Genomic DNA, 72089 nt, shown 5'->3' on the forward strand with positions numbered 1-72089 from the left:
AATCTACGATCGCACCTGGAGTTGGGTACGCTTCGCACGTCCGCGTCATACTGTCCGCCTCGCACCGCGTTCAAAGACTGTAAAGACGCCGGCTCCCAAGGTACGGCTCGTACGCCGCAGCGTAAACTGAACGCACAGCACCAAGCACCGTCCCCTCAATCATCGCATCTCTGGGCTCAACGATCCGTATAGACGACATCAACGAGCCGTAGCTCGCACCGTGACAGGAGGACAACGCACCGTGCATCACTTTCTTTTTGCATCGTCCGTCCTTGCCGGACGCCCCAAGATAAGGTACTGTGTACGACTAGCACAAACTCTTTGTATTCTTTTCATCACCATAAGAGCCGGACAAAGGGTACAAATCGCACAGAACTCTAAGAATAAGCATTTTAACAAGAACTCTTTATTGCTGATTGTATTGTGGTTATTGTTGTCGTTATTTGGTCTTGTGCTAAGTCTTTACATAAAAGCGAACTATTTTTGATATACTACCAGTGTGGTGTCCATTTGTAGTGTTGTCACTTGATTACTGTATGTGTTAACAAATGCTTTACACACTGCCCCTGAGATAAACCTTACTGCTTGTGCCAAGCTACCAAGGGGGTGAGCAGGGGTTATTTTTAAGCATGGGCGGATATTGCGAATTGACACTCCACGAAATTGCGTATTTACGGATTCGCAATCCGCAAAATCCGCAAACTCTCGCGAATTTTGCGGATTCTTTTTTTTTGTGTTCGCAAGTGTTTCTGCCAATTCTCAAGGGTTTTTTACCAGTTCGCAAACGCGAACTTACTTGTCGGGTAGCAACGGTCGCGACCATGTTGTTTCTACGTCTGGTTCATCACAGCACCCTCTGTTTCACCACTGCCACCCTCTGTTTCACCACTGCCACCCTCTGGCTCACCCATGCCACCCTCTGGCTCACCCATGCCACCATCTAGTTCATCACTGTAGATTATGGGGGGAAAAGCACACCTGCCCTGCCTCAACTGACATGAATGAATTAGGGGCTGATTAATGTGTCACTGAATTTGAACTTCCAGGCTGGCACCTGCTTCCTTATCTATAATTGCTTTCTGTTGCAGTGTAATTTTTTTAACAGGACCTTTGTTGTATACTTGTAGCTATTCTCTGAGCCTGTTGTGAGGGTCAGAGCAGGGTCATAGAATAGTTGCAAGTAGGCAACTGAACTCTGAAGGGGCCCCTCAGGAAGCACTACAGGGAATGGTTACTAATGATAAGATTGAGCTGTTGCACCTGCTGAGTGCTTTCAGTTTTGCAAAAATCCAAATATCCAGCAGCATCCACAAAAAGTAACCCTTCCAGGTCAAGATCCAAATCAAAAGTGACCAGCACATGAAGAAAGCACTGGGAGGAGCCTGCTGGACAGGAACAGGAAGTTGGAGACTGTGGGGCACTTCCTTCCTCCCACCCTCCCCCCCCCCAAATGGACTCCTTGCAAAAAAAAAGTGCAGGCAAATGTCAACCTGAGGAGTTATTCTGATAAATATCATAATTTTCAAGGTTTATGCTGCCTGCTGGTGGATTTCTTGAGCGAAATTGCAAATTTTGCAATCTCGCAATTGCGAGATTGTCGCTGCCCGCCGCATCTACGTGTTCGCAAGTGTTTACTCCAGCGATGCGTGATCACGGGCCTTTATGATGTACTCGCGTTGCCAAACTCCCGCTGTGCAAGGTGGCAAGCCGCGATGATGTCGACAAACTCCCGCGGGATCCCGCAGGAAGATCCAAAATGGCGCAGCACACGCAAACATGGAGAAAAACAACTCTGCAAACGCTGAATGACGGTAAGTGAACGCTGCGCGCCGCAAAATTGTATAGTATTCTAGTTGGCAAGTGCGACCAAGCAAAAAATCCGCTTCGCACGGATTTACGAATTTTCGGCAAATTCGCGGATTGCGAATTTGCCGAAAATCCGCAAAATCCACGAGCGGAACGGATTTTACGCCCATGCTTAGTTATTTTGGAAGTGTACCTCCTTACCCTGACTAGAGGGGAGGGTCCCTATTTGCCACAAGCACCTACCTGTGCCAACTAGAGACCCCCAAATCTAACATTGTTGGTCAGCGGAGGGATTCTGGACTTGCATTTGTGACTCATATACAGTGATTGGTGAACACTACATAGTGAGTGCAGACCATAACGCAACCACGTACTTCTGATACTCGTTTTTGCCAGGGATCTCCATTTTTGCAAAGTAATGCCAGTTTCAGAAAAAACAGCAATGGACCGCACACCGCTAGCCCCTCCTCCGGGTCGCCCCTAAGCACTACTGAAAGTTCGTAAGTGGTTCACCTATGTAGGTGCAAGTAGATACTTGCTGTTCCCCCGATCTCTAGACCCAAGACATGGCCCGGGGTTCGGGATATCTTCCCTCACCAGTAGAGAAAGTCAATAGGGGTGGAAGAGAAGGCTGCCTCGTAACGGTCACGGGCCTCGTTGCCCAGCACTCAGGTGCGTCGTCCAGAAGCTCGTCAGCTTGGGAGGCTCAAGGGAGCCCTTATGTAGAAAAAACAGCAATGGACCGCACACCGCTAGCCCCTCCACCGGGTCGCACCTAAGCGCTCTGGTATGTGCAGTGCCTGAAGTTCGAAGAATTACTGAAAGTTCGTAAGTGGTTCACCTATGTAGGTGCAAGTAGATACTTGTTGTTCCCCCGATCTCTAGACCCAGGACATGGTCCGGGTTTCGGGATATCTTCCCTCATCAGTAGAGAAAGTCAATAGGGGTGAAAGAGAAGGCCGCCTCGTAACCGTCACGGGCCTCGTTGCCCAGCACGCAGGTGCGTCGTCCAGAAGCTCGTCAGCTTGGGAGGCTCAAGGGAGCCCTTATGTAGAAAAAACAGCAATGGACCGCACACCGCTAGCCCCTCCTCCGGGTCGCCCCTAAGCACTCTGGTACGCAGTGCCTGAAGTTCAAAGAATTACTGAAAGTTCATAAGTGGTTCACCTATGTAGGTGCAAGTAGATACTTGTTGTTCCTCCGATCTCTAGACCCGGGACATGGCCCGGGTTTCGGGATATCTTCCCTCATCAGTAGAGAAAGTCAATAGGGGTGGAAGAGAAGGCCGCCTCGTAACGGTCACGGGCCTCGTTGCCCAGCACGCAGGTGCGTCGTCCAGAAGCTCGTCAGCTTGGGAGGCTCAAGGGAGCCCTTATGTAGAAAAAACAGCAATGGACCGCACACCGCTAGCCCCTCCACCGGGTCGCACCTAAGCACTCTGGTATGTGCAGTGCCTGAAGTTCGAAGAATTACTGAAAGTTCGTAAGTGGTTCACCTACGTAGGTGCAAGTAGATACTTGTTGTTCCCCCGATCTCTAGACCCAGAACATGGTCCGGGTTTCGGGATATCTTCCCTCATCAGTAGAGAAAGTCAATAGGGGTGAAAGAGAAGGCCGCCTCGTAACCGTCACGGGCCTCGTTGCCCAGCACGCAGGTGCGTCGTCCAGAAGCTCGTCAGCTTGGGAGGCTCAAGGGAGCCCTTATGTAGAAAAAACAGCAATGGACCGCACACCGCTAGCCCCTCCTCCGGGTCGCCCCTAAGCACTCTGGTACGCAGTGCCTGAAGTTCAAAGAATTACTGAAAGTTCATAAGTGGTTCACCTATGTAGGTGCAAGTAGATACTTGTTGTTCCTCCGATCTCTAGACCCGGGACATGGCCCGGGTTTCGGGATATCTTCCCTCATCAGTAGAGAAAGTCAATAGGGGTGGAAGAGAAGGCCGCCTCGTAACCGTCACTGGCCTCGTTGCCCAGCACGCAGGTGCGTCCTCCAGAAGCTCGTCAGCTTAGGAGGCTCAAGGGAGCCCTTATGTAGAAAAAACAGCAATGGACCGCACACCGCTAGCCCCTCCTCCGGGTCGCCCCTAAGCACTCTGGTATGTGCAGTGCCTGAAGTTCGAAGAATTACTGAAAGTTCGTAAGTGGTTCACATATGTAGGTGCAAGTAGATACTTGTTGTTCCCCCGATCTCTAGACCCGGGACATGGCCCGGGTTTTGGGATATCTTCCCTCATCAGTAGAGAAAGTCAATAGGGGTGGAAGAGAAGGCCGCCTCGTAACCGTGACGGGGCCTCGTTGCCCAGCACGCAGGTGCGTCGTCCAGAAGCTCTTCAGCTTGGGAGGCTCAAGGGAGCCCTTATGTAGAAAAAACAGCAATGGACCGCACACCGCTAGCCCCTCCTCCGGGTCGCACCTAAGCACTCTGATGTGTGCAGTGCCTGAAGTTCGAAGAATTACTGAAAGTTCGTAAGTGGTTCACCTATATAGGTGCAAGTAGATACTTGTTGTTCCCCCGATCTCTAGACCCGGGACATGGCCTGGGTTTCGGGATATCTTCCCTCATCAGTAGAGAAAGTCAATAGGGGTGGAAGAGAAGGCTGCCTCTTTTCCACCCCAACTACGTTCTCTACTGATGAGGGAACGTATCCCGAAACCCGGGCCATGTCTCGGGTCTAGAGATCTTCACAACAACAAGTACTTACTTGCACCTACTGAGGTGAACCACTTATGAACTATACGTACCAGAATCCTTAGGGGCGATCCGGAGGAGGGGCTAGCGGTGCGCGATCCATTGCGGTTGATTCTACAAATGGGCTCTCTTGAGCCTTTAAGCTGACGAGCTTCTGGATGACGCACCTGCGTGCCGGTTAGGCGTCAAGGCCTGTGCCGGTTGCTTGGCGGCCTTCTTTTCCACCCCAACTACGTTCTCTACTGATGAGGGAAGATATCCCGAAACCCGGGCCATGTCTCGGGTCTGGAAATCTTCACAACAACAAGTACTTACTTGCACCTACTGAGGTGAACCACTTATGAACTATTCGTACCAGAATCCTTAGGGGCGATCCGGAGGAGGGGCTAGCGGTGTGCGATCCGTTGCGGTTGATTCTAATGCCAGTTTCAATCAGAATGGAAAAGGCAGCATCCATTGCATCTGTTGACTGTGATAGGGAGGAAGAGAAACTAGAAAACTACACGAACAACCAGCTCAGGAGCTTCTGCAAAAAGTTTTAAATTTCCATGACCGGACTCTCCAAGAAGGACCAGTACCAAAATGCGCAGAGGGCCTGGGTCGAGGCAAGGAATGCCCCTGGAAATTTGATGGAATATGAGGATGCTGAGCAGCAGCTTGATGGACCACTGGGTCTTGGAAAGGGGGGTGCACCCTACCCAGTGGGTAGCAGTGTTTCTGCCCAAGGTCTGTCCCCAGAAGGGTTGGCAGACAGGAAAGAAAACAGGATGCATGAAATGGAGATGGCCAAGCTCAAATTGAATGGGCAACTGGAGTTAGAAAGCAGGAAATTAGCCATTGAAGAAAAGAAAATGCAAATGGAGCCTGACTTGATAAAGAGGAAGCTTTATATGGAACTCGAGAGGCTTGAGGCAATGAGTGTCTCAGCCCAGCAACAAGAAATGTGTGTAGCTCAGAGATTGAGCTTTGCTGAGTTGGAGGTGGAGTCCAGCTCAGATGGTGGCAGCAATATTCAGTTATCTAGTGCTGAGGAAGTAGTACACACACCCAGAGATGTTGTACCTGACTTTGGAGGGGGTTAACATACACCAGGAGTTCAAGGACATGAGGTAGCTCCAGTAGTGCGCAGTGTCCCTGAGGGGGATAGGGTAACTGGAGCAGGGGTTCATGGTCCTAGTGGTGGGAGGGACACTCTACTGACTCTAGATGAGAGTTGCAGGGACAAGGGTTCCCCCAAAGTTGAAGTCCTGGTATGTGAGTGTGAAGACCACTCAGAAGAGTGTGGGTTGTGTGACAGAGACAGTCAGATACTGTCTTGCCAGTCTCAGGAGAGTGGTGTGGAGTACGTATGTGAGGCACTGGATGGTGATGTGAATGATAGTTTGGTTAACCCCTGTAGAAGGCTGTGTGATCCAACTCTGGGAGAGCATGCCAACACCTGTTGGAGAGTGAGTTCTCTGACCCCAGGGAGCTCACACTGGAGGCAGACCTTTTGGTAGATTCCAGTGGGTCTGGAGAGGCATTTGGGGGTGATTCTAAGATGAGTGGCTCAGGTATCTTCCAACCCAAAGTGGTAGAAGTGGTTCAGAGTAGCCCAGCTATGTCTCGTTGTAGTGGGAAGTGTGTAGGGACTCACGGCCTGTCTCAGCGGAGAAGGTGTGAGTGTGGGGCTGCGTGTCCCCAGGTGCCCGAAACCCAGTCTCAGGGCCTGGATGTTTTTTAAGGGAACACCAGGTAGGGAGCCTAGGCTGTTCTGATGGGTCGCCCGTTGAGGGGGATCCCCTAGTGTCTGGTGATCTGGGCGTGTTTGTAAGCAGGCCTCCGTCAGTTCTGGTGTCTGGCAGTGCCGCTCTTAAATGGAGGGTGCAGAAGTGCAGAGTGAGGGGTGAGAGGGGGAAAGAGTCCCCAGTGGAAGAACGAGTGAGTCAGGGGCCAGCCAGAAGTGCTGCGTCACCAGTGAATGACTATGTTGACACAACTTCTGTCCTGGGGGATCTTCGTGCACTGTCAGATGGACAGGGGTAGGGAGATCTGCACCAGGCTGACTATCACACAACAAATGAGTTATGTGTCACCCTCAGGGGGGGCATGCATGCTCCCAAGGAAGTCCTGGTGCGCCAGGCAAGTGTTCAAACGCTGGGTTTGTTCCATGGGTTGGGACGCTAGGTTCAGGTGTTGTCTGACCTGGAGGAAGGGGTGACTGTAATCAGTGTCCTGACGGATGTAGCTTCTAGGGGTACCATTCCAGGTGGGAGGGTACAGCACTCCAGAAGGGGGTGCAGAGGGAGGGAGTCCTCGCCTCTGACCCCGGTTCAACTAGAGGGTTCAGATCCTAGGTTGGAGGGCCAGGTTCAGGGTGTCCCCCCTAACCTGATTGCCCAGTTACAGGATAGCACCACTGAACTGGTGGGCGAATTAAGCAGGACACCTGCCACAGGTACCCTGACAATTCTGGAAGGGGGTACCGCTCCAGGTGGGAGGGTACAAAGCCCCAAGAAGGAGGACCGGGCGTGGGAGAGCCCACCCCAGTCTCCAGTCCTGCCGCCGGGTACAGGCCTGGGGCTGGTGGGTCAGTGCCAGGATGTCATACCTGACGTGACAGGAGGGAGAGTGGAGAAAGGGTGCCAAGCACCTGGGGCTACTGCCCCCTGCTCTCGGATGCCACAGAGGCTTGAGAGCCCTGAGAGGCATAAGGCCTGGGTCTCATCCCTGACTACTGTCAGTGGCCACAGTGACTTGCTGTATGTCTGTTGGGACACACCTGTGAGCAAGTTAAGGTTAGATGCTGCACAGGTGGTGTCCACAGGTGAGGAGAAGAGTTCCCATGGATTAGCTTGGTGGACCCTGAGAGTATGGACAGAGGAATTGAAATGGGTTCAGATTGGCGTAGAACTGGAATATGCCCCTGCTGTTGCGGGCCAGGTCCATGTTCTATCGCCCTAAGCAGGGAAGCCCATCAAGGTAGTGATTGGTCTACTTTGGGTTTTGGCTGGAAGGGGGTTGTGTTGGACTTGACCCTTTCTGCAGGGTCATCCCTGAACTTTGTGCCTTCCTCCTATATTTTTTCTGACCTGTTGTTGGCAATTTTATGACTCTAGGCACTTTACCACTGCTGATCAGCGCTAAAGTGCATATGCTCTCCCTATTGTAAATTGATGTATTAATTGGTGATTCCATGATTGACTATTTGGTTTACTTGTCAGACCCTAGTACAGTGCACTGAGTATGCCCAGGGCGTGTAAATCCAAATGCTGCTAGTGGGCTTGCAGCACTGGTTGTGCCACCCACAGAAGCAGCCTTGTAAAATGTGTCTAAGGTCTGCCATTGCAGAACCTGCATGCAGTCTGGTACTGTCATGCTGACTGGGCAAGTGCACCCACTTGCCAGACCCTAAACCTTACCTTGTCTTCATGTTAGTCACCCCTATGGTAGGCCCAAGGGCAGGGTGCATTGTAAGTATAAGGTAGGACAAGCCCTAATGTGTGTGGCATGTCCTAATAGTGAATTACAGCCATGTTCGTTTTTCACTATTGCAAGGCTACCTGTTCTCCATGGGCCAGAATGGACTGTTAGAATTGTTACATTCTATAATCCTAACAGACTCAGAGAACATGGTAGAAATTCGAGTTTAGTATGCCTGGACTCAGAATAATAAAATACATCTTTCAGTAAAGTTTATTTTAATATTCTGTGTTTGCAAAAACCACCTTTAGAAAGTAGGTATTTGTTTGCCTAACCTTTCAAGCCTGCCTCTGCTAGGTTGTGTATTCCTTTGTCTGGGTTTGTGAGTGACAGGGCTGGGGGATTCCAGGAGATAGGCTGGGGTAGCTTGGTGGTGAATAGAGAGATCTGCATCCAGATGGGAGGAAGGAGTTGCACCTGGGACCTGCATAGGACTGTGCCCGTCCCCCACAGTGCTGGCTCCACACCCTTTGGTGCGTCTTATGTCTCTGCCCTGCACACTGAATGAAGAAGGAAGACTGTCAACAAAGTGCTCCAGGGATGTACTTGCCTTCCACAATGCTGGCTCCACCTCCTGCGGGTCGTCTGATGTTCCTGCCCTGCACTGTGTAAGGAAAGGAGAAGTCTGGTACACAGAGTGCTTCAGAACTGGTTTGCACTGGGCACAGGAATTTACAGCTCCCCGCACTAATGCTTCCCGAGACAGGCCCCCTAAGTCCTGGGCCGCGGATCTTGCTAATTTCTTCACCATCAAGATAAAGCTCATCCAGGACTCTTTTCATCTGGTGGCGCCTGTAGGGTCAATCTGCACCGAGGATGGCTCGCGTCTGGCGGTTTCATCAGGCCCGACGCTGGCAATCTTTCCCCCCATTTCAGCCTCCGCTTCCTTGGGGCTTATGGGCACGCTTAAATCTGGATCGCCCTTGGACCCCTGCCCGGCTAAGTTTTTATCAAAAATGGCAGAAGTTTTAAATCCTCTGGTCAACCCACTTCTAAACCTTTCATTGAGCCAGGGTCTGGTTCCGCAAGCATGGAAGCAGGCAATGGTCATCCCCCTACTGAAGAAGCCTGGCCTCGATCCTGAGGCTTTGGTCAACTATAGACCGATCTATCTTTTGCCAGCCCTTATGAAAATCTTGGAGAAGCACATACACACGGTGCTCTCCAATTTTCTGGAATCGCATGAGATCCTGCATGCTACTCAATCGGGCTTCCGCCCTAATCTCAGCACAGAGACAGCGCTCCTGGAGGTGTCGGAAGACATTAAAGGGGTACTAGACTCGGGGGGCAAGGCCATGCTGGTCATGTTGGACTTGTCGGCGGCCTTTGACACCGTCCCCCATGATGGCCTTCTCTCTAGACTCTATGAGATTGGCATAAGGGGGACGGTGCTCAGCTGGTTTTCATCATTTCTAGCTGACCGCCGACAAACGGTCTGGGCCTCCCCGGACTCTGCTGTGATGCCGCCATTGGGTGTTGGGGTCCCGCAGGGCTCTATTTTGAGCCCGACCCTCTTTAACATCTTTATGACCCCTTTGGCGGCACTGGCGGAGTCTTTCGGGGCCCGGATCGTGTCCTATGCTGACGACACACAGCTCCTCTTCTCTTGTAAGAGTGGAGGAGATTTTAATGGAGAGAGCATCCGGGATTGCCTTGGGGCTGTCTTTAGATGGTTTCATTTGAGTGGCCTCAAGTGCAATTCTGAGAAGTCTGAAGTTCTCTTCTTTGGGTGTGCGTCGGACCCCGACTGGCAAATCTGGTGGCCTTCCAACATGTTTCCACCATCCCGTCCATCTTTAGTTGCTAAGAATTTGGGAGTCAAGATGGACAAGGGCCTGATGATGAGAGCCCAGATCTTGGGGGTGACGGGCACCTGCTTCGGCCTCCTCAAGGTGCTGAGGAAGTTTCTACCCCTTTTATCGGAAGAACATCGGAAAATGACCGTGCAGGCTCTGATCGGGTCCAGGCTGGACCACGTGTGAAAAGAGCTCGCATCGGAGGTCGCTCCTTTGCACTGCTGGCACCACAGCTGTGGAACTCTCTGCCGCTGACACTTCGGGGCGCCACCAGCCTACTTGTTTTTAGGAAGGGTCTAAAGACCTGGTTGTTTACTTTATAGGCTGTGTTTCTTTCTTTTTATTGAACTCCCCTTTTCGTTTTTTGCTGTGTTATGTTATTTCGTCCTAGGTCTCGCTGTTAAAGCGCCGGGATACTCTTTTTGAGTCGCCGCGCGCTATATAAAAATAAATATAACATAACATAACATAACATAACAGGCCCCCCTCCCCTCAGAGAACAAAGGATTTTGGGGTATAAATATTGGGACCCTGATCCCAAGAAATTAGATCACTTCTGGACTTACAAGACGAAACCTCTGCTGAGGAGAGGAACCTGAAGAAACTGAGGAGAAACTATTCCCAAGCTGAAGTACTGCTTGGGGGATTGGCCTGCAGTGGTTGCCTGACTACCAAAGAGAGGGGAAAGAACTTTGTGGACTTTACTTTCAACTTGTGCAAAGATCTCCAAGGGCTTGGAAGAGAGATTGCCCCCTGACTCAAGTCCCAGGATCAGTGGACTTCACCAGCCTTTGTGAATTGCTGCTGGAAACGCTGTTTCAGTGGCTACAGAGGCAGGGCGCTGTGACCGACTCTCACGATCGGCCCGGTGTCCTGTAGGCACCGCATCAAGCAACGTCTGCCTCGAACAACACAAGCTCTGCGCTCACCGACTCCGTCCTGACCCCGTCAATGAGCCATAGCCTGCACTGCGACTGGAAGGACACCGCGACGTGCAACGCCTCGCTACACCAAATCGAACTGGTCTAACCGACGCGGTCACTGCTGCTGACTTCAATTACTGTGTCCGCACCGGAGTTGGGCACCGCCTCGCACGCTTTGCTACGCACCGCCCGACTCGCACCACTGTCCGGACTGATCGACGCCAGCTCCCGAACTCCGGCTCGGTCGCCGCACCGGAAGCTTCAAGCACTACAACGAAGCACTGTCTCGCCCTGCAACGCAAGCCTTGGATCCACTGACTCTGTCAACGGGCCGCTGCCTGCACCGCATCGAGGCACCACGCGTCCTGCAACGCTTCCTTTCTGCACCACGACGAACACCGGAACCGGCTCGCACATCCGTGCCGGCCCCCTCAAGTAAAAGGTACTGTGACTGAGTCTGTCGACAATTGAGTGGGCCCGTACCGACGCGGTCCGCTAGATTTGCTAGATTCTGTGTTATTTTCAACAACCCTGTAGCCGGACGAGACTACCGACTCGCACAGAACCTTGATTTAAGCCTTTTAAACAGAACTCTTGAAATCTAATAGTTCTGTGGATTCTTTTTGTCGTTTATTGGTCTTGTGGTAACGCTATATAAAATATACTTATTTTTGATATACAACCTTGTGTGGTGTCCATTTGTAGTGTTGTCACTGGGTTACTGTATGTGGTCACAAATGCTTAACTTACACCGCTTCTGAAATAAAGACTTGCTGCTCGTGCCACGCTACCAAAGGGGTGAGCAGGGGTTATTTTAGGCGTATAATCCCCTTAACCTGACTAGAGGAGGGGGTCCCTATTTGTCACAAGTACCTAACCTGTGCCAACTAGAGACCCCTAATTCTAACAGATACCAAAGGGGATGATGAACAGAGCATTTGAGCAAATCAAACACTCACCCCCAGTCAACTGATCTGGGTTTAATCCATTATCATTCTTTAGCTGACTCCACCACCCCAGTTCAGACATGGCCATATGCAAATCAGTCTGACCCTGTGCCTCATGGGAACAGTCCAGCCCGAACTGCCAAGCCATGTCTTCCCTGGAGCTGAAACAAGCATCCTGGGACCGGTTTCTGGCTAATCAGCTGTCATCAGCCAGGCTAGCTTGAACCCAGTGGCAAAGCTTTGGTATCGCTTTGTTCGACCTAAGTTGGCAGGGTATGCTCAGACGTGGGTCCCTTGCTCACTTTGCCACTGGATTCAAGCTAGCCTGGCTGGAGTGAGCTCAAAAATGATGATTGATTAAACCCAGATCATTGACTTGGGGGTGAGTGTTTGATTTGCTCAAGCGCTCCGTCCATCATACCCTTTGGTATCGCTTTGAGGAGAATATGCAGCTGAGGAGCTTGGGCATGACCGGGCAGAGCTTCTTGATGCAGGAGACCCTCCAGAGATGACCTTTGCCTAGAGCAAAAGAAATGTCCTATTCTTGATGGTCTAAGGCAGCAGGCTGCTAGGCAAGAAGAGGGAGATGCCAGTGGCACTAACAGGGTTTATTGGGAGGATGGGCTCCTGTATACTGAGGCCAGGGACCCCAAACTAGGGGTATCCAGGAGAGTGGTGGTCCCCCAGGTATATAGAGAGTTCATCGTAACTTTAGCCCATAACATCCCACTTGCTGGACATCTGGGACAGATCAAAACCTGGAACAGGTTGGCTGCTCATTTTTATTGCCTCCAGATCTCTGCGAACGTAAAGAAGTATTGTCGCTCATGTGCAACCTGTCGAGCCAGTGGAAAAACTAGGCACACAACCAAATAGTCCCTTAATCCCTCTATCAGTGGTTGGGACTCTCTTTGACATGGTTGGTCCCCTTGACCCACATTCTGCATCTGGAACAGATTTATTTTAGTGGTAGAGAACCATGCCACTAGATATCCAGAGGCAATTCCTGCAACTGCTCCTGCAGTGGCAAAAGCCCTCCTTGCAGTTTTCAACAGGGTTAGGTTTCCTAAGGAGGTGGTTATTGAAAAAGGGGCAAAGTTCATCTCTGCATACCTAAAAGCTATGTGGGATGAATGTTCAGTGAGTTACAAATTCACTTCCCCCCTATCATCCCCAGACTAATGGCTTGGTGGAGAGATCCAACAAGACACTTAAGGTCATGGGACTCCCAGAGAAGCTCAGAAGTAGATGGGATGTCCTGTTGCCACGCCTCTTGTTCGTATACAGGAAAGTGCCTCAGAAGCCGGTTGGCTTTAGCCCCTTTGAACTTCTGTTTGGCTATCCTGTAAGCGGTCCTCTGAGTTTAGTGCAGGAAGGATGGGAGGGGCCTCTCAAATAACCCAAACAAGACATATTGGACTATGTACTAGGCTTGAGCTCACATATGGCAGAGTACATGAAAAAAGCAAACAAGAATTTGCAGATAAGTCAAGTACTGGTATGACTGAAAGTCAACCTTGATTGAGTGCTAACTAGGTCAGTTGGTGTGGGTGTTGGAGCCTGTGGCTCCCAGGGCTCTCCAGGATAAGCAGACTGGACCCTACCCCATTGTGGAAAAGAAGGGGGTTGTTCTTTACCTGGTAGACTTGGGCACCCCCAGTCGTTCTCACCAGGTACTCCGTGTAAATCGCCAAAAGCCTTACCAAAACAGGGCAGACATGGCCATGGTGATGGTGATGGTCATTGTGCAGGACAGGAGTATAAAAGTGAACTCCTCTTTGACCTGTTATCAATCAACCCATAAGATGGTACAGTGGAGGATGTAGTCTTGTATGACATTCTCACTGTACAGCAGCAGCCTGACTGCAAGCAAGTCATCAGCCACTTTGCAGAACTCTTCTCTTTGACCCTTGGACAGATAACCCGGTGTACCTGTGATGGGGCCTCCCTGTCAAGAACAAGATTTATCGACTGACTGACCTGTCAAAGCAAGCATCAAAGCCGAAGTAAGCATGATGCTAGGGGTGAAAAAAATAGGAAGCCAGTAGACAGACATTCGCATTTTGAATACAGCAAAGGCTATAGCAAACTGCTGGCTTGGAAGGTTAAAAGAGAGCAGGTCAGAAACAGGATCGACCTGGTTAACTGTGAACACACAGGTGCCATTACAAGCGACGCGAAGGAGATTGAGCAGGCTTTTCACAATTATTACAGTCGGGTGTACCAGGAAGATCTAAACCCTACACAGGATGAAGTCAAAACATGGATGGGTTGGAGCTCAGATAACATCCTTACATCAGAGAAGAACAGGCAGCTGAATCAGGAGATTGGGGAGGGGGAAGTAGAGCTTGTTTTAAGACAAGGTAAGAAGGGGAAAGCCCCCGGCCCTGACGGCCTGCCTCTGGAGGTCTATAAGGCTCTGGCACATGTTTTGACACCTATTTTAGCCAAAACCTTTAATGACTTTTATATAATGAGGGCTGAAATGCCGGCCTCATGGAATGATGCTAATATTACCCTGATTCTGAAGCCAGGAAAGTCTCCTTCAAATTGCAACTCGTATCAGCCAATAACTTTGTTAAACTATTGGGAATTAAAAGTGGAACACTCACTGATCCCCTCCCAGCGGCCTCAGCCAATTGGCCGGTGCGGGGCAGAGCATAGAGGCGGGGCCAGGGCATATATGCACACCAGCACGCCGAAGCTCAGCAGACGCGTGTAGCGGGTGCGCCGGTGGCGCGCAAGCCCGTCTGCTCCCGTCCGTGCCCGCCCGGGCCCAGGGGCCAGAAACCCTGGTCAAATTATAATTTATTCCCCGGCTGAACTTAGATTGTTGGAGCAACCTATAGCTCTGCCATCTCATGAAGTTGTTGATCGCATCAGGGATCACGGTATCCTTCACGATCAAGTGGGCCAGCTCATCCCCTTATCAGAGGTGCCTCCTATCTTGCCCACTGATTACCCAACTAAAACCAACTCGACCTCTCTCCGGGTTTTGTACCTTAACACCCGTTCCTTGGTGAGACATCAACTTGATATTTTCATGCTGTTGGTATCTGCCAAACCGGACGTTCTTTTGCTCTTTTGAGACTTGGCTCACACCAGACTCCACTCCAGATATTTTAGCGGCACTTCCCTCGGACTATTACATCCTATCGGCTAATCGGCCTGCAGGGAAGACGGGAGGGGGAGTCGCCGCTATTACATAAAAGCCATAAGTTTACTACGTTGACCTCTCTGACTCTGCCAGAAGTCGAGAACATCGTTATTAATCTCGACACTAATTCGGTATCGTTGGCTCTGGTGCTTATCTACCGCCCTCCCCAGTCTATGCCCTCCTTCCCTCTCTCCCTTAGTGAACAGATAGCAAATATCACCATGAACCATACTAGAGTCATGCTTATTGGGGACCTGAATTACTGGTTTAATGATGAAGGTGGGGGCCCTCAGTCGGCTGAACTTGCCGAACTGCTCTCTAATATCAACTTGGCGGTTCCAAAAGTGATGCTGTCAAAAGTTTTTAAAGATTGAACAATAAAGAACAATTGAAACTGAAAACATTGGCTTGTTCATGAAATCAAACTTTCTTTGACTTTTTGTCGGTAATAAATTGTGCTTAAAGTGTTCTGGGTTACTATGTGTTAAATTGTTGAAGGTTAGGTTCATTGGATCAGCCTTAAATTGAGGGAGTATAGGGAATTGTACTCCCAGCCCTTTGTTTGCACCTTTTCTGTTCGTTAAAACTAATTCCCTTTCTTTTGTCTTTTCATGCTTATTGGGGATCTGAATTACTGGTTTAATGATGAAGGTGGGGGGCCTCAGTCGGCTGAACTTTCCGAACTGCTCTCTAATATCAACTTGGTCCAACATATCACTGCTCCTACGCACATTAAGGGTCACATTCTGGACCAAATTTGGTCGCATAACATAGAACTCTCGCCACCTCTTATCTCCCCGTGCATATGGTCGGACCATCATTTAATCGAATTCACAACCACCTTTCATGGTAGGGTAAAGACTCCGAAGGTAGCAGGAGGCCTGACCAGAAAGTGGAGAACACTCGACACCCAGGAATTTATCGATACACTGGCTAGTTCCCTCCCCACTGCTAATTCCAACTCTAATGTTGATTCCATGGAAAAAGATATCACCAACTGGCTATTGGCGGCCAGTGATATCCATGCCCTACTTATTAAATTCTCACGGGCCAGACATGCTGAAGCCCATAAATGGTTCACCACTGAACTTAAAACACAAAAATTATTGCTGCTTCAGTCCGAGAGGAAATGGAGGCACTATTATGCTAGCGAAGATAGACATCTCTATTTGTCAGCTCTCAGGGACTATAAGAAATCTTTATTGGCTGCTAAGACCTTGTACTTTTCCACAAAGATTCTTACGGCCCCTAACAAATCCAGAGACAGTTTTAGGATTGTAAATGACTTCAGTAGCAATGACAGAATTTCACCCTATCAGGCCCCCACTCAAAAGCTGTGCAACTCACTGAACAGCTTCTTTGTGGATAAAAAAGAAACCATCAGGGCCAGTATTCCCTCCACAGCCTATGGGAAACCTTTAGATGACAATCCTTATAATTCATCTACTATGAATCAATTAATGATCATAGGCCCAACATTCTACAGGAGTTAATGTACCGAGTTAAGTCGGGCTCTCCTAAAGACTGTTGCCCCCCCTCTATCTTGAGGGTAATATTTTCAGCCTTACCTCATAGTATCCTCCCCTTCCTTAACGAATCTCTTAGTGAAGGAGAAGTACCCAGAGCTTTCAAAAACGCTACATTAGTCCCTCTTCTTAAGAAGCCAGGAGCAGATCCCTCTAATTCCTCTAATTGCCGTCCTATTTCCCTTCTCCCCTTTTTCTCAAAAATCTTGGAGGCCCACGTGACTAGGTGCATCTCCAAGTTTATTGAAAAATCTGATTACCTCGAACCTAATCAAGCCGGATTTCGGCCTGCTCATTCTACAGAGTCAGTCATCCTGGCAGTGATGGATACCTTGAGGGTGACATGGGGACTCCGCAGGCACTTGTGCTCCTGGATTTGTCGGCTGCGTTCGACACGGACGACCATAACATCTTGCTGCACCGTGTCGAACAAGCTGGCATACGGGGAACGGCCTTCAGGTGGATAAAGTCTTTTATAACTGGCAGAACCCAAGCAGTGCGTCTTGGGAACTATACTACCCCTAACTTGTCCACTCCATGTGGAGTCCCACAAGGCTCGTCCCTCTCCCCACTATTGTTTAATCTGTATATTCATCCTTTGATTCACTCACTCAAGGCCATGAAAACTATTGTTTTCAATTATGCTGATGATCTCCAGCTGGTCTTTAAGTTGGATTCTCCAAACGCAGTTGTCGAATTCCAAGCTACACTGCTACATATCCAACGCTGGATGGATCTGAATCAATTGAAGCTCAACCCTGGCAAGACGGAACTGGTGCTGCCGGGGAAGAGCTCCACCTGCTGGGGACCTTATTTTTGGCCGGGCGAACTAGGCCCTCCTCCTGTCCCTTCTCCATCAGTAAAAAGTCTAGGGGTGACTATAGACTCCGGTCTCTCACTGAGGGGACTTGTGGGCACCGTGGTCTCCACCAGCCTTTTTCAATTACGCAAAATAAGAAAGGCTTTGGTCCAGGTAGTAATAGCCTTGGTGCTTTCTCGTCTCGATTTTTCCAACTCTCTTTACACTGGCCTTCCTCAGGGCCTGCTTAACCGCCTTCAAATAATTCAGCATCAGGCGGTGAGACTGATTTACAAACAGCCGAGATGGCAATCGGCCAGGCCTTTACTATCTAAACTACACTGGCTGCCCATAGCACAACGCACCGCTTTTAAGACGGGCTGTATAGTCTTTAAAGCATTGCATTGCACGAGCCCTAAATTCCTTAACAGCTTGATCACCAGACATGTCCCCATGCATAACCTTCGTTCCGCTCATCTCCATCTCCTCACCACCCCATCAATTAAACTAAAAAGGCAGGGTGTACGTAGGTTCTCCTATTTGGCTCCCAGGCTTTGGAACTCACTCCCACACTCAGTTAAGGAACTGTGACAGCCTGTTGGGCTTTAGAAAGGCCTTGAAAACTTGGCTCTTCGGGCAACCCTGCTAAATTGGTCTCTCGCAGCAGTCTTTTGTATGATTAGCGCCATGAAACCGTTGGTGAACGCGCACTTGATAAATTTATTTTAACATACATATTTTGACATAACATAACTGCGATTATAAGATCTTTGCAAAGATATTGGCAGACAGGCTAAATGGTCCCATGGCGGAGTGGGTCCATGCTGATCAAAAGGGGTTCATTCGGGGCAGGTCTAGGAAGGAGCTGACCTATTCATTGATAGGTTCAATAGATTTGAGATCTGTCTATGAGCTTCCACTTGCGGTCATAGCTTTGGATGCTACCAAAGCATTTGACCGGTTTAACAGGGTCTTCCTTCAGACTGTGGCCAAATCTGCTAACCTTGGCCAGAATTCCTGTAGAGCTTTGGCAGCCATCTACAGGTCACCAAAAGCCAGCCAGAACTGTTTTTTTATCAGTAGGGGGGCGAGACAGGGGTGTCCCTTATCGCCACTCTTATTTAATTTATACATAGGGTCACTGGCTAGGAAAATCAGGGAATATCCAGAGATTATTCCTTTCTGCTTTGAGGGGTGGAGTAAGAAACTGGGCCTATATGCTGAAGACATCCCTATTTACACCGCCAACCTTCTAAACAACATGAATAGCATTACAGTATTAACATCAGACTTTGGAAGAATCTCGGGTTACGAGATAAATAGAAGTAAGACTAAGGTTATGTCCTGGAACATGGAAGTAGGGGACGAAACCAATAGGGAGGTAATGAGATACATGGGGGTCATGATTCCACAAGACATCCCCAAATTAACCAAAGTCAACTTTGAGAAGGTAAAAAAAAGATATTAATGGGCTCCTAAAAATTTGGGACCATCTTCAGCTCACCTTATTAGGTCGGGTAGATTTAGTAAAAATGATGTTTCTCCGAAAATTTACCTTTTTGTTTGATACTATTCCCCTCCCATTTGATAGTGAAGTGCTTAAAAAGTTACAAGGTCAGATTAGCAGCTTCATTTGGGCTAGTAAAGGCCCCAGAATTGCTTGGAAGTAATTAAGAAGGAGGGAGTAGAAAGGGGGCCTGGCTCTTTCTGATCTTTTATTTTATTCTTGGGCCTTTTTATTAAAAAACGGGAAAATGTTGTTCAGTGCACCTACACTATCAGAGATTGGGAGGCTACTGGGAGTAATGGCTTGTCAGGAGCCAGGGGGCGGTTTTGGCTTTATTTGTAAATACGCAGACTCCAAATACTCCAAGAAGGTCCAGCTTAAGATCTTGAGAGGCCTGGCAGAGACCTAGTATAAGGTCAGGAAAACCTTGAAAAACGTAGAGAAATTTGCAAACAGTGGATTGCTAAATCCCCCCCCCCCCCAGGTTCCTTGATTGGCTAATCTCCATAAAGTATGTTGCCAGTCTGGATTTGAAGGCCTCCCTAAAGCCTGGTTTTTGGTCCCCCTTAAATGAGTGGTGTGCCGCTCACTGTGACAGCCTTTGCCTGCCGTGCCTGATTTGGAGGACACCGGAGGGTTCTTGCACCTACTGTTCACGGCCCCCACTCCGCAGGCGCCGTTCACGGGATTCCAGCGTTGCAAAGTACCAACACTGAGGGACTGCGAGGCCCCGCAGGCTACTCCATCCACAGCTGCAGCCTCTTCCCTCAGTGGCCACGCCCCGCCTGGATCTACGTTAACCTTTCGCGGCCCCCGCTCCGCGGGTGCCCCTCAATGTGTCAGCCTTTGCCTGCCGTGCCTGATTTGGAGGACACCGGAGGGTTCTTGCACCTACTGTTCACGGCCCCCGCTCCGCGGGCGCCGTTCACGGGATTCCAGCGTTGCAAAGTACCAACACTGAGGGACTGCGAGGGCCAGCAGGCTACTCCATCCACAGCTGCAGCCTCTTCCCTCAGTGGCCACGGCCCCACCTGGATCTACATTAACCTTTCGCGGCCCCCGCGCCGCGGGTGCCGCTCACTGTGACAGCCTTTGCCTGCCGTGCCTGATTTGGAGGACACCGGAGGGTTCTTGCACCTACTGTTCACGGCCCCCGCTCCGCGGGAGCCGTTCACGGGATTCCAGCGTTGCAAAGTACCAACACTGAGGGACTGCGAGGCCCCGCAGGCTACTCCATCCACAGCTGCAGCCTCTTCCCTCAGTGGCCACGCCCCTGCTCAGGAGGTTTATATTTACTTCACTCTCCCTCGACGCTGGACGCGCGCGGGTGGGCGCCGGGTGAAGCCCGGGCAAAGGGCGGGCCGTCTGAGGCCGTCCGAGGTCGCTTGAGGCCGGGCTGGGCCCCTCCTTTATCCTGGTTTTGGGCTGAGCATTTGTTGTTATATCCCAGGCTCGTATTCCCATTATACTGCTGTGATAAAGCCCTAGGTCCCCAGTTACTATGGCTCTACGTTCTGGGAAAGATAGAACAGTCCATGTTTCAACTATGAGAGGGGTGGTTTCTGTAACCTTGGACCCATTTTTTAAACGGGCAATAGGAATTTTAGAAAAATAAATAGCCCTCACGAGAAGCGTTTGTCCCTAGATCTTATAACGGGAAAACGCTCGTCTTTAGGTTAATTGGGTCAGCAGTCTCCCCTGTTTTACCTAGCTTAATAGACCCCTTAGCTAATCGGGGTTCTTGTCCTAGCCCCACGCCGGTAGTACATGACAACGAGGCACACTGTTCCACCCTAAACTCGACCACAATTAGTACGGTTTCTAGTGGTTCAAATCACAGAGTTTGTAATTCTACCCCGTCACATAGACCCCCCTCCAAAAGTTCGAAATTTGGGTCCACCAACTAATCCCAAACCCAGTAAAAGGAAAAGAGGGGGTGGTTCAGCCAAAACTCCCAAGAAAAATAGCACAATCCACACCTCTCGTGTTATAATCCACCCCCCCAGCCCCCCTACGGCCCCCTCTGTCTTTATCCAACATTCTCCATTTGCAGTGCAGATGATGGGTTCCTGGGTAAAATGGAAATTTTAGTTAAATCCCTGATGTTACCCTTATTAGAGCGAACGAGGATGATTAATTCTAAATTAGATCAGTTGGAGAAGTTAGTTATAGCTAATTCCAATATGCTGGATAATTTAGTAAAAGGTATGGATATCCGAAAGGACGACCTAGCCATGGTTCCCCAAGTTTTGGGGACTGGTGAAAGGGTGGCCCATCAAGTTACTACTAATACACCCAACATCTAGTTGGGTCGACCTTGCACGGAGAAGCTCCCTGTATGCAAACAAACCTCAGGCCCCTTTAGGGAGTGGGACCCGGTGGCAGGCGCGGTGCCTAGAAAACAGATCGCACCTTGTGCACCGGACACTGGTAGCAAGTTAAATGGGCATTGCTCATCGGGGAAGGGGGCCATCAAACAGCATCTCCCTTGTGTTCACATACCCCCAGAGTCCGCACCCAACACGATTATATTGTTGGGAGTTCCAGCAATTGGGGAGGAGATATTAGAAACACACAGGGAGTTGAAAAACAAAGTGAATTTTTGGCTCAGTAGGAACAGAACTCTCCCTCCCTCTTCCAATACTGAGATACGAAGTGTCAGAAGGGTGAGTTGGGTGGGACACTGCCCAAAGTATTTGGAAGGAGATTGCGTTATCATAAACTTCAGGGATCCTTGGGTGGTTGATTTTGTTTGTAGAGAACCAAGGTTTGGGAGGGTGGGTGAAGTCCAATCACTAGGCCTCAACTATTTTTATCCACGTAAAAATAGTGGTCCTTTCTACCCCCCTCCTAATCTTTGAAGGAGAAGACCTTATGGTGGTTACCCCTTAGATCGGGTGGCGCACTTCCTTCCCCTGTCTAACCGGTATGAGTCTCTCACCGGTTTAGAGGGGGTCGACTGACTCTCGAATATGCCTGGTGGTAATGTTCTGCTCAAGCGATCTAGAAGGGATCCTCGGGGGGTTTGCATACCTGATGTTGGAGTGGTTGCTGGTAGTGACTCAGTACATTGCAGATCTAGAGGGGTGGTCAAGGTGGGCCAGGATGTCGGCCACGATGTGGGATGGTCTCCCTTGGGTTCCTTAGTAAAAGAGCCCCGAGTCGGAGAACTCCCGATGGAGGGTGGGTGTTCCTCATTAGGATCTAATCTGGGGTTGCCTGATCAAAGACATCCGACCACTCAGGATACATCCCTCAAAATAGTTTCATGGAATATTGCAGGGCTAAAAAGTAAAATAGCCATAGGAGAGTGGACCGATTTTGTTGATGACTACGACATCCTAATATTTCAAGAAAGTTGGGCCACCGACCCCATCTACCGCCTGGGGTATCTCAATTTGCACAAACCCGCCATCAGGGGCAGAATAGGAAGAGCTTCTGGGGGCTTAACCATTTGGGTGAGGCAGTCCCTCGGCTAGAGGCCTACAGAAGTGATAGTGCACAACCCAGATATTCTTGGGATTAGCCTCATTAGGAATAACCATCAGGAGATTTTTATTGGTAATATTTATGCACGAGGCCTCCCCGGAGGGCGGAGTCCGACGATTATTAATGAGCTAAATCTCTTCCTTAACTCTATAGGGAGAGAAAAGTTTGTAGTCGTGGCTGGGGACTTCAACTGTACTTTTGAACCCCTTTTATGTGAGGGAGAGGACATCTATGCAGAAGTAGATGCGTTATAGAAAGTCCCACACCTTGAACTAAAACCAATTAAGAAGGGGACTGAGGCAGCACTCCACTGGTTGGGATTGTGCTCGAGTGGGGGCTGAGAGCGGTAAATGGCCGATCACATTCCGATAAAATAGGCCGGGCAACAATCAACAATGGTATTAGCGGTGAGGAGGAGCCAAGATGGCGATCGGGATGGCTGCGTAACCACTCGGCTCCGTGAGCCTCCTCACCCCGCGCATACATCCTGGCACTTATCCTGAGCCGCAACGGCATCTACTTGTAGGCGAAGAGTCATTTACACTTACCGCTTGCTCCTGGGGCTTCTGCTTGCTGTGGACCCGTTGGAGTGTCCCTGACAGTTTTGAGGCCTTCGCGGAGCTGGGTCCGGGGTCTCGAGTGCGGGGACTGGCCGGCCGCGAGTGCAACAACAGCGGCCTCTGGTGGTGGTGTGACCTCTGCCGGAGGAAACTGTCGACCTGATTGCCGATGGCGGAAGTGCCGACCCTGCCCGATTGGCGGAGAACCATGGGGGGAGTGTGATGCCGCTGGGTCGAGGGTGGTGCATGATTATTTGCCCCCCATTCCGGTGTTGTGCCCGGGACCATAGCTGCCATTGCCCGGAGTCGGCGTGCTGCCCCCAGGGTGCGGTGGAGTTTTTAGCCTTTCGGTGACTCTCCGCTGAGACACCTGCCCTGGCCTGTGAGATTCCACAGAGAAACCTGCCGTGGCCTGTGAGATTCCCGTTGTGAATCCTGTCCATCCCTGATGTGAGACCCGTTCCCGTGGTGAGGTGGTGAGGGACGAGGCCGGAGCAGCTGAGATGGCGGGAGGCGCCCTCGTGTGCACACCTCACCCGGGCAGAGAAACCTTTCTGCGAGAGAGTCCTGGGGTCTGGCGACTCGAGAGAGAGCCCACGTTCAGAGACGTTTTGGCTGCATTAACAACTCTGCATGAGACCGTGATCCGGGACGCCCGGGAACTGGGACGGAGGATGGCCGCCATTGTTCTCCCACCGCTCCACGTGGGTGGGGATGAATCACAAGGAAGCGCCGCTGTGCCCGCCTTTGCATCTGTGTTGAACGTTTCAGCTGCGCCTGTGTCTGTGGAGACGCCGAAGGACCCGGTCCGTTGCATCGCTCAGGATTGCTCTGTTGTGTTTGGGAGTGACTCGTCGGGATCTGCATATATACGGCGGCGGAGGGCACAATGCCGATCCATGGTTTGGGTCGCCCCGGCGACGCTTCAACAATTGTTTGATTGTGTGCCTTTTTCCTCCTGGCCGGTGAGACTGTGTTCTGCCTGGGGGATGTTCCCGGTATCGGTGCTGCCAAGCACGGAGTTCCGCCATGCGTCTTTGACTGGGAGTTGGGGACTACGGTCCCATGGATTATTGGCGCCTCTCGGACCGCCCGGTTCGGCTGTACCCGCCACATTGTACTGTATGCCGCTTGATGAATGGCCATATGTGGGTACTATTGATGGAGGAGGCCAGGGATGATGTCGTCTGGGATATGATGCAACACATTGTAAGGCTGACGGTGTTTTGGAGGGACACTCCGTGGGGATGATACCGATTGACTATCTGATTCTTGCTACTGTGGCTCTTCTGCCTTTGCCTCTGCTGTATACTGTGCGCGATTGGGGAGGGGGGGCCGGGTGGTCTGCTCGATGGCCCTTCTCCGTATTTTTTCCTTTCTTTTTCTTCTTCTTTCTGCTATATTTCGGGTCTCTTTTTAGGGCGATAGGCACGCTGCTGGGGGGGGGGTAGGCCGTAGCCTTCTGCAGGGGTGCAGGGTGGGGGGTAGGGGGGAAGTGGGTTGTTTCTTTGTCCTTTCTTTGTCTCTATGGCCCTTTGCTTCGTCTTTTTCTGGGTGTCGTCGTCTTCATGTTTCCTACAATCTGTTTTGTTTTTAAGGGTTGGGGTGCTGATTCGCTATGCCGTATATTTGTTGTTTACTTTAATCCTGACTCGTATGCCTTGCCCCCGTGTCCTTAATTGTGTTCGCACTCGTTCCGGGGTTCTGTTTCATGTTGCTATTGTAGGATCGTGTGTGACTGTCTGACACTACTTCTGATGTTTTTTCAGTTTGACTTTTCTTCATTATAAAATTGACCTTCTTACATCCTGTATTCTAATGCTATACGCTTACATACGAGTAATATCCTGGATACTTACCTGCACCGGCTTATCGACTGCTGTTTCTTTTACATTGCTCTGCTTATCTTGCGAATTGCTTAGCGGCCGGCCGGGATGGTTGTAGGCCCCTGCTTGTATTGCTGTGGCATGCCAATAAAGGTCTTCAAAAAAAAAAAACAATGGTATTAGCACAAGTCAAATTGATTACATTTTAATTAAGGTTGAGCATTGGTCGCTACTCGAGGACATGTTAATTTCTGCTCGTCCAGCGCGTGACCATAATCCGCTGGTTCTTAGTTTAAAACTTGAGGATAGCCTGGGGACCCTTAGAGCCACCGAGTGCGTCACAGCAGAGGCTATTCTAACTAATGATAGACGTAGGGTTCGGTGTGGTAGGGTAATAGAAGATCCCGCTACTTTAGATAGGATCTCCCACGAAGTCTCATCTACCTTGTGTACCAGTCAGGCGCTGGCCGATCACACGGACCAATCAGCACATATAAGTGTACTCCATGAGCAGCTTTTTGGTACTCTGAAAGCACTTTTTTCTAAAAACCTCAAACCCGGGAAAGTTCTGGTAATAAAATCAGGGAACAAATGGTACAATAAACCGTGCCGACAGGCTCACAGTTCCTTGGTCAAAGCCTTACAATCCAGAGTGATTGTAGATATTAGGTCGGCAAGGTTAGAGTACAAAAAGGCCCAAAGGGAGGCTAAGAGAGAGTGGGACGACAGACGATGGCAGGAGTTATAGGGGGCAAGTAGGTCTTCAAATCAGATAAAGTTCTGGCAGGTTGTTAAATGGGGTGGGAACCTGGAGTTGCAAACCCCGGTGAACCATGTTTCTGCTGAGGACTGGGTCGTTCACTTTGCGTCCCAGTTTAGGGGCCCCGAGTTAGATCCCGCGTGTGCTTCACTTCCCCTTCCCCCAATGTTACTGACGTTGTGTTCTCCCCTAGTGTTTGAGAACAAAGATTTAGAGATTGCACTGGGCTCGTTTCAAGCCGGTAAAGCCCCAGGTATGGACTGCATCCCAGCCGACTTATTCAAGTATGACTCATCGAACTGGGTGCCTTACATAACCTTATTAGCCAATGCCATCGCGAATGGGGCTCCGATTCCGGATTCTTGGCGGGGGCCGAAATATTGCAAATATTTAAAAGGGGGGATCGTTCGGCCCCGGGGAATTATCGCCCCATTAGCTTAATAGATGCAATTCAGAAAATAATAGCTAGGATGGTGTTGGCCAAAATTCAGGTTTGGATGGATACTGAGAACATTCTATCCCCCATGCAGGCTGGGTTCAGATCCTGTGTCAGTACAATCGACCAGGTGTTTAGATTTATTCTAATATACTGGAAGGTGGTGTTCTTGGGTGGAGGATCTATTTATGCAGCGTTTGTAGATCTTAAGTCCGCTTTCGATCTCGTCCCAAGAGATACGTTTTGGGCTGCCCTAGGCACTATGGGAATGCTGAGCGAACTCTTGGATTTAGTAATAAGATTACATGTGGCTAACTTTGCGCAGGTTAGATGGGGTAGGCAGGGGCAGGTCACTGAAAGATTCCCTGTTACTCGTGGTGTCCGCCAGGGGTGTGTTCTTGCTTCGACTCTGTTTTTGTTATTTATCAACAGAGTCGTGCAGTATTTTGTAGACACTCCAACAGACGCCCCTGCCCTAGGTGGCTCAAAGTTTCAACTCCTTATCTTCGCGGATGACACCCTTATCCTATATAAAACACAGAAGGGACTCCAAACAGAATTTAATAAGTTTGAGGACTTCTGTAAACACAACGACCTCTAGGTCAATGTGAGCAAAACTAAATTCATGGTACTTACCAAAAATAGATCGTTGAGGGGTCATGTCAGCTTGAAAGGTATCGAGCTAGAACAGGTGGAAGTTATGACCTATTTAGGGGTTGTTTTAGAAAATAGGCTCAGATGAAAACCGCAGCTTGATGCACTTTGTTTGAAATTTGCCCAATGAACTGGGTGCCTAATCAAGAAACAAAGAACTTCGATAACTAAAAGGATAGCTCCTGCACTAAAAATATATAATGCTAAAATAAGTTCAGCAATCCTGTACGGTGCGGACTTATGGGGCTTTTCGGACCTATCCTCGTTGGTCAGAGTTCAAAATAAATTCCTTCGCAACCTGGTTGTCCTTCCCCAATCTAGCCCGATGAAACCCCTGTTGCTTGACCTGGGTTGTTATTGCATTGATGAAGTTGCGCGGTTTAAGACGGTAGCATTTTGGAGGAGGATATGGACAACTCCGGAACTGGCACCCTTTGCCAATGAAATTTTAGATCTTAAAACTATTGTGGGATCAGGTAACCTCCCCTGGTTCAGTAATGTAAAATCTATATTGGGAAATATGGGCCTTAGTGAGCTGTGGTTGGCCCCTGGCAATAACGCTTTTCCTTCTAAAAAAGAATTTAAAGCACTCTACTGGGCGACCGTAAGACACCAGCTTGTTGTCCAGTCAGATTCCACCTCTTTGACTAGTAGGTTTTTGGACCACAAGCTCGACCCTTCACTGGAGGATTACTGGGATGTCATCACCAAGAGTAGCGATAGAAAGCTATATCACCAGTTTAGGGTCGGGACGCTACCCTTGAGATCCTTTACAAACAAATGGCGTGGTCAGTCTTCAGAGTATTGCCCATGGTGTAGCGACCAAAAGGAGTCAATAGGCCATGTTTTCTTTGCTTGCCCCGTTTATGTAGCCCCCCGGAGAAAATGGTTAAAACCAATCTGTAATAATCTGAGAACACAGGTGGGTCTGGAGGCGCTGTGGCTTCTGAGGACTAATACATCAGATATTGTACCCATAGCGGTGGCTAGGTTTTTGGGGTGGGCATGGATAATTAGAGCCAGGTACCCACATGAGAGTTGACAAATTGATTGGTTTTACTTGTAATATATATTTAGTACGTCTTTAATCGTAAATTTAATCATGTTTTATGTATCCTATTTATTTAGCTCGTATGATATGTTTAACAGACCACTTAGTGAATATCTGTTTGTTGAATTTAATATATGTACACAAGGTTTATTAACTAGCTATAATGCTTTTATTATTTTGTAGGGTATATGTTATAAATAGTCAAGAGCAGAGTGTTTTCATGAATGTGTTTTTATGAATGTCTTTTATGATGGAATATTTCGAAATAAAGACGTATGAACTGAACTGAGTGGTGTGTGCAACCTTTGAACAATACAGTCCAATGATTATGCCTTATCTGCCTCGATTGGCTGTCTGATTTCTCCCCCCCCCATGCTCCTTATTCTGTGCTTTGGCACATGGGGGTGAGCCGGGGTGTGATGGCTAGGGAGTGTAAGATGGAAGACGGTGCTTCAATTTCAAACGAGGGCGGTCAAGGACGAAGCTGGTGTCTGTCCTTTCTTTCCTCTCTCCCCTATACTTCCAGCACAAAAGAGCACGATACTCCATTCACAGGTGCGAATGGAATGGGGTTTTTAGAGGCTAATGAGGATTAATTTTTTTTTTAAATGATGCTAGGGGTGATTGGAAAGGTGTGAACCCTGCGATGAGGTTCTCCGTGGATTACAGAGGGTTGAATGCAGTAACAAAGGCTGATGCTCACTCCACACCAAGAACAGATGAGCTTATTGATAAGGTAGCGGCAGCCAGGTTTCTCAGTATCTTTGACCTGATATCATGGTACTGGCAGATTGGTCTGACTCAGGGATCGAAATAGAGATCTGCATTCTTCACCCCAAAGGGGCACTTTCAATTTAAAGTGATGCCTTTTGTGTTAAAGAATGCCCCTGCCACTTTTCAAAGGCTGGTGAAGTGAGTTCTTTCAAGACTGATGACTTCAGTGCTGCATATCTGGACAATATTGCTGTCTTTAACTCCACATAGGACGATCACCTGGTCTACCTCAGAGATTTATTTATTTAGTTAGTTATTTATTTATTTAAAGAGTTTTATATAGCGCTGGCTAGACCCGAAGGTATCAGAGCGCTTTACATTAGGTTCCACAGTGTAACAGAAAATTATCACAATTACACATTATGTAAAAAAAATAAGCAATACATTGAGGGAGGAGAGAAAGGAGGGAGAAAATAGTGGAGGGGGAAAGGGGAGGTGAGAAGAGGGAGGATGAGGGAAGACACGAAAGGAAGTCTGGCTAAAGACCGACTGGGTAGGTGACGTCCAAGAAGGGAATCCATGGCCCGTCTCCCCTTTAGTTAAACAAGGTATCTACATTGGGCATCAGTCGAAATAGCTAGGTCTCAAGTGGCGAGGGAAAGTTCACAGATAATCAGGGTGGGGAACAAAGGGCAAGGACAGGTGAGGGCAAAGGTCAGTAGCTGGGCAGAGTAAAGCAGAGAGTGGTGGGGGTAGGGGGAAAGGGGGACATAAGGTCAGGGGCGATGAAGAAGAGTTTGCCCAAAGTCCAGTTGGGTAGGTGATGGTCAAGGATGGAATCCAAAGTTCATCTCCCCTTTAGATCGCGAGGTATGGGTAGGGGGAGGAGGGAGATAAGGTCAGGGGAAACACAGGAGAGTTTGCCCAAGGACCGGCTGGGTAGGCGATGGTTAAGGAGGGAATCCATAGCCCATCTCCTCTTTAGCTCGTGAGGTAGCTCCACCGGGCGTCAGTCAAAATGGCTGGGTCTCAGGTGTTGATGAAGGGTTCACACAGTCAATGACTGGGGCGACCGTCTTGAGGACAGGCAGGGGGGGATGAGACCTTGATATACCAATTCAGAGGGTCACCATAATTTTCTATAATCCGGATGAAAGGGGGTGCAAACTAAGCAGAGGATCGGCATGATGGACAGCGCCATGGTCCGCATGTCTTTAGGGGGTCTATTCAGGATAGGGCTCGTCCAATTACTGAGCCTTTCAGGGGTCTTCTTGTTATCTGCTCAGTTGATTGCCTGTTATATTGCTCAGGGATTTGTCAGGGAGCAGCACCACCTGTTAGTTGTCCCTGGCGACGGCCATCTTAGGATCAGGCAAGCCCCAAATGTCCAGGGTTGACCCTGCTTAAATGAACACCATTCAGAATGTGTCACATTTCTCAGCAATATGGCTATTTGGGGGGGGGGGGGTATCAACGCCGCCACCCTCTGGAGTCAGATCTGGATTACCGGTCAGCAGCAGGGAGAGACCGCTTCTTGAAAAACCCCAGCATTCTTCTATGGACCTTCGCTCGCGTCTCTACTTCAGTGCGATCAGCAGCTCGGTGGGCACTCCCGCTGTCACCACACCGCATCTCCACATGAATTAACTGCGGCGCTGAGCACAGTCAGGCCTGCCAGCGCACATCTGCTCGCGCCTTTCTCAGCTCGTCAGTAACCGGGCGCTCCTCACAAATTCGGCCGACATCTTGTCCCTCACCGAAGTGCCTTTACGAGACTCACTCGTGTTTTTTTCTCTGGATACATCGCGTCTCCTCAACTTTTGACCACATCTGCTAATGGCCGCTGTATTTTGATCTCTATATTTACGAATTATTTGCGTGCCTTTCGATCAAATGCGCCACCTTTGGTCGGATCCGTGTTCCGGCCGGCATTGCAGCACTCGAGAGCAGCCATTCCGCCGCGCCCTGTAACAGGCAGGCCTCACAATCAAGACCAGTAAATGCCAGATAGGACAGAGTTCAGTTGTCTATTTGGGCCACCTTGTTGGTGGAGGCCAAGTGACTCCTCTCCAACCCACGATCCAGACCATTCTGAACAGGGAGCCTCACAAGACCCAGACCGAGCCTTCACCTGAATAGATATTATAGGAAGTCTGTGAAGGTGTATGGTACCATTGTGGGCCCTCTCACTGAGATTACCTAAAGGAGGCAGCCAAAGAAGGTCATTTGGACCACAGGTTGTCAAAATGCCTTTGACACCCTGAAAGCAGCCACGTGCTCAGCACCTGTCTTAAAAGCACCAGACTTTGGGAAACATTTCACTGTTCAAACAGAAGCATCTGAACATGGGATTGGGGCAGTGTTGTCACAAACCACTGATGAGGGCCAGGATCAACCAGTTGCCTACATGAGCGACTCCTCCCCAGAGAGCAGCGTTGGAGGGCCATTGAGAGGGACGCCTCTGCTGTGATGTCCCTGAAGAAGCTGAGGACCTACCTGTTTGTAACAGTCTTCAACATTCAAACCGAACACAGGCCTCTCAGGTGGTTAATGCAGATCAGAGGAGAGAACCCCAAACTGTTGAGGTTGTCCATTTCCCTATAGGGGATGGACGTTGTAGTAGAACATACCAATGCCAACGCAGATGGCCTTTCCAGGTTCTTCCACTTAAACGATGAGAACTACCAAGAGGGAGGTGAGTGCTCATCACTTTCTAAAAGGGCACTTCCCTACACTAGCTGCTTAATCAGTAGGCCTCCTGGCACCTTCTTTGGCCAGGTCGGTAACAATAGGCGGGCACCAAGAATTTTCTTTCTCTAATTTGCATGAAGCTATGCCCCCATGCAAATGAAATATTTTCTGTTATGATTCCCACTGGCATACATGCAGTATGACACAGACCATGTTACATAAGATGCAGCACAAGTACCTGTGGCCCCTTCTGTAAATTCAAAGTGACATGGGGGGGGGGAGGGTTTAAAAAGTGGGGGAAAATGCCCAAGGCACTTTATGTAACATGGCCCTGGTGGTTAAAGCAACTTCCATGTGTGGTGTGCTACGCACTGCCGCTCTCGCAGTCATATAACAAATATGCTGCACTGTTCCTCTCTGTGCTTGGCAGTGACTACACCCACCTGCAGGGGAAGTGCTCAGGGGGTCCCTTACAAGGGGCGCGATCTGCAGGTGCGCTGACTGTGTGTCGACTCTGTGTATTGCACAATACAGAATGCATCACCTCCTGGTGCTCCTGACAGCCTCTTTTGCAACTCCTCAATGCAAATGAGGCCACGCCCCATAGACTCATGCCTGTGTGGTACAATATAGCAGAAGGTGTCGCCCAAGCTTGTGCGGCCTCTTCTGTATTACCAAAGCTTCCTGTGGTGCAAATAGCTGGTACACTAGCCTTTAGTGCTCCTGGTGTTGTGTCATACTGCTGCAATGATGTTCATGGCGGAGAAGGCTGCTGCTTTTTGTGTCATCCTTCTGAAATGTACTTACAAGTGGTACCTAATGCTTTTGTTTGTATTGTGCCAGCAATGCTGCTACCAATAGTTCCTACTACTCACATCATTCATGAATGTCTTAACAATAATAATTTCTTCTCAAAATTAACCAGTTCATTTTTTATGACTTTTAGTGAGAAACAACTTCAACATGTATCTGCTTTATATGCACCTTGTGATCTTGTGCAGCCTCACCCTGGGGAATGCAGAGGTTATACAGCACACATTTAAAGATGGCTGCCCTCAGTTTTTCTATAAAGGGACAGAGCCCTCAGGAATTGTACCCAAAAACGCAGCTCGGATTTGCCAAGTCTACGAGAATCAGTATCAGTTTGCCACCATGTATGACCGTGCTCTTCGCATTCCGCTCTACTCCGCTTACATCTATGAGAATGGGATGGCTGAAAGAACAAAATGGATGATAGAGCCCCAGGTATGTATCATCTCTGGGGAGTTGAGGGTCTGGAAGATGATGGAGGGGAGGAGGGAAAGTGATGTGAGGAGTGGACTGTTGGATGATCGAGCCTCAGGTATGTATCTACCATCTCTGGGGAGGAGAGGTAAAAGAAGTAGGGAGAGGAAGAGATATGAGGGGTGGGGGGAGGAGAGTATTGAAAGGGCGATAGAGTCCCAGGTATGTACCATCGCTGAGGAGGGGAGGGGAGGGGAAAGAAGAATAGAGAGGAAGAGATATGAAAGGAGGGGAGGGATGTAAATTCTCTAGTTTTCAAAAACTTACTTTGCCACTTCTCAAATAACTTAAAAATCAACTCAACATCCTTATGAGTCTCTTACCTTAGAACTAGGCGGCCTTTAAAACCCCATTCCCTACATGTCTCTACAAATGAAGGGGGTTCCTACCCACTGACATGCCATCCAAAAGCAAATGTCCTGTCACCACTGCAGATCTGTAACAGCTCTGCTAGAAAACTTGCAATCATAATCTCATCAGCCTCCACAGGATCCAAATCCCTTGCCAATGTCTCTGAGTGGTACATCATAGGACAATAGCTCAAATGGTTCTAGAGCCAGGTCAAAGGTCAGCATACAGCCAACAAGTGATAGAAGGGGCAGCTGGATTCTGGAAGCAAAAGTCGACGTCGCTGCACTTTGATTCAGTGTAAAAGAGGTGGGTTTTCAACTCTTTTCTAAATTGGAGCAGCTCTGAGGTGACTCTGATGGAGGCGGGTGAAGTTGTTCCAGATCCTGGGAGAATAAACGGAAAAGTCCAGCTGCCTTGTGTTAGCTTATTACAATGTTGCGTCTGCAGTCTGATGGTGCCCTGGCTACAGATGTAGAGAGAACTATATGAGATGGTGAGCTTGTCTGCAAGATGAGAAGGGGTGCAGGTTGTGATTAATGGCTTTGGAAATGGCGCAGGTGGGGGGTGGAGGGGCAATGGAGTTCCATCAGGATGGGGAGGGGCGATCATCTTCATTCTGGTCCTGAATGGGAAGTGCTGGAGAATGAAACATGCCCAAAGGAGGGACAGGGCCATGTGGAGCCTGAGAATCAGTAAAGCATGGTGTTACTAGAATGCAAGAATACGTGGGTTCGACAGCACGTCTGAAGTTCCTTCCTGGAGGAAATGGTTTCACTTTTTCTAGAAGAGAAAGATGGTATGTGGCGGTATTTAGTGCTGAGAAGTCCGTTGTTAGGGAGCCGTGCGTTTTAGAAAACTGGTCAATAGAATGACTGTAATTTGTTTTTTGGTCAATGTATCCCTTGAGGGAGAGGCTGTTGCCAAAGTTGAGTACAAATAAGTTGGCATTTGGTAAAAGTTGGGAATTGAAGCCTTCAGTGTTCATGCCATTGAGCCCGGCTTGTACTATCTAATACTCGTTTGTTGTTCTTGACAAATAACGTTGGGCTATATCTTGGCTCGTTTGAGCTTCCGGTAGGCATTGGACATCCAGGCCTGGATGAGGTGCAGCCATGTTTGCATCGTTGGATGTCTGACGCAGATTTCCAAGTAGGGTCGGGTATTGTCAGCACATTGGTGAGTCTTGATGCTCTTATCTGTGAGTAGAGCACCAAGTTGTCTCATGTAAATGTTGTTGATGACAGTGGACAGTCTGGAGCTCTGGGAGACTGCACAGCTGATAGGGATCTTTTGGGACCTGGGGGTGCCCATGGGATCAAACTGCTATTGATTGAAAGGTTAGAGGGAAGCCAGTGAGGGCACTGCCGGTGAATCCCATTGGAAACTCCAAGAAGTGATGGTTGGTTGCGTCAAAGGCAGCTGCGAGGTCTCAGAATATCATGAGGCCGGGCTGATCTTCATCTCGGGCCAAGAGGGCGTGGTCTATGATGAATTAAGTAGCGGTCTCTGCGCTGGAGCAGGATTTGGAGCCAAATTAAATGTTGTGCAGGAGATGGTTAGCATTGACATGATTTTGGAGTTGAGCGTAGACTGCTTTTTTAATGATTTGCTGAAGAGGGACAGGTGAGTGTTGAGGTGGGCCTCAGGGTCTTGTGTAGGTTTCTTTAGAAGTGGGAAGATTGTGCTTCAGGGAACCTACCTTGAGTGAAGGAGGCACTGGCAATGGTAAGTAGTGTTGAGAGAGCTCCCTTGAAGGCAGCATTCTTGAAGGATGAGGGTGGGTCATCATCTAGATAGGTTCATAAAATAAATTCTAATTGGACTGTATGAAAGGTGAACTAAGTGGGCTCCCACCAAACCAAATTGTGTGGCTGCACTATGTGTCAAACAACCCCGAGACCGGTGCTTAACCTGAAGAAACATCCACCTTTGTAAGGGTGAACTTAGCACTGGTTACAAGTGCATGAGCTTTAAAGTTACATGTCTGGTTCTCAACAGCATAAGGAAAACCGTCCCCCTTTTATCTGAACGACAGAATTGCTGAGTATTCGCCTACGTGCACATTTTGCTCGTGAATTCTAAAGAAGGTACACATTGCTTGGGCGAAACACCGACAGAAGGTAGTGTGAGGATTTTGAGACATAAGTCTACATATTTGGAACTTTTTACTGCAGACTCAATTACATTAAATAATCAGCGGGCTTTAGAAAAGATGTAGAAACATGTTTGTTAAGAAATGAACAAACGTCTTTACTCTGTGTAGCTCGTTGCATTGAGATGTTTGTTAGCAGTAAGACTGTCACCAGGATTGTGTCTCGGTTCTAGTACTCAGCGGTGCGGATCTCAGACCAAACCAGTACCATCCTGCCGAGCAATGTGCACTGCTCCTCTCTTGGGCCTCCTTCAAACCAATGGGCTTGTCATGCATTGTAATCAAACCCCACAGAGAATGAAGGGGCCTCCAATATTTCCTGAAGAGGAATATTCTGTGATGCCAGTTGCTGCTCTGAGACTAAGCCAGTTCCATGCCATGGAATACTTCATTGTTTTCTGGCATCCTAGAATGTCTTTCTTGCGGACAGAAGGAGTGCCGCCTGTGAATGCACCTGTGTTTTCCAGGTAGCTCTTAGGAGCTCAGCACAGGTGACACATGGGAAACATTTAGAGAGTTTAGAGAGTAGAGTCTTCATATTAAAGGCAACATGCTCATCTGTTGTATGGAGTGCAAACGGTATGGTGCCTGCAAACCGTAACCAGAATCTATGCCAAATCTACCTTTTAATTAAAAATCACAGTATTACAAATACATAAGTATACAAGTATTTTAAATCAGAGCACAGTAACCATTCAATACATTCCCCTGTGCGAATCGTCAATATCAGTCCATCACATGCGAAATCAATGCCCCCCCAAAAAGTTGAAAATAACTACATGCAAATAGATCTTAAATCAGAGCACAGTAGAAATTCAAATCCATTCACCCATGCGAACTTTGGAGTGTGCCCGTCATATGATCAGTCACTGCCCCCTTGACATAAAGACCAACTTTTTGCTTTCTGGGCCCTTTAACAGAGTACAGACTAAACCCCAGGTTGAAGGCACGCCACATTTCGAAAGATGGTGCATCGGGCTGTAGCCAAGAGGACGCTGAACATAACCGTGCTACTACCGCCGCAATACAAACGAAATAATGAAATGTATGCATCAGCATCCCTTGGCGTAGATCTTCCCCATTCCCTAGCAACGTCATGGAGGCCGAGATTGTTATAGACATTACAGTAACCTCTGATAGAAAATGAGTATTTGCATTGGTGTGCGTCAAGGGCGCTTTACATGGGTGGCACATGGTGGTGCCCTTGCAACCACACATGGGGCCCGATTCACAGAACTAACTTAAGACTTAATCCTAAACTTACTACCATTTTGGTATTCACAGAAGGCACTTACTCATTTTGGTATTCACAGAAGGCACTTACTCATTTCGGTATTCACAGAAGTTAGGACTCCTAACTTTAGGACTTCTAAATGCTTTCTGTGAATACCGAAAGTCTTAAAAGTAGGATTTTTCTCAGTTTAGGAGTAGTAAAGTTAGGACTCCTAACTTTAGGACTCCTAAATGCTTTCTGTGAATACCGAAAGTCTTAAAATTAGGACTTTTCTCAGTTTAGGAGTAGTAAAGTTAGGACTCCTAACTTTACTACTCCTAAACTGAGAAAAATCCCAACTTTACAACTTTAGGTATTCACATAAGGCATTTAGGAGTCCTAATGTTAGGAGTCCTAGCTTTACTACTACTAAACTGAGAAAAATCTTAATTTTAAGACTTTCGGTATTCACAGAAGGCATTTAGGTGTCCTAAAGTTAGGAGTCCTAACTTTACTACTACTAAACTGAGAAAAATCCCAATTTTAAGACTTTCGGTATTCACAGAAGACATTTAAGAGTCCTAAAGTTAGGAGTCCTAACTTTACTACTACTAAACTGAGAAAAATCCCAATTTTAAGACTTTCGGTATTCACAGAAGGCATTTAGGAGTCCTAAAGTTAGGACTCCTAACTTCTGTGAATACCAAAATGAGTAAGTGCCTTCTGTGAATACCAAAATGGTAGTAAGTTTAGAATTTTGTCTTAAGTTAGTTCTGTGAATCAGGCCCATGCTTTTTAACACAAAACTCAATTCTCAAACATCAGAAGAAGAAAGGATTTCGTGCCAAAAATGAAAAACAGGCGTTAAATGGTAAAATGTTTTCACTTCTCCTTTCTTTTCCAACTTTGCATGTGTGATGCGCTGTACGGCACACATGCAAATTAGGGAGAGCATTTCCACTTGTCTAGGCACAGTGGGCCTGATTTATGAGAAATGACGCATCACTGCATGAAAGCAGCGATGCGTCACTTCTCAGTGCGCACTCCATGCGACATACCTGATGAGTCATATTTAATGTATGACACATCATGTTGCAAGGAGTTACAGATACATCAGTATTTCTGACGTATCTGAAAGCGTAAAAGTGACGCATTGCTGGAGTGTGCCACAAAAGTGACGCAACTCCAGCAATGTGTCCTTTCACATGGGGCAAGCCCCATGTGAAAGGGCCTGCATCAGTCTTACGCCTGTAGTGAGGCAGGCGTAAGATTTTGACGCATCAGAGTCCTAGAAGTGACGCAGTGAAATCTCATAGATTTTACTGCGTCACTTCTACGAAGCGTTTTGTGAGGGAACGCCCCCCCTGCATACATTATACCTGACGCAGGTATAATGTGGCGCAGGCGTTTACAAAGTGACGCATCTGCGTAGATGCGTCACTTTGTAAATATGGCACAACAAGGCGCATTTTTTACGCCAATGGTGCGTCACAAAAAGTGACGCACCGGCGGCATAAAAGTGACGCACTGCCTCATAAATGAGGCCCGTGGTGCTCTCCTGCTCCCTCACTTTTGCGCAACGCAGAGCAGCGTCTTTGGCTGCTGCGCTGCGTTGCGTGACACCTACGAGAATCTGGGCCCAAGCCTGAAATTTAATCTGTTAGAGGAGAAACATGTTTGAAGTTTAGGTGCCAACTGCTCCCCTGCTCAGTGCTTAGCTGCAAACTTCTGCAAGACAAGGAAGCGAATATGACTGAATAGGATGTCTTTTTCACGAAGCATGTGTGCAGCTGGTGAAATGTAAAATAATTTGAGAGAGTTCTTGAACATCTACCCATTGTATGTTTTACAGCTTGTGGACCCTTCGAACAGCAAGGCCATGGAAGCAGACCATGATACAGATATTGACGAAGCCTTGCTTGCGGCGAGCCAGGCTGTGGACGCAGATTACGCAGGAGCTGCGGAATTCTATGACCGAGGACACCTCAACCCCGCTGCGCACCATAAAGACGGACCCGCCTCCGAGTCCACCTGCACCTTGACCAACATTGTGCCGCAGGACAAAACACTCAACCAGGGGCCATGGGCACTGTATGAAGGTGCCCCTATGAGAAAAAGAGCTAATGGATGCGATAAGACTTACGCCATTGTGGGAGTCATCCCTGGGAAAAAGACCATATCGCATGGGCGGGTTAATGTGCCCAGCAAGATCTGGGCAGCCGCCTGCTGTATAATGAAAACGAAGGGGGTGAAATCCTGGGCTGTTATTGCTGACAATACTGGGACAGCCACAGTAGACCCAATCACTATAGAAAATCTACAGAATGAAATAAAGAAATACACAGGGCGAGGCGTCACCTTGTTCCATAAGGATTGCCTCACACCGCCTTAGTCCAATGATGCTCATCCTGAAGATGAAAATGGCTGGGTTTGGAGTCTCAGTTTCCCTCTCACCCTTCCCATGAATAACCTCGTAGACACATCTTCATTTGTTTCCGACAGGTGTATTTTTTCAGCATCATCACGTGTGTGTGGCTCCAGCCAATTGTAATCTTTCTCCTCCAAGCCATTCAACATCCCATTCGTTTCATCCTTACATTTCACAAAGCGACTCGTATGCCATACACGCCCATCATTTAACTTGCGAGATTGGTGAAAATGTCCAAGACCGCCAATGGGCCTCAATACTTGTTTTCACCTTTTTAACTTTAAATGGCAATTTGACATTAACCACATCTTCCTTTCCCTGTCATGAATCATTTGATCCACTCTTCCTATCTCTGTACTCCTTATATCTTTCTCGAGACTCCAAGATATTCTTCTTCACCTCTGTAGGTGACCACTGACCAAGTCTTGAATTAGGCACCCACCCTTGATTACCTTTGTTAGAGGGAACCCTCCCCCTCATTATCACGAAGGAACGATACCCAGTTACCTTAGGGTGGTTCGATACATCCACACCATTTTCTTCACACAGAGGATCCACTTAAGATTCCTACTTCTAGCCAATTGCAATGAATCTTTAAATGCACAAATAAACCTTTCAACCTCTCCATTGCCTCTGAGATAATTGTGTTGAATGCTTCTGAAGAGTGTCCATTTGCACACTTTTGAATTGCACTCCCATATCTGTGATCACCATCTTTCATAGACCTTTTCTTTGGACCAACTCATTCATAAACAAAATTAAGTTTTTAGTTTTTGCCTGATTACAAATTTGACTTCAGGCCATTTTGAGAAACAATCCATTGCCAGTAAGACATGCCAGTTTTCATTAGCATCATTAATTGGGCCCACAATATCAATCAATCGGTCACTTGTGGAGTGGTGTGGCTCACTGGTTAGAGGCGGCAGACCCGGAAGAAGAGAACGGCCCAGGACCAGGGTTCAATTCCCGACGCGGCAGGGTCATGGACCAGGGTCAGCGGATTCGATAATTCTCGCCTCGGTGCCTACTCTAACCAGGGATCACACTCGGCAACTCTGGGCATTAGCTTGCCTCATCTCCACAACGGCCCCCCACATACGCCGGGGATGCCTGGTTTCACCTTGGGGATATCCAGTAGGCATCATCTCACAGGGAAAGCCAGGACGGGTTCCCCAGCCGTCTTCAGCGCCAGGACACTTACGGGCAGCAGTGCGCTTTACAAGTCCCACACATTTACATTTACTTTTACATTTACTTGTAAAGTGCACTACTTACCCGTGAGGGTCTCAAGGCGCTGAGGGGAGGAGGGTGCTGCTACTGCTCAAAGAGCCAGGTCTTGAGGAGTTTTCTGAAGGTGAGAAGGTCTTGGGTCTGTCGCAGGTGGGTAGGGAGGGTGTTCCAGGTCTTGGCGGCAAGGAAGGAGAAGGATCTGCCGCCGGAGGTTGTTCGTTGGATGCAGGGGACAGTTGCAAGTGCGAGGCTGGCGGAGCGGAGCTGGCGGGTTGGAGTGTAGAAGCTGAGTCTGCTGTTGAGGTATGCTGATCCGGTGTTGTGGAGTGCTTTGTGTGCGTGCATGAGGAGCTTGAAGGTGACCTTCTTCTTGAAGGGGAGCCAGTGCAGGTGTCTCAGGTAGGAGGTGATGTGGCTTCGGCGAGGGAGGTCGAGGATCAGTCGGGTGGAGGAGTTTTGGATGCCGTCGTAGGTGTTTCGCAGGGATTCCTGCGTAGTGTGTGTTGCCATAGTCCAGTCTGCTGCTGATAAGGGCCTGTGTCACCGTTCTTCTTGTTTCGGTCGGGATCCACTAGTAGATCCTGCGGAGCATGTGGAGGGTGTTGTAGCAGGAGGAGGAGACGGCGTTGACCTGCTTCGACATTGAGAGGGAGGAGTCGAGGATGAATCCTAGGTTGTGTGCGTGGTCCGTGGGTGTCGGTGCTCTTCCCAGTGTGGTCAGCCACCAGGAGTCATCCCAGGCTGAGGGGGTGGGGCAAAGGACGAGGATCTCTGTCTTGTCTGAGTTAAGTTTCAGACGGCTGCTCCTCATCCACTCAGTGACGGCCTTCATTCCCTCATGGAGGTTGGTTTTGGCGGTGTGTGGGTCCTTGGTGAGGGAGAGGATGAGCTGAGTGTCATCGGCGTAGGAGATGATGTTGAGGTCACGCTGGCGGGCCACTTGTGCGAGGGGGGCCATGTAGACGTTGAACAGGATCGGGCTGAGGGATGAGCCCTATGGTACGCCACAGATGAGGTCAGTGGCTTCGGATCGGAAGGGAGGGAGGCGGACTCTCTGGGAGCTGCCGGAGAGGAAGGACGTGGTCCAGTAAAGGGCCTTTGCTTGGATTCCGGCTTCTTGGAGGCGTGTCTTTAGTGTGTGGTAGCAGACCATGTCGAAGGCGGCTGACAGGTCCAGGAGGATGAGGGCTGATGTCTCGCTGTTGTCGAGTTGGCGCCTGATGTCGTCCGTGGCGGCGATGAGGGCTGTCTCGGTGTTGTGGTTTTGTCTGAAACCGGACTGGGATGGGTCTAGGATGTTGTTCTCCTCGAGGTGGTGGGTCAGTTGCAATATAAATAATGTTTCCCAAACCATTTCCAGACGAGAGACCGGAGAAAGTGATGCTTTCAATTACACCTGAGATTGATCCACATTCATATACAGACTGCGCTGCCTGACAACTTTTTTCACCGCCACTTCTTGCCCAGGCCACCAGTACATTTCTTACATTTTTTTTTTGCTTTTAACTAATCCTAAATGTCCATGATGGCAAAGTTTAATCAAAACTCCTGGGTGGAATTATTTTCTCTCCTTTCAGCACATTATTATTGACCACAGATACCTCATTGCGTACTTGCAAAAGTTCAATGCAGAATTCAAGGTTGTCTTTTCAGGCCACGCTTCCACAATAAAAGTTTTAACGTTAGTCAGATTGCAACTTTGCCAACTAGCATTCCAGCATAGAGTAGAGTAGTGCACAGTAGAGGGGAGCTCTCTTAAAAATACTATGCTGCCATTGACGTAGAGCGGCACAATGCTGCCTGCTCACGACAATACGCTGATCAGCAAGTTTGCGTCTTAAGAGTGGATGCAAGAAGAGTCAACAGTTGGTCTCCTTACTACCCTCCTCCCTCCCCCGACACCCCAAGTCTAACTCTCACATTGGGCAAGAATATAATAGCTTTATCCACTTTAGAATTTATGGGCCACAGCTAAAGATTTCCAAGACCTGAGATAAGTAGTTCCAGCAAACTGCACAAAGGCCACCACTTAGCGCCCTTCATCAACAGCCAAAGGATAGTGACAGCGCTAACCGGCACGTCAGGAGTCATGTTCCACAGTGTGAAGAGACCTGATTGGGTTTGCTGAACCAGCAGCAGTACCACTTTTTCCAATCGTGTTGCTTAGCCCTGCTAACATTTCTAACATCAGCCTTGATCACAGACACAGGCCTACATGAGCTAAAGTTTGCCTAACTCAGGTTTTGCACCATCGCTATCAATGTCTTTTTTAGAGAGTCCGGTAAGTAACCAATTTGCAGGGCCTCCAATAATTTCTCCTGAATTTCTTTTGTAGCGTCGCATGAAGGTAAGTCGAGAGTTCATCTTTGCTGGGGTTGTACCTGCCTGCCTAACCATAAGTGCGGGTTGCTGTGTACTCAAAGGTGCTCCCAAATGTTCTTTAATTTCAGAAGCAAATTTTGGGGGATTAGCCTTTTCGAACTATTCGTTCATGCTATTGTGATCCAGAGGGAGCAATGGTCAGTAGAGTTCCTTGTGGTCTCTACAAACCCTTCCATTCATAGCTTCTTGGGACCTCCGAGTCTCACCCCCTTCATCTTTTATGTGTAGGATATTCTGCCTTTGAGTTTCCCTTTTCAATAGCCATGCCAACATCTTCCCCAATGTGTCCCCTCTGGCAGAATGATGTGTGCCAATGATTATCCAGTCATGTATTCAGGTCTGTCTGGCTCAGTCTCAGCTCTAGTGCTACTTCAACATTGTGTGTGGGCTGTAACATCCTTCACTGTCAAGGCAATCCTCCCCTCCACAACCTTAATTTCCCTCTGAAATTGTTATCTCACTGCTCACACTTTACCAACAGCCCCCCTAATCGCAGCTTTCAAAGCACCCCTTTCCATCGCCCTCGTCAATGTGAGCTCCAATATTTGTCAAAATATTCTGTCAATGTGTTTTTAATGTTTTCTCTAAATACTCCATCTTCTAATGCTTCAATCCAAAGGCGCCAAGTGGGGGGGCGGGGCTGAATTGAAGCTTGTCATAGGTCAATAATCATGGGAGGGCATCAGACAGTCTCCTACCATCACCTGTCCAGCTCCTACACTCTTTTCCAGGGCCATAGATCATCAGGCCTCCCAGACCTCACCATGGCCAAGCACACTCACACTGATGGAGCTCCAGACAACCACGTCTCATACATGGGTGACTCCTTCACATGCCGCACCCTCAACTCAACAACGGCTTTCCATAAACGATAGTAAACAGAAAAACAAAGAAGATGTGTGGTGCACTCTGGGTATGTCCTCCCTAGCTCACCCCACTCTTCTGAGCAAATACCTGAGGGTCCATCCAGCAGGGCCCCCACTCGTGTCCTATTCACGCAGCATTGCACGGCAGTAAGCCGCAGGCTTATAGGGCCTGCCCCGTATGTCCACCATCGCATGTACATTGTCCCCAGAGGTTCAGAAGCATTGCACACGTCTTGACACAGGACAACCTATTGATTTGAATTGCACCAGGTTTCAGAGTCCCTGCTTCTGCTGGGCTCCTCCATCAGAGCTGAGCATTCCATCCGGGTCCACCAGCATTTGGATCAGGTCTTGGTCAGAATGTTCAGGGATTTTTCTCCCCTCTTCTGCTTCCTTCTGTCTGCAGACTTCAAGCCAATCCCATTCCGCCTCCAGGGAGTTAAAGAAGTATGAGCTGACACCCCATATGACCCTAATTTTGGAGGGGGAAACATGTATTTTTAGTTATTTTTAGGAGCCTCTGTTTTAATGCATCATGGCACTTTGTCTCTTGCTGAACATTTTGTATGTAATCAGCAAAAAACTGACCTGTTAGGCCCTGCTAGAGTAATCTAGAGCCCACTATCGAGCACTAGAGAATGACGTTTTTACATCACAAATTCAGGAGTCAAGCTATAAAGGTTTGTATCAAGACTGACTTTACCACCTCCTCCACGGATTCCCTCGCTACCACTGTTTAACAGTGCCTCCAAATCTACATAACCACTCTCACACAGATGCATTTAATTCGTTTTATAGCGCCACTCATATCAGTGTAGGGTATCAGAGCACTTTACATCACACACATATTGCACAAAGACAATCAATCATACCTGTGTAAATCAGTGTGTAGGGAATGTTACATAAGACAGCAGGGGCGTAGCTTCAGGGGAGGGGGGTTATGGTGTTACACCCCCTAATAAATATATTCTGCAGTACATTGTTGTGTACAAGTGCCTTACGTTGCTGATGTATTTCTCACATTTTCCTTGGAATTTTTACATACACATGCAGGCAGAAACACACACACTCTTCTCTCTATTAAAGGTCTTGAAAATTGTTGAGTTATTAGTACCCCTCACAATCCACGCTCCTCTACCTTCCTTCTGCTCCCTAAGCCCCCTCCAGCTTTGCTTCTAGTATAATGTATTGTAACCTGCATGATTGTTAAGGAAATCTGAAGTTCACACCCCCTCCAATCTTACTCACCAAGCTTCGCCCCTGTAAGACAGAGGACTACAAGGTGTATGAGTAACGTCATCCATACTGGTAGGCAGTATAGATTAAGAGTGCTTGGTCTGGAGAAGCCCAAACTCAGGGCCTCATTTATGAGGTCCCTTGCGTAACCGGTGCCTCACATTTTGCGACGTTCCGTGGCACAGGAGCCTGCTCCATGTTTACGAGGCAGCACTAAGCCACTTTTTTGGCTTAATGCTGCCTCGTAAATATCATCCCCTTTAACCCCTCCCATGCTCATGACGAGCTGAGCTCATCATTAACCCTGGGCGTAGTGGGGCGTAGTGGGGCTCCGCGGAGCTACGCGGAGAGGGCGAGAAGCTACGCCCACTCCCGCACTCCGCGTAGCCCCACTACGCACCTCCCTCCCGCTCTCCCCTACATACTTTATTTAAGCAATTACACGGATTAAAACAACTTTAAAGCACTTACCTTGTCCGGGGCTCGTCCGGGTCTTCATCTTTGAATAGCGTCCTTTTCCTGGATACCAATGCTTTCCGCCTCAGGGACCTATTGCAAAATCGGTAGGAACAAGGAAAGTGCTGTAATTTATACCGGAAGGGCGGGCGGTAAAAGCAACTGGTCCGCGACCCAGCCCCTCACCAAAGATGGCGGCTTAACCTATCAGCGTCCCCCGTCAGCAACTAATCGGCTGCGGGGACTGCTGTACGGTCAGGTAGGTATAAAAACAAACAACACAATGTGCAGTGCTAATTAAAAATATTAAAATGCAACAAGAAAGTTGTGTGCAAAATCACAAGTTATCAGCAGCAGTAAATCAGAGGTAAAAACAGGCCTGGGTTCCCCGGCTTTCCGCCTCAGGGACCTATTGCAAAATCAAATTTTCAAGCTATACAAACACTATTCAAACATTGTCCACGCCTCGAAGTTAAAAGTCCATGTTGATAAACAGAGTCAGATTCTGAAAGAGGAGATTATAACAGGACTTTGAATAACTATTGTCTTAAAGACAGCAGCAGCCTTTCTATGCAGACTTCCAATCACAGGTGTTGAAGACAGAGCGCGAGGTAAGAACACAGGATAGTATGGATTTTGCATAAGTCATATAAAGTACTACGTACTACGTCAAAACTATTTCCAATCTAATAGAACCTGCGGTACAAAGGTGGAAATCCCGGGCACCTCCGATCAGCCACTGATGTAATCGTCACAAGTCACATCTCAATAAGCATCTCGCGGCCTTTCTAGAGAACTCTGGTCATTTAGATCATTCACAGCACGGATTCAGGAGGGATCATAGCACCGAGTCGGCCCTTACCATAGTGCTGGATAACATCCGCACCCGAGTTGATAAGGGCCAGACCACCCTCCTCATCCTGTTAGATCTTACGGCTGCTTTGATACCCTTTCTCCCATGGTTTTAACATCTCGCCTGAGGGAGATTGGGGTGGAGGGTCCGCTCTCAGTTTGCTGACCTCCTTCCTAGACCAGAGGGAACAGAGAGTGATGCTGGGGGAGTTGCTATCTCCATCCTTGTCCGTGCAATGTGGGGTCCCTCAGGGGTCGGCATTAAGTCCGACCCTTTTCAACATCTATGCGACCCCACTTGCCAGACTGATAAGATCTTTCGGGATGGAGGTAGTCTCCTACGCCGACGATACCCAGATCCTGGTCTCCCTCTCCCAGTCTATCAGCGAGGCCGCCTCCAATTTTAGATCCTGTATGGAGGCAGTCGCTCAATGGATGACTTACAATTCATTGAAACTCAATGGTGAGAAGACGGAGATCCTGGTGTTTGGAGGAAAGGAGGATATCTGGTCGGCAAATTGGTGGCCTGCCTCACTGGGAGCTTGTCCGGTACCCGCTGCTCTGGCTAAAAACTTAGGAGTTTTGATCGACCCTACCCTCAATATGCGTCAGCAGTAGAATAGAACAGTCTCCACCTGTTGGGGCATAATCCACATCTTGAGGAAGATTAAACACTACTTATCCCAGCAGGCCAGAAAGCAAGTCGTGGTTGCACTCATAGGCTCCCGACTTGACTACTGTAATGCGCTGTATGCAGGACTCAACAGGGGGTTGCTGCAGCGCCTACAAATGGTCCAAAACGCGGCGGCCAAGTTTGTGTTGGATCTACCCAAACGTGCATCAGCCACTTCCGCAAGGAAATCGTTACATTGGCTCCCCATTGAGGACAGGATTTCTTTTAAAATCCTGTGCCTGACCTTTGGCGCTTTAGCGAGAAATAGGTCAGTAGGTATTGGGGCTCTTTTGGCCCCCTATAGCCCCTCGAGGAATCTGCGCTCTGCCAACAAATCTCTGCTATCTGTACCACGCATTCGCAGAGTCAAATGGGGTGGCAGAGCTTTCTCCACCATAGCACCAAAAATGTGGAATGCTCTTCCTGTGGAAATTAAGGCCCTTTCCACTCTGCAGTCTTTCAGAAAAGCCCTGAAGACACGGCTATTTGCCAAAGCATACCTGTAGTTCTGCTTTTGCCGTTTGTGATTTATTTTGATAGGCGCCTTGATGCCCTCGGGTTTTAGCTGCGCAATATAAATTTTCTTTCATTATGAACCAATTGACCATGGAATGCAGCTGATCGCAGTTGTATCGATACTGCATTGTATGTTCAGCGGTAACATTGAAAAAAACGTCACAATTGCACCACAACCGTTTATAAAATACAAGGTTGACGGTGTTTTGTAAAACTGGTTTCAGTGCATCAGAAAGAAAAAACAATGACGTCAAAAGCATCATTCACAAACCGCAGTGCAGCATTCATGCACATAGAGCAATATGGGGACGTATGCGCCCCACAACTGAACACAGGCTCTGTGATGGGGCTGATGCATAGGTTACTTTGGTACTGAAGAGTCCCCGCCTCAATATGCAGGAGGCAGGATGCGCAAATATCCTAAATGTTTAGATCTCGCCTACAGACAAAAGAAGCATTGGCATAGCCAATAGGTCTCGCCTTTGGGACCTTATAAGTGTTTAGTTATGCAGCACAATACCCTTGTTTTTAAGGCCCTTAGCATCACGCTGTTTGTTCATTTGCATCTCACAGATGCTGGGAATGAAGAGATTACAATCTTTACTGCAAGGCTCAAAGCACTTAATTAGCTTGTCCTGGTTTCCTTTCACAACTGGCGAAAACAAGTTAACATTTCACACTATACTAGACTTTCAGTCTGTCTTTTTTGTTTCCCTTTTCAGACATTATTTACAGTTGCGCGATAATGCCGAACTGGCTGCGTGCACCTTGCATGGATGCGGGTGGTAGACACTGCAGCAGATTCTTTTTGATTGTGAACATATGATCTGCTTCCCAAAGTGGGCCTAAGTCCACTGTGCTGCATCATTAGTATACGTGAAATTGTTCTTCAATCGTACTTTCTCGCATGTTATACTAGCAGTATCAATATTTGTATTTTATGTTATGCTCGTGTTATAGCGTACAATGGCGCAGCGCTTCACGCTGTTATATAGTTGTAACCTCTGCTTTTATGAATTCCCAACGAATGGCACGCCATGTACCGACTGCGTAAGGATAGCAAGGTGAGTTCATGTCTTAATTAAGTGCAGTAAATATACCATCACATCAAATGTCAGCAGCGAGCGTGAAACTCCCTGTTGTTTAAAATTGCACCTGAATCTGCACAAAACAAAACATTCTTATTTTCAACTATGCTCGTGTTATAGTGAACATGGGCTCAGCCCTTCAGGCTGTTTTATAGTTGTAACCGCTGGCCTTACGAATTCCCAACGAATAGCATTACAATGTACCAAGGGCCTCATTTATGAAAAGTGACGCATCGCTGCGTGAAAACAGCGATGCGTCACTTTTCACTGCGCCCTCCTTGCTACACCAATGATGTGTCATATTTACAGTATGACGCATCATGGCGCAAGGAGTTACAGATACGTCAGTATTTCTGACGTATCTGTATGGCGCAAAAGTGACGCATTGCTGGAGTGTGTCACAAAAGTGACGTAACTCCAGCAATGTGTCCTTTCACATGTGAAAGGGCCTGCGTCAGTCTTACGCCTGCAGTGAGGCAGGCGTAGGAAATTGACGCATTTGTGTCCTAGAAGTGGCGCAGTGAAATCTTATAGATTTCACTGTGTCACTTCTATGACCCTTTCTCGCGTCAATACACCCCCCTTGCATACATTATACCTGGCACAGGTATAATGTGGCGCAGGGGTTTACAAAGTGACACATCTACCTAGATGCGTCACTGTGTAAATATGGCGCAACAAGGCGCATTTTTTACGCCTCTGGTGCATCACAAAAAGTGTAAAAGTGACGCACAGCCTCATAAATGAGGCCCCAACTGCGTAAGGATAGCAGGGTGAGTTGGTCGATATTAAGTGCCGTAAATATACAATCATACTTGATGTCAGCAGCGAGCATGAAACTTGCTGATCATTTCCAATTGCACATGCACCTGCATAAAGTAAAACATTCTTATATTAAGTTATGTTCGTGTTATAGTGTACATGGGCTCAGCGCTCCAGGCTGTTTTATGGTTCTGACCTCTGGCCTTACTAATTCCTAACCAATTGCACACCATGTATCAACTGCGTAAGGATAGCAGGGTGAGTTGATGTCAGCATTAAGTGTTTTTTTTTTTTAAAACATACATAAAATACATTCTCATTTACAATGCAATATTTTAAGGTATTGGCATTATAAATGACAATGGCATTTTTTTTATCTATTTTCAAAACTAACACATAGATAAAAACTTTACCATTTATAATGCCGATAGCTCTAACTTTTGCAAATGTGAGACCTATTGCATTGCCAAGGCTTGTTATAAATGGAGTTGCACATTTTCTTGATGCTATTAATACTGACGCATCTATCCTAGCTGGTAGAAAAATTCCAATTTTAATGTTCGTGGACGACATGCTGATAATCTCAAAAACACCAGGGGGATTGCAGCGTGCCGTCCAGCGCTTTGAAGAGTTTTGTCTTCTGAGGGGTCTTTAAATTAATTTCCTAAGACAAAGTTTATGGCATTCAATTAGCATAGATCGTTTAAAGGGAGAATGATGATGGATGGGCTACCCCTGGAGCGGGTTGGTGCTTTTATCTATCTTGGCATCAAACTGCAGAAGGATATGAGGTGGAAGCCACACATTGAAGGCATGACACTAAAGCATAGGCAGCTCGCTGGAACCCTAAGGAAATAATTTAAAACTACTTTTACTAAACCCCTAAGCCCGGTACTCCAAAGTTACAATACCAAAGTGGTGAGCTCAGTTCTCTACAGGACCGAGCTGTGGAACTTTGGAAAACCTGGCCCACCTTACAACAGCGGAACACACGTTCTTCAGCGCAATTACTAGTATGCCACAGAGTATACCGATGCTCCCTCTAAGGAACGACCTAGGAAGATGAGCTCTGAAGGACCTGGCCATACTACGCCCAATACTATTCTGGCGTAGAATCTGGTGTACAAAGGAATTGGCCGTGTTCACACAGGGCCTAAGGGATATCGTAAACACGGACTGCTTCCATGAAATTAGTTGGCTGCGCAAACTGAGAAGTTTGTTAAATAAAATGGGCCTGCAACACCTGTGGGATTCACCCCCCACCGAAACATTCCCAACAAAAAATTGTCTTAAAGAAGTTCATTGGGAAACAGTGGTGCATGATGAGTTTAGGCGCCATGATACAACTTCTCTCTCGGGGCTTTTTCTTCAGACCAAGCTATGCCCTGGCCTTGAGCCGTATTGGGACATTATTGAGAACCCTCTGGATCGCAAACTCTATTTCCAATTTAGATCTGGATCTCTTCCATTGAAGTGTTATACATCTAAATGGTCCGTTATTAGGGGCAACAAATGTCACTTATGCACTACACAGGTAGAATCATTTGCACACGTGCTCTTTGTTTGTCCTGCGTACGCTAGCCCACGTAAGGTTTGGCTGGTCCGGCTACGTAAGAACCTGGCTACAAGATCACATACCACAGCCCTGCGTATCCTTTTCACAGATCCATCTCCCAGGTATGCAGGTCCGGTGGCAAAATATTTGAGGTGGATGTGGATTATACGTACTAAACAAATCAAGGATGAATAAAGTGCAGGATGACGTCCCACTAGTGCGCCCATCTGGGGAAGAATCATAAACAGCTCCTTACAAAGCGGTGTGGTCCCCGATTGTCTAAAAATGGGACAAGTCACTCCTCTACTGAAAAAACCCGGTCTCGACTCAACTGACTTGAACAATTTCAAACCGATATCCAACCTCCCTTTACTCTCGAAAACACTTGAACGCTGTGTACTCCTGCAACTGACGCAACATCTGGACAACATCAATCTCCTGGACCCCCTCCAATCCGGCTTCAGACAAGGCCACAGCACAGAAACCGCGATGCTGAACATCATAGACGACATCCATGGATCTCTTGACGCTGACAAGTGCTGCCTCCTCATACTCCTCGATCTCTCAGCAGCGTTCGACACGGTGGACCACAAGCTCCTCATCATGACTCTTCAAGAAAGAGCCGGCCTTGGCGAGGTAGTTCTCAAGTGGTTTTCCTCCTTTTTACAAAACCGTTCGCAAGTAATAAAAATCAAGAACTTCTCCTCCGATACCCAGCAAGTCAACAAGGGTGTCCCTCAAGGATCAGTGCTCTCCCCCCAGCTCTTTAACATCTACATGGAACCACTCGCCAAGCTACTCAGGAACGCCAACATCCACTTCCACCTCTACGCGGATGACACGCAGATTTACCTGGAAACCTCCTCTCTCAAAGACATCCACAGACTCAACGATGTCCTAAATGAAGTTCAAGACTGGCTGACAAAGAATCACCTGAAACTCAACCCCGACAAGACAGAAACACTCCTCATCTCAAACAAAGTAGATAACCCTCAAATCACAGAGTGGCTAAAGTCGATCGATGCTCTCAAAGGTAACCTCACGCTAGCCGACTCCGTTAAATCCCTGGGCTTCACCCTAGACCCCAAACTAACCCTGACAAACCACATTAAGAACTCAGCGAAAAGCGCATTCTTCAACCTCAGACTTTTGAACAAAATTAAACCTTACATTCCCAACAAGGACCTCAAACTAGCCACGCAATCTCTAGTTCTATCAAGACATGATTATGGGAACTCAATCCTAACAGGCATCCCCAAATCGCACCTGGCACCACTAAAAACAACACTTCACGCGGCAGCGAGAATGATCACAGGCTGCAAAAAATCTGACCACATCTCCCCGGCACTCAAAGAACTCGAATGGCTCCCTGCGGAAATGCGAAGTACCTTTAGAACGGCCTGCCTAACCCACAAGGCCCTCCACACCGGCAAACCGGAATACCTGGCTAACAAGCTCAAAAAAGCAGGCCAAGCCAGAAATTTGAGAAGCTCTAACTCCCTGCTGCTCATCCTACCAAAAACCAGAAGGAAGAGAACTGCGGACTGCTCTTTCTCAGGAAATGCCCCCAAAATATGGAACGCCATCCCCCCGCACATCAGAACTCTACCATCCTATGCAGAATTCAAGAGCCAACTCAAATCCTTGTGCCTTATCCGCTCCCTCGGTTGTGGATAACTTGGAGCTGCAAACGTCCCAGAATCCATGCGGTAATGTTGATTCCTGTACCAAGAAGCCCTGTTGTCCGAACTTTTCTTCTTTCCAAATTGTCACTCGCTGATTGCTTTTATTGGGTTTGTTTCATGTTGTTCTCTTTGTCATTCCCTCTACTGTAAAGCGCTCTGATACCTTCGGGTCTTGTTAGCGCTATAGAAAACTTCTAAATAAATAAATAAATAATTGAGCTTACGTCGTCCTGCGGGCTCCTCTACCCTTGCTGATGGGCTAACTATTATTTTATGTGTGTTATTTTAACAATGTGTCTTTTTAATCTTCTTATTTTTTAACATAATGATGGTCCTGATTGCTTATTTGCATAATTGTTTAATTCAGATCTTAAATTTCTGTAATTATTGTTCTACTTCTTTTTAATTGCTATGCTTTTATGACTTGCATAGGCGAATAAAGCTTTCTTGACTTGTCTTGACATTTTACAGCTTTGGACTCACTGTGGTCTGTTACACCACGCTGCACATTGATACATATTACAGCTTGGAACCCACTTCAACCTGTAGCAGCTCGCTGCCCATTGAGACAAGTTACCGCTTGGGACCCCCTGTGACCTGTTACACCTCGCTGCGCATTGATACATATTACAGCTTGGAACCCACTTCGGCCTGTAGCAGCTCGCTGCCCATTGAGACAAGTTACCGCTTGGGACCCCCTGTGACCTATTACACTTTGCTGCGCATTGATACATATTACAGCTTGGAACCCACTTCGGCCTGCTACAGCTCGCTGCCCATTGAGACAAGTTACCGCTTGGGACCCCCTGTGACCTATTACACTTTGCTGCGCATTGATACATATTACAGCTTGGAACCCACTTCGGCCTGTAGCAGCTCGTTGCTCATTGATACATATTACATTTTGGGACCCCCCTGAAACCTGGAACAACTGGGCACCCATTAATAAATGATACAGCTGTTACAGCTCTCTTCTCATTGATTCATTTTACCTCTCGGAACCCACTGAGACCTGTTACAGTTCACTTCCCTTTGGTACATGTTACAGCTTGTGATCCACTGAGATCTGTTACAGTTCACTGCCCATTGATTCATGTTACCGCTCAGGACATACTGAGACCTGTTACAGCTGGCTGCCCATTTATACACACTACACCTTGGGCCCACTGCAGCCTGTTACAGCATGCTACCCCTTGATATATGTTGCAGCTTTGGACCCATTGAGAACAGTTACAGCTCTCTTCCCATTGATGCATGTTACAGCTTCAGACCCACTGAGACCTGGTACAGCTCGCTGCCCATTGATACATCTTACAGCATGGGACCCACTGGGACCTGTTACAGAACACTGCCCCTTTATACATACTACAATTTGAGAACTTGAGAACAGTTACAGCTCGCTGCCCATTGATACATAATAAAGTCTGGGACACGCTGAGAACAGTTACAGATTGTTGCCTATTGATACATAATAAAGTCTGGGACACGCTGAGAAAAGTTACAGATCGTTGCCCATTGATACATAATAAAGTCTGGGACACGCTGAGAACAGCTACAGGTCGCTGCCCATTGATACATAATAAAGTCTGGGACACGCTGAGAACAGTTACAGATCGCTGCCCATTGATACATAATAAAGTCTGGGACACGCTGAGAACAGTTACAGATCGCTGCCCATTGATACATAATAAAGTCTGGGACACGCTGAGAACAGTTACAGATCGCTGCCCCTTCATACATAATAAAGTCTGGGACACGCTGAGAACCGTTACAGATCGCTGCCCATTGATACATAATAAAGTCTGGGACACGCTGAGAACCGTTACAGATCGCTGCCCATTGATACATAATAAAGTCTGGGACACGCTGAGAACAGTTACAGATCGCTGCCCATTGATGCATGTTACAGCTTCGGACCCACAGTGAATCACAGAAGCCAAAAGGTTAAGGACCATTGCTCTAAAATATCTGCTAAAAAATCTTGAATGTGTTCCTTCTATATATTAGAACTTGGAATCTACATTTCAATGAACACTGTACCTTCACCGACACCTCCCGTTCTTGATGTCTAATCCTCACTTTTCCTTTCGATTAATAAAAGTACTTCTTTTCTTTTCCAACCCTTTCTTTTTTTAAATGTACGTTTTGTTCCTAAATCTTCCCTTGCCAATCTTTCAGGGGGGCTCATTACCATTTTACTACATTAGTTTTCTTGTATTACCGTCAAATGTGTCCACAGTCATCCCCCTGAGCATATGGTCTCTCCTAGTACCCTCTATACTCTTCTGCTGCATACGTTCTCCTATATGATATAAATCATTATTCTTCTATTTCCTATAGGCCGTATTCATAGCTTCATTATAACAAAAGCCATTCATGAGTTAAATGAAAATGTGATTATTATAATCAACGGAACACATTTGTAATTAAATATTAATAAACTGGTCTTTTATCGGTATATACTTACTTACTGGAGCTGAAAAGAGTTCATCTAATATTAATGAGGTGGCATTATGTGTTCCATGTAGAGGTAACACACAGTCCCTATATCATTCCATCCCCGCGGCACCATCCCATTCTCCCTTCCCCTCCATGTGATCAGTTGAACGGTCCGGACCTGTCCATCCTCTTCTTGGGTGGAGCAGTTGACTGGGAGAACCTTGTGAATGTGTGATGGTTCATTGACTGGCTAATGCTATAATGTGCATGAACATGTGACAGTCGTGCTCTTGCACCATGACGCTGATCCCATAATGACCAGTGTAGTGTAGTTCCTCTTTCCCTAATAGGCTCTGCGCATTGGAATAATATACCCTATAGTTTTTGCATAGGACTGAGGTCAGTATGCCCCTATTGAGCACATTAAACTCAATTACTTTGTGTGCCAACTAGCTCAACGGTCACTAGAAACTTTCTCAAATGAACAAGAAGGGAGTAGTTTCTGGCAACCACATAAACATGACAACTTTGATTTTCCCTTTGGAATCGAAATATGTCTGAGAATCGTGGAAAAAATAGATAACAGTTTCACTTAATCAAGCGTGCATTCTTAGTTTCTTCAGAGTTACACAGAAAGAGATAGACGGGCTTTCCAATAAAAATGGATTTATTGAACAGTATTGCTTCTTGTGTAAGAGATATGAGCTGTTATAATTGCAAGACAGTATGCGAGATATATTTCGTACAGCGTAAGCAGTAAGAAGAAATATTACTGCAATAGCATTGACTTTTAGTTATGACACATATTCATATACATATGCATAAATAACAAAGGCTAAAAAGTGGATACTCGTCTGATGCTTCTAACAAGTTCTACCCCAGTGTACCTAACCTAAGTGTAGTACAAGGTAAGAAGTAGGTGCTGTATTCTATAGTATGGTAAGCTATAGTTTTGTATGCCAAGAGTCCCTCTAGGTTCTAGTCTGCCCCATACCTTAGAATGAGAGAGGTGGGAATCTCTTTCCAGGTCTCAAACTCTAACACCCTGCGAAGGGAGTCAGAACCCTGGATTCTCTGCGAGCAGGGATGACAGCATCTAGTCAGTGCGTCAGGCTGGGACACAAATTCTCCTGGAGTCGTGGTTTCTTCCGAACTTGCCGAGGCGAGCCAAGCCGAATAAAGCCGTGCAGACGTCGTTTCACTTGGTATGGGAAGGTATATTTATACCTGGTAGGTGCCTTGGAATGTTAGCTTTGACGTAAAGTCGGGCAGAGGAAGACATCGTGAATAAACGCTTAAGGCATAGCCGTTCATCTAAATAAATGAGTTATTGGAGAAATAAATAATCCTAGACTAGGGAAAGTCCCAATGGCTTAAGGGTCTGGTTTCTAAGAACTCGTGACAATGGGGTGGACCGATGTAGGTGACCATGCCATATTTGGAGAGCATGGCTAATGCCTAAATAAGGGCTGGGATCTTGTGCCTATATAAGGGTAATGCAAAGTGTGCCTATATAAGGACATGTTTCAGGAAAACCTATATACAGACATCTAAATCAAAACAACACCAGTGCTGTGCAGACACCATATCAGAAATTCCATAACTTCAATTGACGATAATGTAGGGTTTGAACATTCTATGATGCGGAATATTGCACTGCTTGGCATTTTCCTCCCAGCAAAGGTGAATTATAGCTGATGTCCACCTTTCTGCCCTGATTTTGTCAAGACTGTTCCAAAGTACAGAGCTGTTTTCCATGGACAAGTTCCACAAGGTTTTACCTGACCAAATCTGTCCATGAGTAACCCAGTGAGTGCAGTAGTGTTACTTTTTTCTCAAAATCCCTTAGATCGGAAACTCCAGTTTCAGCGCAAAAATCGAATTTACAAACTTGTAATGAATGTGTTTGTGGTGTCACAATGAAGGCATGATGTAATGTTCAGGCCTTGCTCAAATGAAATTTGAGTTCTAAGATTGACAGTTCTATTTTGTAAAGGACATTCTAAGTTGGGAATGAGAGTTCTAATTTGGAATGGAAAGAATTCCTTTAGAATGTAGATTGGAACAAACCATCTAATTTGGAACGCAAGAGCTATGTATGGAATGCAAATTCTACATTTGGAACGCCTCTTGCACAAAACATAAATCTTTTTTAAGGTTGAAGCCGCAGCTATGTGTGATATCTAAATTTGTTTGAGTAGAAAACAGGAGATTCCAAGACCACAGATTCCTTGGGTACCTTGACCCCCCAGGGTATCCAGAACTACCTTTTATTTCATGAACTTGTGCATTGCTCTTGAAGCTGTGTATAGTCACACAAGAAGGAGTCTATGGCAGTCTTCACACAGATAAAGACTCAGAGTCCAGCCATAAGACCGCTGCCAAGCTCTGCCAGTCAGTGCAGAAGAAAGATGTAGGGTGTCTTCTAATCCTTAGATCCCACCCTGACATTTGAATACCTGATCACACCTGTGAAGTGGGCAGAGCAGATTGGAAGAAACAGAAGGAAAAGCTGTGCATTCCTGTGCAGTGCACTAGGCCCATCTCACCAGCGCCTTTACAGATTCTGATAACATGGGTATGAAGGACATTCTTTTCGGCAGCAAAATTGATAGGAGATGACTTGTTAATTATTGACCATCGAGGCCACATCTGTAGAATAATCAATCAAGCGAGGGAGAAATTCTGAAACAAATCCTCTGACCCATTCTGTCTTTCTAGGCAGCTTAAAAATAGCAGTCTGTATGCAATAAAGAGAACACAGGAAACTGACTTCCTTCCCTCAATCTTCTGGTTCTGTGATGTTATGTGGCAGATGGGCCCACACCTACCAACATAATGTATCACTGGTCCTCCCCAGGCAGCCATGAGGGCTATCAGTATTTCCAATCAATCGCTTGTGATGTCATCAACTATATCTCACCCTTGACCCTGGCCGGTTTGTGACATCATGTACTACATCACACCCTGGCCCTGCAGGCTTTATGACATCATTCACCTCTTAGCTATATATAGAGGTGTAGTCTGGGATGCCTGCAGTGTGTGTGCAGTCTGTGGACTGGGCTATGAATGGTGTGAAAGAGGTGTGAATGGGGGACTTGGGGGCACCGAGCTAACATCAGACCCACAGAATGGCCGCGGCAGTTCTGCTTCTCGAGCCTCTGCCATTTGCGTGTCTGATCCGCCCACCGTCAGCATCTCGCAGACCGCCAGAGAGATGCATTATGAGGTGGGGACGGAGCCTTACATAAGGTGTAGTAAGGCCTTATGAGGTTCCTTGTTGTTGCGGCAAACAGCTTTTAATAGCAATTCCTGGGGTTCTCTTAGCAGGCTAATTTAATTTTGCCTTGAGCTCCAGGAACTCTGGCACCGCCCCTATCTGGAGCTGGGTGCGGAATGTCTGTGGGTCTGATGGGAAGCAAGGTAGAATGAAGGTGTGAATGGTGTGAATGCCCAGTAGCAAAGGTCAAAACCTTGGCGTGGTGCTACTGCTCACAAGTTTACCCATGAACTTGTGCTAATTTGACCTGTTTTGGATGAAAGGGGTGTGCACTGTCCTTGATTTATTTTTCTTCCTTTTCTGTAGCTTGTTCTTAGCTGCTTTCTTCCTGTGCTTTCATGCTTCCTGGAGTGTTATCAGCATTTCCCAACAATTGCTTGTGATGTCATCTACTACATCACACCCTTGGTCCTGGCGGGCTTTATGGCATCATTCACCTCTCGGATGTGTATAGAGGCGTGGTCTGGGATGGCTGCAGGGTAAGAGCAGTGTCTGGCTAGGCTATGAATGGTGGGAAAGAGGTGTGAATGGGGGACCTGGGGCCACTGAGCTAACATCAGACTCACAGGATGGCTGTGGCAGTTCTGCTTCTCAAGGCCTCTGCCATTTGCTTGTTTGATCGTTCAGTGGGAGAAACCAGGCAGCACCTCGCAGACCGCCAGTGAGATGCACTTTGAGGTGGGGCGGAGCTTCTATAAGGTGGGGTAATGCCTCATGAGGTTCCTTGTCGTTGTACCAAACAGCTTTTAATAGCAATTCCTGGGGTTCTCCCTCAGGCAAATTCAATTTTGCCTTGAGCTCCAGGAACTCTGGCACCGCCCCTATCTGGAGCTGGGTGCGGAATGTCTGTGGGTCTGATGGGAAGCAAGGTAGTGTGAATGAAGGTGTGAATAGTGTGAATGTTCAGTAGCAAAGGTCAAAACCTTGGCGTGGTGCTACTGCTCACAAGTTTACCTATGAACTTGTGCTAATTTGACCTGTCTTGGATGAAAGGGGCGTGCACTGTCTTTGATTTCTTTTTTCTGGTACATATCTTGTTCCTAGCTGCTTTCTTGCTGCTTTTTTCTATTCTCAGTTTTAACATCTACATCTCACCTCATTCTCCACAAACTTTCTTTCATTCCTTCCTTGTTTAATTCTTCTGTGGACTTTGTGTTTCTTATTGTTTTAGTCTTAATTTTGTTCTTTTATCTCATTGACTTCCCAGGCTCCTCATTGCTTTTCTTCTTTCTAAAGTTGATTCTCGGACTTTCTCTTGTCCAGAATATCTTTTCTCATTCCTTCGTCCATACTTTATCTTTCTCTTTTGTTTCTTCTCCATTCTTTACAATGTCTTTATTTCATTTTTTAATTTCTTTACCATGCATTTTTACTTTCATCATGTTATTTTCCCTGCTCCTTATGTCATTTCTTTCTGACATCGATTTTTCATATCTTTTCTTTCCCTCACTATTCGCTGCTGTTTTGTTTCTCATCTTACTCTGCCATTCTTTTATTTCTTACTTGATTTTTTTTTTGGGTGCAATTTCCAAGTTGTTTTGTTTGTTCTCGATTTTAGTTTTTACAAAATGGACAAAGATGATATGATAGGGCATCGGGCCATCCATAGTGACGCTGCAGCCCCGGGGAGGATGGGGGAAGGGGTGGGCCAGACCGGCATGCGCAGGTAGCCTTTCTCCAACCCTTAGCTCTGCTGTACAGCCGGGTGGAGAACCAACACAGACTCCCAGTTCCTCCAGAAATAGTATTCCCAGCATGAGAAAAGCTCTGGGATAGGCATCTGGGATCCTGTACAGTGAGCAGCAGTGTCTGACGTCAGGAAGAAGAGGATCGGGAGCACGTGGGCAGCCGTCGGAGCAGGTAAGTGCAATTTTATATAATTTTAGTTCTGTCTTCCGTGATGTTTTTGGTTTGTATTCCCCCTCCCGTCCACCACTTTGCAATGGGAACAGCCGCTACTTTGATATTCAAGTGCCTAGAAGTCCTTCAGCGTGTCTCATCAGTTCAATAGTTGTGCTATATAAACATTCATTTGAAAGAAAAACACATTTCAGACAACACTCACATCTCTCAGACCTACCACAAACCCAGAACTCATGGTTGTTGCGTGAGGGAGTGGGTAGTACACATTACCACTCCACAATAAGGTTTACAACGTATTTCTAAAGACTCCCAACTAGTTAAAACTTTTAACAGAAATAGGCGATACATTGATATCGCTGCTGGCGAGGCTGATGCAAAGGCAAGTGAGGAAGCGACCCAGTGTTTGATGAGAAACCATCTGTTGCAGGCGCTTTAACATAAGCAAGGCACTATATTTAGTTGATACTGGGATCAAGCTTATCTATAGGGTTATACTTGAAATACTATTGGTGTTTACTAAAACTTTGCTGCTGAGACGTTTTTTGTATTTTTCCACAACTGGAGGGCTTTCCCTCTACACGTCATTCACCACAGAAGCACACCTTAAGCTAGACACATAAAATACCTTACAGGCGTAACACAACCTGCTACCAAGCAACAACAGATACACATGGACGTCAATTCACCAAAATGCCTGGGGTAGCGGAAGTGACATTACACGCCCTTTGACATCCACTTTCATTCACACACACATACTTACACATTAGTGTGATAAAGAATTGACAGAAAATAAAGAGTGGAGCCCAAGCTGTCCCTGTGTTTCTGCCACTGAATTTGCCACCTCTGAGGCCAGGGGTCGCAAAGGCAGTGCCAGGGGTAGCAAAGGACAAGCCATGAGTCGCAGCTTCGACCCTTAAATGACGTCCATGATGATATACAGTTTAATGGTGCATTGTGGGTGATTTTGGTGGGAGAAACGTTCCCTCTTTCCTGGTACATTCAGTGACTGTTGCCCCTGGAGTGAAGGCCTGGAGGCCTGCAGGATACACCCGGCTGCTGGTGGGGCATGTGTAGTGCCTGCTCCAGCTGTCAAGGTGCATTATTACCCTGGCAACACATTTCAGGTGTCTCTGAGTTCAGGAAATAGGAAAAAGAAACTGCCTGGGCAAAAGTAGCTAGATAAGATCCTGTGCTCAAAAGGGGAGAAGCAGAAATACACAAAAGAAAGGTTTCACTTTCATAAGATCCCCAAAAATTTGAAATCCCCGCACCTGTCCATAGAAGTGACAATCTCTTGGAGGAGCTTCTCGGCACTACAAGTACCTTAAACGTAAAAAGAGGACTGGGCAGTAAACCGTGGAGCTACACCCCCACCCACAACCCTAATGCCTCCCCCACGGATCAAATTACCCACGTGGTCAATTAAGGTGATAAATGGGAGAAAAAATGTCCCTGGAACTATAGACATCCATTTGCAGTAAAGTGCCTGGTAATTTCGCGTCTAAGTCATCTTTCTCCATTCTGGAAACACAAGCTCGCCATTGCATGTTGCAGGGGTGCCATAACCAGCTGGAATCAGTAATTTTACCAAGCAACTCGTACCCAGGCACATGGTCTACTGTGACGCTCATCTTGAGATCCACTGATGCCTATTCTAGCTTGGGGGGCCATTAATGCCTGTTAGAGCTTGTGGACCATTGATGCATATTATAGAATGAAGGCAATTGTTACCTGTTACACCTTGAGACCCATTGATGCTGATTACAGCTGGAATCACATTCATGTCTGTTACTACTTGGGGCTGATTGATGCCCAGAGCTGTTTGGGGCCAATAAGGCCTTTGAGCGTGTCACGGCTCGGAGCCTAATAATGGCAATTACAGCTTGGGACCTACTGTAACCTGTTACAGACCGCTGCCCATTAGATTGATATTACAGCTTTGGACCCACTGAGGCCTGCCACAACTCACTGCCCATTGATAGATACATGTTACATCTTGGGACCCACACCGGCCTGTTACAGATCGTTGCTCTCAGATACATATTAAATGTTGGGACCCACTTCGGCCTGTTACAGCTCGCTGCCCATTGATACATGTTACAGCTTGGGACCCCCTGTGACCTGTTACAGCCTGCCTCTCATTGATTCATGTTACCAGAATGCTGAGTCTGGTGGCTCAGTGGACTAATGCGTCCACTTCAGGGTCCTGTGTTCAACCTCATGGTCACAGGTTCAAATCCTGGCGGGTCCACTCAGCCTTTCATCCATCTGAGGTCGATAAAATGAGTACCATTGGGTTGGGTAACAATAAACATCTGTTATTCAGTGCCAAGATACCTCTGGGTGAACGTGCGCTTTACAAATACTCATGTTATGTTATGTTACCTCTTAGAACCCACTGAGACCTGTTACAGCTCACTGCCCATTTACACATACTACAACTTGGGCCCACTGCAGCCTGTTACGACACGCTGCCCATTGATGCATGATAAAGTCTGGGACACGCTGAGAACAGTTACAGATCGCTGCCCATTGATGCATGATAAAGTCTGGGACACACTGAGAACAGTTACAGATCGCAGCCCATTGATACATAATAAAGTCTGGGACACGCTGAGAACAGTTACAGATCGCTGCCCATTGATACATGATAAAGTCTGGGATACACTGAGAACAGTTACAGATCGCTGCCCATTGATACATGATAAAGTTTGGGACACGCTGAGAACGGTTACAGATCGCTGCCTATTGTGTTACAGCTTCGGACCCACAGTGAATCACAGAAGCCAAAAGGTTAAGGACCACTGCTCTAAAATATCTGTTCAAAAATCTTGAATGTGTTCTTTCTACATATTAGAACAACTTAGAAGTTCCATTTTCTATGAACTCAGTGTACTTTCTCCGACACCTTCCGTTCTTGATGGCTAATCCTCACTTTTTCTTTCCATTCATAAAAGTACTTCTTTTCCATCACTTTCTTTTTTCAAATGTCGCTTTTGGTCCTAAATCTCCCCTTGCCAATCTTTCAGGGGGGCTCATTACCCTTTTACTACCTTAGTTTTCTTGTATTACTGTCAAATGTGTCCACAGCCATCGCCCTGAGCATATGGTCTCTCCTAGTACCCTCCATACTCTTCTGCTGCATACGTTCTATATGATATAAATGAATATTATATTTCCTATGAGCTGCATTCAAAGCCTCTATGTAACAAAAGTGATTCATGAATTACATTAAAATGTGATTATTATAATCAAGGGAACACATGTGTAATTAAATATGAACCAACTGGTCTTTTCTCGGTATATACTTACATACTGGAGCTGAAAAGAACTCATTAACATTAATGAGGTGGCTTTGTATTGTATTGTATTGTATTGTAATTGCATTTATATATCGCTTACTACCCCTGACGAGGCGTCAAATCGCTTTTTCGGCGAGTAGGACGCTACTCCGGGACCCATAGAGTATTAGTGTTGAATTAGTATAGTGAAACATGCAAGTACATTTTAAGTGGTGGATAGGTTCGTCAGTTATTTGGATTTGGAATGATAGTAGTTTGCATGCGAAACCTCTGTCGATGTGCTGGAGGGCGAGGCTCTTGATTTTCCCTTCACCCTATCGCCCCACTTCATGCTAGGAGGCACGTTGATTTATCCCCCCCACCTCCCCCCCCCCGGCCAGCTTGGTGCCCTGGGGAAGACCATTGCCGTACGTGCTCTGCGCTTTCCCAAATTCCTCCTTCTGGGTGATTTCAACATCCACTTAGATACCCTGGAGGCTCCTGAATCCACGGCTCTGCTGGACCTTCTGGCCTTGACTCAGCTGACTCAGTGGGTCTCCACGCCCACACACTCAAGGGGCCATTTGATTGATCTGGTGTGTTCTAACTTCGACCTGCATGTCGAAGAACCACTGCCTGTTACCTGGTCTGATCATGCCCTGATTATATTCTCCTGAGACTTGGAGAAATCTTCCCGGCAGCCATCTTTGCCACTGGGGCCTGTCACCCGCAAGATTAATATTCCCGGGTTAATAGAGGCCCTGAACCACTCGCAGGTTGATCCTGCTGCCGACTTGGAGGGCTCGGTTGACAGGTTTAACACTTGGGTTAGCCGGGTAGTCGAATCTTCATGCAAACCTTTGCCTAGCAAGGTCCACCGGCCGTCCCCCTCTCAGCCCTGGTATTCCCTTTCGTTAAAGGAGTTGAAAGTGGGCTGTAAGAAGTTGGAACACCTATGGAGGGTTGCTTACTGCCTAGCAGCTAAATCCGATCTGCGCTCGGCACAGAGAATCTACTACACAGCTGTCAGAAAAGCCAAAAGCGAGTACTATGCAGATAGAATAATGAAAGCCAATAACAACAGTAAAGAGATTTTCTCTATTGTCAAAAGTTTCATGTCGCCCTGCGCGGAGCATAAGGCCATCCCTGCCTCCCTTGGATGGTGTGAGGAGCTTTCAGCATTTTTTATCATTAAAATTCCAATTAATCCAAGAAAGCCTGGCCTTATCAGTGACACCACAGAGCCCTCCCCTAGTAACCCCTCTCCATACCCCTCCCAACTCACTACTCTCGCAGTTTGCCCAAGCGGAGAAGTCTGACATCATTACTATTCTTAAATCTCTCAAGTCAGGCTCTCCCTTGGATCCGTGCCCGGCCAGAGTCCTCGTGGGGGTGGCAGATATTGTGTGCACTGAAGTCACGTCCATTGTCAACTGGTCACTTCAGTCGGCGACCGTACCAAGACAATGGAAGCAAGCTAAGCTTCTCCCGCTTCTTAAAAAACCGGCAGCGGACTCTTCTGTACCAGCCAACTATCGCCCTATATCCTTATTACCAGCACTGGCCAAAGTTTCAGAGAAGGTGGTTTTTCGCCAGCTAGATGCCTTTGTGGAAACCTCTGAGGCTCTGCATCCGGCTCAGTCAGGCTTCAGAACATCTTACAGCACTGAGACCACGCTGGTGGAGATGGCGGAGGCAATCAGGGAATGCCTGGATGGGGGCGGCAGAGCGGCTCTGATTTTATTGGACCTCTCTGCCGCCTTTGACACGGTGCCTCACCAGCTTCTTCTCTCCCGCCTTTCTGCCATTGGTCTCTCCGGTGCAGTGTGGGCCTGGCTGAAATCTTTTTTGGATGCCCGTACTCAGCAGGTCTGGATGCCTCCCTTTTCATCCTCGCCCAGGGAGGCCTTGACTGGAGTCCCTCAGGGCTCGACTCTGAGCCCGCTGCTTTTCAATATCTATCTGACTCCACTGATCTCCCTGGCTGAAGAGCTGGGTGCCAAAATCATGGCTTATGCTGATGACACCTAGCTTCTATTCACTTGGAATGGCCCGACCTGTGCACTGGGACGGCACAGAGGTGCCTGGCTGCCATGTTTACATGGCTCGCACAGGCCAAACTTAAGTGCAATGAGGGGAATTCTGAAATACTGCTCTATGGTCAATTTCCACCTCTCTTCACAGAAGCCTTGTGGCCCCCTGATTTCCCTCGCCCACTCTCTGAGGGTGGTCCGGCTAAGAACCTGGGAATCTGGTTTAGGGAGGATCTCAGGTTCTCGGAACACATCAAGAGACTAACGGGTGTCTGCTTTGGTACCCTTAAGTCACTGAGCAGATTCTTCCCTATGCTCCCTCAGCCGGTGAAGGAAATGGTGGCTCGGGCACTCATCCTGTCCCGCTTGGATTACGCCAATGCGCTTTTTTTAGGCATCCCGGATACCTGGTGAACAAACTGCAATTGATCCAGAACCCGGTGGCCAGACTCTTTTTTAACATCTCTAAGAGATCAAGTATTAGGTCACACTTGTGCGACCTTCACTGGCTGCCCGTGGTACAGCGGGTGGAGTTCAAGGCCCTTACTTTAGCTCATAGAGCTCTGCACGATTCAGGACCCTCCTACCTTAGGAAACGGGTCGCCTTTTACATCCCTCATCGATCCTTACGATCTGCTTCCCACCGTCTGATGGCCACTCCCCGCTTTCGTCACTCTAGGATGGGGGGTCAGGCACTTTCAGTTAAGGTAGCCATTCTTTGGAACAGCGTTCCTGTCTCGCTGCGCCACATCCTGGACTTCCGCTGTTTTAAGAAACTTCTCAAAACTTATCTTTTCAAACAGGCTTTCTGAATCTTTTTCCATCCGCACGTCTGCAGTCCATATCGCGCCAGGATACTCATGAGTAATAGTGCGCGTTACAAATCCCATATAACATAACATAACATAACAGAGGTTTGTATTTATTTATCGCTTGTTGACCCACACCCTTCAGGAAGCCTATTAAGGATTAGTGGTGAATTAATATGGTGAAATATGAAGTAATTTATTAGTCTGTTACTTGGAGTGAGAAGGATAGCGGAGGGATAAAAGGGGAAGAGAGATTCGCATTCATATAGCACTTGTTAACCCTGGTGGGCTTTGAAGCTCCTTTCTGGCGAGTAGCACGCCACTCCGGAACCCATAAAGGATTAGTGTTGAAAATTAGTGTAGTATAAAAATGAAGTAATTTGAGTAGTAGAAATGTTATTCAGTTATTTGGGCAGTATATTAGTATAGTTGAATATGGAATTTGAGAAGTGAACATGTTAGTCTGTTAATTTTGATTGAAAAGCATAGTAGAGGGATAAAAGAGTGAAGGATTTTTAGTAGTAGGAAGAGGCTTTTGGATGATTAAAATTGAGTTTTGGAGGGGAGGAGTCAGAGGGAAGAGTTTAGAAAGGTTTCTTATTTAGCAATACCCAGCCCACACCATCCATGTCCACAAACAGAGCAACACACTCACACCAAATGTACACCCCGCACAACACTATGCACAGATTAATGTACCAGCATGCAACACAAACCCAACCAAACCACATCTACACACCCTACTATCCCAACTACCACACATATCCACCATAAACCACAAACAGTACACAACTCTATCCTATACCACTAACCAATACACTCATCACTAACACAACGCCAATCAACACCATACATAACTACATCCCATTCAGACACACTCTCCCTGCTGTAATTACACCTAACTGACCACCTTCTATCACTAACAAACATATAATGATCCTTCCATCAGTTGTACAACAAACACCCTCCTCTCCCTTCTACCATAATAACACTAACACACAACACACACACTGCACACCACCACACTTTGTAACTCTTGCAACAAACCAGTCTAAGACAAACACTCTCACCTCTACTTCATTCCCCCTACACACAACATACACTCTTCTCATAAACACATCACCACCCCCTCTACGTCACAACCTCCCCTCACAAACAATACTACACAGCCAAATCCATTGCATGAAACATATACATCAGCACCCCTTTTCACTACTCCTAAAAAAAAACATATCACACACACCAGCACACCAAGATCTTCAGAGCACAACAACTCATAATACTTACCATCACAAAATACATACATATACCTACCTTTCAAACCACACAAAGGAACAAACTCCAATGCCAAGCTTTCACTGTTCCACCACACCTAACACAGATACAGCAATACAGCACCTCTCTTCTAACCGCCTCTCATCCATTGGACAATTCAGAACATTAGTTCATGACCCACATGCTGCACCACCTCCCCTGACTCATACACCTTCTGCATTAAACACATGCAAAGAATATAAGCAACATGCCACACTTGCTCCTAAAGATTGAGAACCTAGCTAAATGAGATAAAGGGCAACATTTCTGGCCCTAGTACCGACCAGTCTCGAACAGGCTCAAACAGGCAACTACCCTTGTCCTCTCTGCCCTTAACAGGCTCAAACAGGCAACTACCCTTGTCCTCTCCGCCCTTAACACGCTCAAACAGGCAACTACCCTTGCCCTCTCTGCCCTTAGCCTCGACGCCCAGGCTGAGACGCCCTAAGCCTGGCCTTTTTTATAGCCCTAGTAATCAGGTGACCCCTTCAGCCAATGAGAACCCTAGACCTAACATTATCCAATCAGAACACTAGGCCAACTCCTGTAAAGTTATCTTTAAAATAGTCAAAGACTTCATCTCCCCTCCCTGGGCCACCCCTAAACTGACTCATTCTGAGTCCTGGATCGCCGAACTGGCAAACTTCTTCACCAACAAAATTAGGACCATCCAGATCTCCCTCGGGACCACTACCCAGGATCCCCCTTCTTTCTCTAAATCTCCTGACCCCCCCAGACCCCAACCACTCCCTCCCTTTGGAACTTTCCTCCATTATCTCTTCAGTCCTCCCTTGATCTGCTCTCCACATTAAAATCTGGTTCCCCTCTTGACCCGTGCCCTGCTAAATTTCTGGCACTCATGGCCCCTACCCTTAATCATCTCATTAACCCTATCCTCAATCTCTCGCTTAATACTGGTGTAGTGCCTCAAGCTTGGAAGCAGGCCTTCATTTTGCCTCTTCTGAAGAAAGCCAATCTGAACCCGGAACTACATCTTAATTATAGACCCATCTCCCTTTTACCAGCTCTGGCGAAAGTGACCGAAAACATGTCCACTCCACCCTGTCTCACTTTTTAGAATCCAACGACATCTTGCATAAGTCCCAATCCGGCTTCCGCTCAAATTTGAGCACAGAAACAGCTTTGCTTGAGGTCACTGAAGTGATTAGAGAAACCATGGACAGGGGAGGAAAAGCTATGCTGGTGATGCTTGACCTATCTGCGGCCTTCGACACCGTCCCTCATGACCGCCTCCTATCTAGACTCAGGGAGATAGGTCTAAGGGGGACGGTGTTCAGGTGGTTTAGGTCTTTCCTCACTGGCCATTAGCAAACAATCTGGGCTCCACCTTTTTCTGCCGCAATGCCGCCTCTGGAGGTCGGAGTGCCGCAGGGCTCAATTCTGAGCCCCTCACTCTTTAATATATATATGACCCCTCTGGTGGCACTTGCGGAGGACTTTGGGGCTCAGATTGTGTCTTACGCTGACGACACTCAACTCCTGTTCACTTGTGACAGGGGACAGGACTTCGATGGGGCATCTATCCGGGGCTGCCTTGGGGCTGTGTTTGACTGGTTTAGTTGGCACAGCCTCAAGTGCAACTCTGATAAATCCAAGGTTCTTTTCTTCGGCTGCCCCGCTGACCCCAGATGGAAAGAATGGTGGCCGGAGGCCATGTTCCCTCCCACTGGTGACTCAGGGACCGCGAAAAACCTGGGCATACATGTTGACAACTGTCTCTCCTTTGGGGCCCAGGTGTCAGGATTAGTCGGCAAATGCTTTGCCACATTAAAGATGCTGAGGAAGTTCCTGCCGCTTCTATCTTTGGAACACAGGAAGATCACTGTCCAGGCCCTGATCGGCTCCAGGCTGGATTATTCTAACATTCTCTACCTTGGCCTGCCTGACTACCTCATATCGCATCTTCAGGTGGTACAGAACTCAGCAGCTCGTGCCATCTTTGGCCTCCCTAGAAGAGCAAGGGCCAGTGAACTTCTTAAGACTCTCCACTGGCTTCCTATGAAGAAGCGTATCATCTTCAAGGCCCTGACCATTGCTTTTAAAGCTCTGCATGGCACTGGGGCCTGCTATCTTCAGAAATGGGTCTGTTTTTACTCTCCTTCCAGATCCTTGCGCTCCTCCTCCCCGGCCAAGGCAGTCACTCCCAGGATCCGTCGTGCTCGCTGTGGTGGGCGCTCTTTTAAATACCTCGCCCCGCAGCTATGGAATGATCTTCCTCTCTCTCTGAGGTCCAGCCCTAATCTTTTGGCTTTCAGAAAAGACTTGAAGACCTTCCTTTTCCTGCATTAACACCGCCTGTTGAGCTATGTTTCTGTCATCTGTCCGTCACTTCCCTTTCTGGACTTGCTGAGGCTCCGACAGCGCCGGGACACTTCTCGGAGTAGCCGTGCGCTATAGAAGCACCCCCTTAACATTAACATTAGAAGCAATTGGAGACCAGGACCTTACAGCCAATCTTAGCCCTAGTCCAAGCACCCAATCAGTTCAAAACCCCTGATCTCTACGTCCATTAAAGGCCTTAGCCCTACCAGTAGTCCAACCCAAGTCCAAGCAGCCAATGGTACAGGTAGGCCTAGTCCCTACTTCCAATAGAAAGCCTAACCCTACTCTTACTCCCACAGCTAGTCCAACAACCAATCACACCAGAAGCCCTAAATAGCTACTTCCAATTAAAGGTCTAACCCTAGCCCTAGTCCCACCCTACTCCCAACAACCAATAACAAAGGAAGCCCTAGTCCCTACTTCCAATAGAAATCCTAACCCTAGCCATAGCCCCAACCCTACAATAATTGAATCACAGACCCAGAAACCAATCAGATCCCTCAAATACCCAACCAATGAGGACATTAACCCTAACCCAATAGAAACACCAGATACAACCACGAATCAGTGTACACATGTGCCAACCACTAGCAGACCATATAAGGTCCCAGCGACCTCAGACAAGATTTGCTGGCCAGGGAGTTGGAAGCTGCTTCTCCTGTTCAGAATCTCCTAGGAGACAGACAGGCTCAATCCACACTTTGGACTTCAGCAGGTAAAGGCTTCACTAACTCGAAATCTAACAATACTGTTTGAATAAAACTTTACTCCCCCTGCTGGCCAAAAAGGAAGTGCACAGGCCCCAGTAAATCCAGTTTAAACAGCTCACAGAGGCACCCTCTGATGTAGAATATCCCTGTTGCTGGGGGGGGGGGGGCAGGGGGGCTGGCCTCACTGGCTTGTGAACACAAAATGGTGGCTGGGGTGCACTGTTTTAACACACAGGCCTTAGCACAGAGCAAATGAGAAATTTGGAGGGAAAACAGATTTGTCACCAAGGAATGAGAGGGACAAACTACAGAGGTTGGACTGCAAATCCCACAATTCAACAGGTTAAATGCAAGTAATCATGGGCAGGGAAAAACACAAGTTTAAAACACAAAACAGGTGATAAAATATGCAATCACAGGCAGGTCAAAACGGCAATTTTAAACTGTAACAACCACATGCAAAGACAGTAATCCCAGAAAGGGAAAATCGTTTTTTAAACAACTTTTGTTTTGGGAAGAGACAGCACTAGTCTGTCTCCTTACCACTTCCTGGACTCTGCTCACTGCAATCTGGGACACAGGTAGGCTTTCACTTCCACTCCATGTGATCAGTTGAACGGTCTGGACCTGTCCATCCTCTTCTTGGGTGGAGCAGTTGACTGGGAGAACCTTGTGAATGTGTGATGGTTCATTGACTGGCTAATGCTATAATGTGCATGAACATGTGACAGCCGTGCTCATGCACCTTGACGCTGATCCCATGATGATCTGTGCTGTCACCTCATCAGAAATTCCATAACTTCAATCAACGATACTGTGGGCTTTGAACATTCTATGATGCGGAATATTGCACTGCGAGGCATTTTCCTCTAAACACTGGAGAATTATAGCTGATGTCCACCTTTCTGCCCTGATTTTGTCAGGCTTTTCCCAAGTACAGAGCTGTTTTCCATGGACAAGTTCCACAAAGTTTTACCTGACCAAAGGTGTCCATGAGAAGCCCAGTGAGTGAAGTACTGTTACTTTTTTTGCAACATCCCTTAGATCAGAAACTCCAGTTTTCGCACAAAATCGAATGTATAAACTTGTAACGAAGGTGTTTGTGGTGTCACAATGAAGGCATGATGTAATTGTTGTAATCTCCTTTTTCCCCTGGCTCTTTCCTCACTGTTGTTTCTTTCCTCCCTACCCCTTTTGGTATCTTCCACCTCTCCCCACCTCCTCCTACCTTTTGGAACGTTCCCCTAGAGTTCTCTTTGGCATGTTGGACAAGTGGTCAGTTACGGAGAGTGGATGACAGAATAAAGGTGCTTGACCTTACCTTGCTCCAGTCTCACTTTTAATTTCAACACTGCCGATGAATTGGCGAAGGGGGCCATTCCTGTCATCTCCCCTTTCTTTACTCTCTCCTTCCTGCTGGTTCAACTTGATGATTCTTCAAAGATTCTTCAGTTCTGATGTATTGATTCCCGAGAAGCGTTCTCTTTAGCTATGAAGAATTTTCTCCCTTTCTGATGGAGCGGAGTTCTCACTGAAGGTATACCAGAGACTTGCTGATTCCTCAGTTCTATTCGTTTGAATTCAGAGACAGTTCTCTAAAGCTGTGAAGAAGTCTCAGCGTCTTCCTTTGAGATTTTTTCTCATCCCAGTGGATTCTTCGATTTTCTCCTATCTGTGACACCTTACTGGGCATCCGGGTTGCCTGCGCCTGCTGTTGCCTCAAGGCTGTGGTGTTGCCTGAAGGAAGCTGCTCTGCGGATCGCTCCTAGCCCTGCTGTGTTGGCGTTAGCGGGTACCTCACGCATGTCTGTTTTCTCTGAGGCGCTGTCACCATTCCACGTGGATAGCCTTTGTTGAGGACCCTGTTTTTGCTGTTCCTCCAATCCCGATGTCCGATGTGGTTGGCCGACCGGAGAGTGTTTCCTCAGGAGTGTACTACTTCTGCTGTTTTCCAGGACATCCTAGCGTGTGAATCAACATCCATCGAAGTGTCTAGTAGGAGGAGTCCTCCCCTCAATACTGTCCGGCGCACCAGCCCCTCAGAACCGTACTACTGTGAAGAGCCCTGTGGGGTTCTCCATTCCAGCGACGCATCAGCTTTTCCAGCTCAGCTGCATCACAGCAGGACGGCTGCCGGGTCACTAGCCTCTCAGAACCGTATTTCTGTTAAGAGCCCTGTGGTGTTCTCCACACCAGTGACGCACTAGTTTTCAGCACAGTTGCGTCACAGCATGACGGCTGCCGGCGCACCAGCCTTTTCAGCACCGTTCCTTTCTCTAGGGCTGTGGTGGTCGCCTGCATGTTCTCTTTGCCTCAGACTGTCGTCTCCAGGAGTCACCTCTTGAAAGCTGTGGTGAGTTGAACAAGCGTTGGTACCAACAACCTTTGTTGTAACAAGTAAGCTTTCCTCGCTTGGTGTTTTAAAGGATTTGTCTTTTTCACGGCTGCCTCTGACTTTTCTGTAGTTTGCCTATACTTCCGAGCCTCCACTTTTTC

The 72089-nt window shown here is 47.6% G+C and overlaps 1 protein-coding gene across 1 annotated transcript; it reads left to right on the forward strand.

Moving 5' to 3' along the window:
* Nucleotides 1–31755: 31755 nt before the first annotated feature.
* On the forward strand, nt 31756–38184 carry LOC144821691 (endonuclease domain-containing 1 protein-like). Its single transcript, XM_078678909.1, has 2 exons — nt 31756–32037; nt 37645–38184. Exons 1-2 carry the CDS (start codon nt 31756–31758, stop codon nt 38182–38184), a joined length of 822 nt encoding a protein of 273 aa, XP_078535035.1.
* The last annotated feature ends 33905 nt before the right edge of the window (nt 38185–72089 follow it).

This window comes from Lissotriton helveticus, chromosome 2_2 (assembly GCF_964261635.1).
Source record: "Lissotriton helveticus chromosome 2_2, aLisHel1.1, whole genome shotgun sequence".
Lineage (NCBI taxonomy): Eukaryota > Metazoa > Chordata > Amphibia > Caudata > Salamandridae > Lissotriton > Lissotriton helveticus.

What these genes read in the sequence shown, in the direction of transcription:
- LOC144821691 (XM_078678909.1), top strand. Translation starts at nt 31,756, where the DNA reads ATGTATCTGCTTTATATGCACCTTGTGATCTTGTGCAGCCTCACCCTG. An exon ending in AATGGATGATAGAGCCCCAG is followed by an intron (nt 32,038 to 37,644) that starts GTATGTATCATC and finishes TATGTTTTACAG; the next exon opens with CTTGTGGACCCTTCGAACAG.